The following is a 70,954-nucleotide window of genomic DNA, read 5'->3' on the forward strand; positions in this document are numbered from 1 at the left end:
AAGTCCCATGGGTTGAGGTCAAGCATGGGCAGGGATACCTCCTGCTGATTACCACCTACCGCCCTCCTTCAGCTGGTGAATCAGTACTCCTCCATGTTGAAGGCCACTTGTAAGATGCACTGATAGTAGCAATGGGCTTCAGTGGCCATCACCCAGAGTGGCTCGGTAGCACTGACCAAGCGGGCTGAGTCCTGAAGGACAAAGCTGCCGGATTGGGCTTGTGACAGATGGTGAGAGAATCAACACAAGGGAAAAATCTACTAAACTCGTCCTCACCAATCAACTGTCACAGATTCATCTGTCCATGACAGTATTGGTAGCAGTGACCACCACACAGTCCTTGTGGATACAAAGTCTTGTCTTCACTTTGAGGACACCCTCCTTCGTAGCGAGTGTCTCGACCACAGTGTTAAATGCAATAGATTCAAAAACAGATCTAGCAGCTCAAAACTGGGCATCCATGAGGCATTGTGATCCTTCAACAACTACAGATTTGTATTGCACCACGCCTCTAGCCAAGCTGTTCCAGTACAGAGACACTGGCATCTAGCCAACAATTTGAAAAACTGCCCAGGTAAGTCCTGTCCAGAAAAAGCAGGACAAATCCATTCAGGCCAATTACCTCCCCATCAGCAATCATCAGCAAAGTGATGGAAGATTTGTTGACAATAATCTGCTCACCGATGCCCAGTTTGCGTTGTGCCAGGAACACTCGGCTCCTGATCTGATTGCAGCCTTGGTCCAAATATGTACAAAGGATCTGAATTCCAGGTGAGGTGAGAGTGACTGCCTTTCACAGCAAGGCAGCATCTGATGCCGTGCGGCATCAAGTAGCCCTTGTAAAATTGAAGTCAATGCGAATATAGAAAACTCTCGATGAGCTGGACTCATATCTAGCACAAAGGAAGTGGTTGTTGGAGGTCAATCATCTCAGCCCCAGGACATCTCTGCAGGAATACCTCAGGGCCGTGTCCTTGGCCCAGCTATCTTAAGCTGCTTCATCAATAATCTTCCCTCTATCATAAAGGCCAGAAGTGGGAATGTTCGCTGATGATTACACAGTGTTCTGTTCCATTTGCAAGACATCAGAAAATGAACCAGTCCATGCTCACATGCAGCAAGACCTGGATGACATTCAGTGTGGGGCTGATAATGGGCAAGTAACAATGGCACCACACAAGTGCCAGGCAATGACTATCTGCAAAAAGCAAGAGTCTAACCACCTGCCCTTAACATTCACTGTCGCTGAATTCACCGGCTTTAACCCTGAGGGTCACCTCTGATCAGAAACTGAACTAGCCTGGCTGCATCAATACTCTGGTAATAAGAACGGGCCAGAGGCTGGGTATTTTGCAGTGAGTGTTTCACCTCCTGACACCCTAAAGTCTTTCCAGCATCGACAAGGCACAAATCAGGAATGTGGTGGAATACTCTCCACTTGACTGGATGAGTGCAGCTTCAGCAATCATCAAGAAGCTCGACACCATCCAGGACAAAACAGGCTGCTTGATTGGCACCCCATCCACCACCTTCCACATTCACTGCTTCCACCACCGGTGCACCATTGCTGCAGTGTGTACCATCGACAAGATGCACTGCAGCAACTCGCCAAGGCTTTTTCAGCAGCACAAGCCATCCCACGAGCTCTAGCAATTAGAAGGACAAGGGCAGCAGAAGTTTGGGAACACTATCACCTGCAAGTTCACCTCCACGTTACACACCAACCAGACTTGGAAATATATCACCATTCCTTTTTCGTCACTGCGGCAAAATCCAGGAACTCCCTCCCTAAAAGCACTGTGGAAGTATCTTCACCACAAGACTGCAGCGGTTCAAGAAGATGGCTGATCAGCACCTTCTGAAAGGCAATTAGTGATGGGCAATAAAAGCTGTCCTTGAGCTCAAACATTGCGGGTCTCTATAGCTGTTACTCACTTCTTTACCCACACAGCTTAACAGAAAATCCACAGCAGCAGCGGTGCGTTTACTGAGCTACTCACAGTAATAACTCTGAATGCAAAGGGTATAGATGCATTTAAGGGAAAGCCAGATAAATATAAGGGAGAAAGGATTAGAAGGATATGCTAATAAGTCTAGATGAAGTGGGGTGGGAGAAGCTTAAACCACAGCATGGGCCAGTTGGCCCGAATGGTCTTTTCCTGTGCTGTAAATTGTAAGTAATTCTTAAAACATGAGCACCTGTAAAGTTTCACATCGAGTGAGCTGGAGATTTTGTTGAATACATGAAGCTATCAAACGCATCAGCACGCAAACCCAGGCTGACTCATGGAACTGTGGCTCATCAATATATGAAAATTTGTAACATTGATATACCAAAGGTGCTTGAATGTTGCTAAAACATTAACCTGGAATGTCTGTACACAGCAATTTAATTGCACTCAATACAGTTCTCAGCTAAATTCTTAAAAATAACTTGTAAACACTGGATTATTGGAACTGCAGCAATACCATTTGAATCCATTCATCGCCACGAAGGAGAGAAATGGAGATCTAATCCAGGGTGATAGTAATGAAATTCACAATGGTACTAAAAATAAAATTGATAGTAGCTTATAAATTGAGTGTTTAGGCATTGTGGCCAGGGCAGGGTAGAAATGGTTTTAACATCTTGTGCCTTTTGCTTTGTGGAATTAAATACTTTTACTCCTTCCAGATGTATTAAATTTTGTTAGAATATCGTTAGTCTTTCAATACTTTACCCAATTCCTTATTCATGTGTGTCATGTTTGTAACCTTCACATAACTGTAACCTTTATGTAACAACACTGTACACTGTATACACCTGAGAAATGCACACCTTGACCACAGGGGGTGGACTTGCAGGAGACACTTCTCCGTTGGTCATCCAGGTATATAAAGGGAGGTCCCACGCAGGGTCAGCTCTTCTTGGATCTGGAAATAAAGGTTCAGGTCACGTCGTGACTTTTTCTGCAGTACATGACTTGTGTGATTCTATAGTAAGGTGTAAGGACACTACATTTGGCGACGGGAAAACGAGAATGAGCGACCCATGAGGATGGTCACTGGTAGCACAGAGGAACGGTACTGTGTTGGTGAGGACTGGGACGATTTCGTTGAGAGGCTCCAGCAGAACTTTGTCACGAACGACTGGCTGGAAGAGGAAGCGGCTGAGAAGCGGAGGGCACATCTACTGAGCAGCTGCGGATCCAAGACGTATGCGCTGATGAAAGACCTGCTCGCATCTGAGAAGCCGGTGGACAAGTCCTTTGAAGAGCTCAGCACACTGATCGGTGAGCACCTCAAACCGGCGAGCAGTATACACATGGCCCAGCACCGGTTCTACACACACCGGCGTCGGGAGGGACAAAGCATATCGGACTTCATTGCGGACCTTCGGCGATTGGCCAGCCTCTGTAAGTTCACAGATGCCTGCAGGGGGGAGATGTTAAGGGGTTTCTTCATTGAGGGCATTGGTCAAGCCAGGATTTTCAGGAAGCTTATTGAGACTAAGGACTTGACTTTGGAAAGGGCAGCGTTGATAGCTCAGACCTTCATGGCAGGGGAAGAGGAGACCAAGATAATTTACGTGCGCAGTCCTGGTTCCAACGTAGCGATGGACCAGGGAGTTAACATTGTAAACGTGACTCAGAACCCCGCAGGCAGGCAAGGGCAATTCTACACCGCCCAGGCAGCAACAGACTCTCGGGTGGGCCGGCAACAGAGACAATGGCAGGGGGATCGGCAATTCATGCCATCACAAGGGACAATGCGTCCTGGGATGGGACCATTGACACTCACCAACAGAGTGCTCAGGAGTAATCAAAGAGACAATTAGAGAGGAATGCCTGGTAATAGTTCCTTTGTTCACAACAATCTCAGCTCATGCTGGAGGTGCGGTGGCAGACATGCTGCGAAAACCTGTGGTTTCAACAATTTATCTGTAGAAACTGTAATTTCAGTGGACATTTGGTCAGAATGTGCAGAAAACCCGTTGCGAGGCTAATTTACGAGGCAGAGGAACAAGACGAGGGGTCTGCAAGGCAGGTTGATGCTTGGGGCAAAGCCATGGACGCTGAAGTCCAGCGGGTTCATGTGGCAGACATCCACAGCTCGTATACCAAAACGCCACCTATGATGATGAAAGTACTATTAAATGGCATCCCGGTACACATGGAGCTGGACACAGGAGCCAGCCAGTCACTTATGAGTGCCCAACAATTTGAAAAACTATGGCCACTCAGAGCTAACAGGCCCAAACTGGAACGCATTGACATGCAGTTAGGAACTACACCAGAGAGATCATCCCAGTGCTAGGCAGTGCAAACTTGGTGGTCACACACAATGGATCGGAGAACTGGCTGCCACTCTGGATTGTCCCGGGAATGGTCCCACGCTCTTGGGGAGGAGCTGGTTGGCCGAGATGAACTGGAAATGGGAGGATGTGAACACCATTTCATCTGTGGAGAAAAGTTCATGCTCACAGGTCCTACAGAAATTTGAGTCACTTTTTCAACCAGGTGTTGGGACTTTTAAGGGCACCAAAGTAGTGACCAGTGCTGTATGTGATGCGTGAGAGGATTGAGAGTGAGTTGGACAGGCTGCTAAGAGAGGGTATAATTTCGCCTGTTGAATTCAGTGACTGGGCAAGCCCCATCGTTCCTGTCCTTAAAGCGGATGGCTCGGTCAGGATTTGTGGCGACTACAAGGCCACCATCAACCGAGTGTCACTACAGGACCAATACCCGTTTCCGAGAGCAGAGGACCTTTTTGCCACACTGGCAGGTGGCAAGCTGTTTACCAAGTTGGACCTCACTTCAGCCAACATGACTCAGGAACTGGCTGAAGAATCCAAGCTTCTGACCACCATCACTAAGCACAAGGGGCTATTTGTTTACAACAGGTGTCCATTTGGCATTCATTCAGCGGCCGCTATCTTCCAGAAGAACATGGAAAGCCTGCTTAAATCCATTCCTGGAACAATCGTATTCCAAGATGACCTCCTAATCACGGATCGAGACAACCGAGTAACACCTCCACAATCAAGGAGATGCTATGCCGACTGGACCGGGTAGGCCTGTGACTAAAGAAGTCCAAGTGCGTGTTTTTGGCCCCAGAGGTCGCATTTTTGGGCAGGTGCGTTGCGCAGATGGGATCTGGCCTACCGAATCCAAAATGGAGGTGATCCGTCGTGCGCCCAGGCCCGGCAACACATCGGAGCTGCGGTCATTCCTGGGACTCTTGAACTACTTCGGGAACTTTCTGCCGAACTTAAGCACATTGTTGGAGCCGCTACATGTACTCCTGCATAAGGGTTGCGAATGGTTTTGGGGGGACTGTCAAGAATGGGCTTTCAACCGGGCACGGAACCCGTTTTGTTCTAACAAGCTGTTGACCTTGTCCAACCCCTGTAAGAAACTGGTTTTAACGTATGATGCATCATCCTATGGGGTTGGGTGCGTGTTGCAGCAGAGTAATGATGAGGGCCAACTCCAACCTGTGGCTTATGTCTCCAGGTCACTCTCCCAGGCAGAACGGGCACACGAGATGGTTGAAAAGGAAACACTCGCATGTGTCTATGGGGTGAAAAAGATGCACCAGTACCTTTTCGGTAGAAGGTTCGAGTTAGAAACGGACCACAAGCCATTAACATCCCTGTTGTCCAACAGCAAGGCTGTCAATGCCAATGCGTCAACTCACATACAGCGGTGGGCCCTCACATGGCTGTGTATGACTACACCATATGGCACCGGCCTGGCACCGCAAATTGTGCTGACGCGCTCATCAGGCGCCCACTGGCGACCACTGAGGGGACGTCGGAGCAAAGCGCGGAGATGGTCATGGCTGTTGAGGCTTTCGACACTGCAGGCTCCCCCATCACAGCCCGCCAGATCAAAATCTGGACCAACAGAGATCCCCTCCTATCCCTGATAAAGAAATGTGTCCTGACTGGGGATTGGGCACCCGCACACGGAGCTTGCCCCGAGGAAGTCAGACCGTTTCACAGACGGATGGACGAGCTCTCCATTCAAGCCGACTGCCTGCTATGGGGCAGCCGGGTAGTCATGCCCCAGAAAGGAAGGGAAGAATTCATCAGGGAACTCTACAGCGAGCACCCTGGCATCGTGTTATTGAAGGCCATTGCCCGGTCACATGTATAGTGGCCGGGAATTGATTCAGACCTGGAACACTTTGTTCGCAGGTGCACGACGTGTGCTCAGCTGGGAAATGCCCCCAGGGAGGCCCCACTCAGCCTGTGGCCCTGGCCCACCAGGCCATGGTCATGCATTCACGTCGACTATGCGGGTCCGCTCATGGGAAAAATGTTCCTGATTGTTGTCGATGCACACTCGAAATGGATCGAGTGCATCATATTGATTTCGTGCACGACATCCACCACTGTGGAGAGTCTGCGTTCGGTCTTTGCGACCCACGGCTTGCCGGACATCCTGGTTAGCAACAATGGCCCGTGTTTCACTAGCTATGAATTCCAGGAGTTTATGTCGGGTAATGGTATCAAACATTTCAGGACAGCACCATTCAAGCCGGCTTCTAATGGCCAGGCGGAACGTGCGTTTCAAATCATAAAACAGGGCATGCTCCGGATTCAAGGACCCTCCCTTCAGTAGCGCCTATCGAGCCTCCTGCTGGCCTATAGGTCCCGATCGCATTTGCTCACGGAAGTCCCGCCCGCGGAACTACTCATGAAATGCGGCTGTCCCTCATTCATCCAATCCTGTCAGACATTTTTGAGGGCAAGCGCCAGTCCCAAAGCGGGTGCCATGATCGCAACTCAGTGGGGAGATGCATAGAAATCAATGACCCTGTATTCGTTATTATGCTTTTGGACACAAGTGGCTTGAGGGTACCGTAATTGGCAAAATTACGGCAAAAAAAGAGGGGAATAGGGTCATAGTGGTCAGACTTAACAATGGGCAGATATGCCGCAAACATCTGGACCAAGTAAAGAACAGGTTCAACATGGACACGGAGGAAGAACATGAGATGTTACCTACACCACTGCCAGTGAACGAGCAACAAGGACATGCACCAGCATGCACAGTCCCTGCGGTCAGCCCAGACAGACCTCAGGTGACAGAGACGTATGCCAAGGTTCAACCACCAGAGCCCCAACTGCGGTGCTTCAAGAGAGCGCGTCGAGCGCCTAAAAGACTGAATCTTTGACCCAAAGATGGTGGCAAGGGCGGGGTGCGGGGGGAAGGTGATGTCATGTTTGTAACCGGCACATAACTGTCACCTTTATGTAACAACACTATACACACCTGAGAAATGCACACCTTGACCACAGGGGGTGAACGTGTGGCAGACACTCCTCACCTGGTCATCCAGGAATATAACGGGAGGTCCCACGCAGGGTCAGTACTTCTTGGTCCTGGGAAGAAAGGTTCAGGTCACGTAGTGATTTTGACTGCAGTACATGCCTCATGTGAAACTATAGTAAGGTTTAAGGACACTACACTGTGAATGGTGGTTGTGTTGGCAAGTTATTCAACCATGATGGGAGCAGGTGGAAGAGAAGCTATCCCACAACCACACGCACTAGGATATCCACACTAACCAATGAAGCTGTGACAGCAAGCTAATAACACCTGTTGCTTTCCCTCCTCACCCAATTGTAGTGCCCAGCCATTTTGCTTGTCTGCCAACAAAGCTTCACTGCTGCTATAGGCTTTGTGTTGTGAGTCCACTTACTGAATTACCTGGATAACTGAACAGGATGTGGTGCAGCTACTGAATACAAACTGTTTTTCACAAGGCAGATACACTAAATAGGAAGCTAATCCAGGACTTTTTCTTCACTGGACTGAAATGGTGCGACAATGAATTACTGGTAAACTGACCATGTGTTTAACAGATGTTACATCTTGTTGGATTGAATTGTCATTTGTCCAAAGACAGATAGTTGGAACAGGTAATTTTATACAGCTTCTAAGTCCCAAGCTCTAGAGATGCCTCCCTAAACATGTCTATATTCCATACCTCTGACCAGGCTTGTGGTCAGTAGGCCAATATCCTTTGGGGCTGTCAGTTATCCAAACACATTCTTGAACATTTTAGATCTTACAACAGCTGCCTGAATATCCCAATCAATACGTATACATTACACTAGAGGATAAACACATTTCATAGGACTGAATCCCATATAACTATTGCACAGCTGAGTGTAATTCTTGTTTGAGGGAAACCAAGTTATGTTAATGAAAAATAAGTAACCACTTCAACTTACAAGGTAACACAGCCCACTGTTGAAAAGTTTATTTACAGTTATGGATCTTCGCTCTTTGTACAAAGTCACAAGCCATCATTCCCTACAGGACAGGGGCCTGATTATATAAATACAAGTTCTAAACACAATAAGCTTGATCCCATCAGTCAGTTTAGTCACTCTCCCCCAGAGTGTGCTTGTCAAAAAGGTACACTCCCATGCCATTCTCAGGGGCTCCCAGTCTCTTCAGGTTGGTAATGTGATCTCCCAGCTTCTTGATCATCTTCACTTGTTCATCCAAGTAGTGGGTCTCCAGGAAGTCACACAACTGAAAGAGAAAAGAGGGAAATGAGTTCTGGCCATTAACAGATAATGGAACATCAGAGCATCCCCTGGAGTTGGGATTTTAATTCTCTAGGAGTGGAGAAGTGTCAAGTCAGGCAATTGCAATTGATGTACATTTGCTCTAATAATCAGTAACTCCTGTACAATGTGAGCTTAGATCCAAGAAACATTGGGACACATTTATTTTTCAATGTCCACAGTAGGCCAACTTCCCAGTCCTCTCCCTCACACCCTGAAGAACCCAGGAGAGACACCCCCCAAAAACAAAGCTATTGGGCATGGAGCTCATTTGAAACAGCTCAAGGACAGCAATGATCCACCACCTCCAACTTACCTAGAAAGCCATATGAGGAACTTACATGAGGGTCAGTGCTCCCAGTGGAGAGTTTGTGCAGATCCAGCAGACTCTGGTTGACATTCTTCTCCATCTGCAGAGCTCTTTGCATCACCTCCAGACCATTGCTCCATTAATCCTGCTCTGGTTTCTGAAGAGGAAAGTCACTTACAATGGAACAAACAAAATACATGAGACAGTACAAGTAAAATAGGGGTGAAAAAGCAACCAGACATCCATGTTACCATAAATAATGTGTCATAGGAATATAGAATTACTGCATTCTACTACCACAACCATGGAACCAATTGCTTTCGGAGATATTTGAAACAATCAGTCTAAGGGTATCCAGACAGAAGGCCACTAGATAATTGAACCAAACCTTGATGTCAGACAAGATGATCCGTCCTCCACGGCAATTCTGGAATTCCATCAGTTTCTCAGCATGCTCACGTTCCTCATGTGACTGCTCCTTGAAGAACTCAGCAAAGTGACACAGGGCAACATCATCCAGTCAAAGTAGAAGGACTGCAGAGAGAATTTAAAACAGTTTCTTTAGAACTTGATCTTCATATACAATGCAGAGTTATTTTTCCCCTAGTTAGTGAATTCTTAATCCTTCAAAAAATAGACACCATTTATAAACTAGCAAAATGCCATTGACTTCATCAATCGAAGTTGAGCCTCACCCCCCGAAAGCACAATGAAAGTTTTTCTTTGCTGGCTGAATCTATAAACCTAAAGTTCAGGATTATATTTCATGTCCAGTCAAACTAAATTCTACTCCTGGATAAGCAATACCTCCTCTACTTTCTGTCATTCACACAAGAGTGTGTCAGTCATCAGGTGGATGTGAAAGATTAAGGAGGAGAGATTGAGCAGACTAGACCTCTTTTATAGAGTTTAGAAGGATGAGAGGTGATCACATTAGAAACATACAAAATTCTTAGAGGTTGAGGATTAGATGCATGGAGGATGTTTCCTCTTGCTGGAGAGTCTAGAACCAGGGATCAGTCATTGAGGATGGCATTTTCTACCCCAGAAGCTCAGTCATCGAATATATTCAAGAGAGAGTGCATGATAGATTTTTGGATACCAAGGGATATGGGGACAGTGCAGGAGGTGGATTTGAGTTACAAGATCAGCAATGATCTTAATGTATGACAGGAATAAGCCATTGGCCCCTCAAGCCTACTCTATGTGCTAGGTACTACTGCAGGGAGCTCTCTGCAGTGTTCTGGCCAATATTTATCCCTCAACCAACACCACTAAAACAGATGATCTAATCATTATCTCATTGCAGTTTGTGGGAGCTTACTGTGCACCAATTGGCTGCTGCATTTCCCACATAACAGGTAACTACACTTAACTCCTTCATTGGAATCTCCCAAAGTGCTTTGTAGCCAAGGTAGTGAAAGACATTATAGAAATTCTTCTTCTTCAATTCTAGTCCAAGTTTGGGCATGGAATGAGAATAACAATTAACTCCAGTAGTTTACACAGCAATAGTGTAATAGAGAGATCTCAGCACAGTAAGCAAGGCTCCAACACCAGGATTCTCAGTACTTCACCTCCAAGAAGAACACTAGTGAGTACCTGCCCACATTTCACTCACTACAATTCCCCCACTGAAACTGAACAACAGGCCCCTGACCAGATTTGTGCTCTTCTGTCACACACTCAGGCAGCAGCTGGGCTAGTTTCTGATATTAAACATCAATAGAGGGCAGCTGATACAGGGAGCAGTCCATGAACTCAACAAGATCCCCCTGTATTACACACCTGAAGTCCTCATTGCCCAAAGACTCTGCTCCCCCAGAGAAGGAAGTCAAAAGAAATACAACTTAAAGCCAATTCATTGAACTGGAGAATTAACAACTTTTCAGAATGCAGCAACAAGGAATACACTACTCACCATGGAGAGAAAAACATAGGAGGAACAGAGCTCCATGTTGATCTGCTTGTTGCCAGCAGCCTCAGTCCTTGTGGTAGTTCTGACACACTTGGGAAACCATCTTCACTATCGATATTTCACTGTCACCTGCACAGTTCTGGAACTCACTCTGTCTTGCACAAGCTCCTGTATTTATACTATTGGAACAGCTGCATTCAAACAGGGTATGACATCACCAATGATGATTGGCTCTCAAGGATTGTCAATCAGGAATCTTCCCTGAATTCAGGCACAAAATAACAAAGGAGAGGGGATTTGGGGGAGGGGTCTGGGGGAGATCAGTCTTGGTGATGTCACTGCCTTTGGGTTCCTTGAACCTCTTCAAATCTGAAAGTGTGTCATTGTTTAACGCTCTCACTTGAATGAAATGATAATTTTCTACTTTCGCCGAAGGGGTTTTTCATAATCTGGCAAAGTTTGTTACTTGCAAGTTTCTGTGGCACTGAGACAATATTCAAACCAACCATTGGCCAGTGGAATGGGAATTCCATCCTGTGGATGGTGTGAACTGCCCCCAGTTCGAATATAGAGAATGGGCATGTGTCTGAGGATTGGCTACATGGGGGCATCAATGATCTGTCATTTTTATTCTCATGGAATGATGCCTGGTAAAATTCAGTATAGTGAGTGAGAATGAGAGGGAGTGAACATTACTGAACACATTGTCACCCACATTTCCATTTGATAGAGAGATTCAAAATCATGAGGTGTCTGGACAGAGTCGATAGTCAGTAACTGTTCCCATTGGTGGAAGGGTCGAGAACCAGAGGACACAGATTTAAAGTGACTGGCAAAAGAACCAAAGGCGTCATGTTTACGCAGCGAGTGGTTGGGATCTGGAATGCAATGCCCGAGAGGGTGGTGGAGGTAGACTCAATCGTGGCTTTCAAAAGGGAATTGGATAAGTACCTGAAGGAAAAATTAATAGCAGGGTTGCGGGGAAAGGATGGAGGAGTGGGACTAGCTGAAGAGCTCTATCAGAGAGCCGGCACGGGTTTGATGTGCCGAATGGCCACCCTCTGTGCTGTAACCATTCTATCATTCTATGATTTACTCCGGCATGTTTTGGGGCAGGCTTGATGGACCAGCTGATCTTTTCCTGCCCCTCATTTTGGTGTGTTGGACGCGTCCTTTTACAGTCGCCTTTCAGTGAGGCAAAATAATATTTAAATCTGATTGAAATGATGAGGCTCAGATATGCTCTAACTGTCTGGCTCATCATAGATTCTATCAGCAGAGAAAGAGACCATTCGGCCCATCGTGCCTGTGCAGGCTCTTTGAAAGAGCGATCCAATTAGCCCCACTCCTCAGCACCTTCCCCATAGCCCTGCAAATTTTGTCAAGTATATATGCAATTCACTCTTCAAAGGTACTGTTGAATCTGATTCCACCGCCCTTTCAGGCAGCGTGTTCCAGATCACACCGACACGCTGCGTAAAAATAATCATCCTCATCTCTCCCCTCTGGTCATTGGCCTTTCACGTTGGTGTTTCTCAGAGATCCAAAGCCCTGACGTCGGATTTCAGTGCAGAAGTGGTTCAGTCCTGGATTAGCTGATGAGAGGTGTTCCCTTGGATTAAAACTCTGCTTTAGATTGGGCAGAGGGTGCGGCAGTGATTCAGATCCAGAGCCACCAATCACAACACAGGCACTGCCCTTTCAGGGGAGATGCCACCAATTAGCATAGTTGACCCACGTGAATCAAACATGTGTCTGTGTATTTACACCTGTATTGTTCATAGGAGCCGGGAGGTCTTACTGCAGTTGTACAGAGCCTTAGTGAGGCCTCACCTGGAATATTGTGTTCTGTTTTGGTCTCCTAATCTGAGGAAGGATGTTCTTGCTGTTGACGGAGTGCAGCGAAGGTTCACCAGACTGATTCCCGCGATAGCAGGACTGACATATGAGGAGAGACTGGATCGACTAGGCCTGTATTCACTGGAATTTAGAAGTACGAGAGAGGATCCCATAGAAACATATAAAATTCTGACGGGACTGGACAGGTTAGATGCAGGAAGAATGTTCCCAATGTTGGGGAAGTCCTAAATCAGGGGACATAGTCGAAGGAAGGAGTAAGCCATTTCGGACTTTAGGACTGAGATGAGGAGAAATTTTTTCAGAGAGTTGTTAACCTGTGGAATTCCCTACCGCAGAGTGTTGTTGATGCCAGTTCATTGGATATATTCCAGAAGAACTTAGATATGGCCTTTACAGCTAAAGGGATCAAGGATTATGGAGAGAAAGCAGGAAAGGGGTACTGAGGTGAATGATCAGCCATGATCTTGTTGAATAATGGTGCAGGCTGGAAGGGCCAAATGACCTACTCCTGCACCTATTTACTATGTTTCTAAGCAGTGAATGTCCTGCAGTCACACAGGGCTTCGAGCAAACTGATGGACATCACATGGTCACACTCAATGGTGACCCCGATGGGCACCAGATACTGCCATTCGATATATGGTGACTGGAAACTTCTTTGTGATGCAAATACATGGAATGACACAACAGCAATTTCATTGCGCACTCACTACAGCTCTGAACTAATTTTATAAAGTTAACTTGTGTAAATGAAGTTGAGCGTGGATTTCCCAGTCACCCAATTGTACTTCCATTGACCCCTTGTATCATGGCTCACTCAATGAGCTCAGTCATTGGGGGTGGAGATCAGTAGTATGTGCAATTTGCCCACAAAGCTGACCAGAAAGTCGATAGCAGCAACAATGGGCCCAAGTTTCCACATGATTCGCGCCTGATTTTTAGGAGCAACTGGTGGAGAACGGACTATTTTAGAAATCGCAATTCTCCACATTTTTTTTTCTGCAGTTCTAGTCAGGTAGAACAGTTCGAGTTTCGAACAGAATTTTTTCTTCAAAAGGGGGCGTGTCTGACCACTGACGCCTGATTTGAAAGTTTCCACAGTGAAAATGTACTCCAAACTGAAGTAGAATGGAGCCAGTGAAGATTTTTGTAGAACTGAAAAAACCTGTTCTACACATTAAAAAATCAGGCGCAGGTTACAAATTAGGCGTCCAGAACGAGGTGGGGGGGGAGGGGAACTCATTAAATTCGACAATAAATCCTTATTTATACTTCTACAAATAAATCCAACCTGAATAAACATTTATAAGCCACGAAAAGATTAAATAAACCATCTTCCTACCTGTGTGAAAGTGCTTCAGCCAGGGAGAATTCTGCAGCCGTTTGTGCCGCTGAGCGGGAGAGGGGGGGGGGGGGGGGGAAGAGGAGAGAGATAGCGAGAGCGAGAGCGAGGAGAGGGGGGGGGCGTCGGGTCGGGTCAGTCCGGTGGGGGGGGGAAGAGCGGGTGTCGGGTCGATGCTGGGGGGGGAGCGGGTGTCGGGTCGGGTCTGGTCGGCTGGGGGGGGGAAAAAGAGAGCGAGTGGCGGGTCTGGTCAGGCGGGGAGCAGGAGCTGGCCATGGGAGGAGCCCCACTGAGGCCATTGGGCCAGGGCTAGGGGCTGCGTGCTTCGGGCCCCTCCCACAAAGTTCAGCGCCTGGAGCTACTGCACTTGCGTGCCGACTGTAGCGCGCATGTGCAGAGGTCCCGGCCCTGTTTTCAGCGCCGGGACCTGACTCCGCCCCCCCACAGCTCGTGCTGACTGTGCCAAGGGCCAGAGGATCTGTAAGTAGGTGCAGACTACCGAGGATTGTTTTAGGCATGAAAATCGGGCGCCCAGCTCGGAGGGGTGCCTGTTTTTTTTCTTGTGGAAACTTAGGCCCAATGTGTTTATATGCTACAGGAGTAACTCAGAAGCAGCATTGGTAGTTTACTTTAACTAAATAATACCTAAACTGGGAGGGTTCATTTAGAATGAAATAGTTAAACAAACACTCTTCCTACATTGAACATTACAGCAGTTGACATTTTGTTGTATCGAGGGGTTAAATTGTTGCTATTGATGCAAAGGGCAGAGAGAATATTCATCACTAGTGGGAGTGGTTACTCGTATTCAGTTGCCTTGGCCCCCTATTGTAGAGTCCCCTCCCTACATAAGAAATAGGAGCAGGAATTGACTATTTGGCCCCTCAAGCCTGCTGTATTATTCAGTAAGATCACGACTGATGTGATCTTGGCCTCAAATCCACTTTCCTGCATGCTCCCCAGAATCATCGACGCCCAAAGAGCTTACCTCTTGGACTATGCTCCTGGGTATCTGTTCCATGCACATGTGGTTCAGGTCTTTTTACAGGTACGACATGAATGCAAGTTGTTGGATTACAGCATTGCAACAATCATTGAAAGGCACCAAATAATTTACTCTAAATGGATACACAGACTTGGAATGACATCTTCAACACGAGACCTTGATGATGCAACTCAACAAATCAGATGTACACCCAAAGAAAAGGAGGAACAATAGAGTGGTTACACAGCCCAGTGTAATTCTGGGCTGACATTAATCTGAAAATAAGCAACCACTCACTCAAATTTACAATGAGACAAAATCCAGTCCAATACTGAACAGTTTTTTTACATTTCACATCATACAGCCAGGTCTCACAGCCTGTACAAAGTCACAGGCTGTCATTCTCTACAGGACAGGGTCTCACACACAATTATATAAACACTCGTACTGAACACAATAAGCTTGTTCCTGGCAGTCTGTTCAATCGCTCTCCCCAAGGGTGTGCTCATCAAACAGGTACTCCCCCACACCATTCTCAGGGGCTCCCAATCTCTTCAGGTTGGTGATGTGATCTCCAAGTTCCTTGATCATCTTCACTTGTTCATCCAAGTAGTGGGCCTCCAGGAAGTCACATAACTGAAGGAGAAGAGGGAAACTAGTTGTGACCAGGAGCAGGTATCTAGGAACATCAGAGCTTACCCATCAAGTGTTTGAATTTTAATCCTCTTGAACTGGAGGATAGTCAACTGGTGCAATTGAAATCAATGGAATTACTGCATCATTTAGATTAAACTTGCTGCACGTTAGTTGCTGGGACATATTTACTAGTCAATGTCCACAGCAGGCCAACCTCCTGTCCCTTCCTACCGCTGCTGCTCCACCCCCACCCCACTGAAGCTATTGAGCAGAGATTTTTGTAATAGGCTCAAGGACAGCAAGGTGCCACCACCTCCAACTTACCCAGAACCCCACATGAGAAACTTACATGAGGGTCAGTGCTCCCAGTGGAGTGTTTGTGCAGATCCAGCAAACTCTGGTTCACATTCTTCTCCATCTGCAGAGCTCTCTGCATGGCCTCCAGACCATTGCTCCACTCATCCTGCTCTGGTTTCTGAAGAGGAACGTCACAGTGCCTTTACAATGGATTAAACAAAGTATTGAAGGAATTAGGGATGAAAAAAATGCAATCAGAAGTCAAGGATACAATGAACCAATGTGTTAGAATATAGAATTACTGCATTAAGCCATCAACCACTGGAATCAAATTGATCAGGTGAATAGCATAGATGTATTTAAGCGGGAGCTAAATAAGTACATGAGGGAAAAAGAAATAGAAGGATATGTTGCTGGATAAAGCAAGGTGGGAGGAGACATCTGGAGCCTGATCACCAGCATAGACCAGTTTGTCCAAACGGCTGATTTCTGTGCTGTAAATTGGAACCATCTGCTTTAAAATGTATTGGGAGCAATCAGTCTAAGGGGAGCCAGACAGAAGGCCCATTGTTTATGGAGCCAAACCTTGATGTCTGCCAAGATGATCCGTCCTCCACGCCGATTCTGGAATTCCATCAGTTTCTCAGCATGCTCACATTCCTCATGTGACTGCTCCTTGAAGAACTCAGCAAAGTGACGCAGGGCAACATCATCCCGGTCAAAGTAGAAGGACTACAGAGGGATCAGAAGAGTAGTTGTGTATCACATGGCAGATCCATTATTGTGGGTATTGTACAGAAACTCAATTTTGCTTCTTTCAAAGTCTCCCTGAATTTCCATGTACAATGTTACACAAGCAAGCACCAGCCAACTGACTTCACTAATGTGGTCTAGAGTGGATAATCCCCTAGCAATAGGGAAGCTGGATAATGGAAAATCAAAAGTGCTTGGTGAAAGGACTGGAGGCAACAGGAGACAAGCTTTTTTTAAAAAATAAATGCCTGGGCTGCTCGAAAGGATGGTGGAAGTAAATTAAATGGCAACAGCTTAAACAAAAAAAGACATAATACAGACAAATTTGCAGGGCTATGGGATTGAGCAGGGGAGTGGGGCTAGTTAGATAGCTTCACCCAACTGTCAGTATATGCAGGATGGGCCGAATGGCCTCCTTCAGTGCTGCATCATCCCATGGTTACCAATTCAGCTTTGATAGAACATGCTCAAAACTATAACCTTAAATCTTGGCACCCAATGCTCAAGTCTAGGTTTAGAAATTAGTGAATGATTATTATTAACAGTACCACTCCAATCATGGTTTATTGACCAAGATCCATTTTGTACAGGCTATGCAAGGGGCACTACTAGAACTGGAAGCAAAGCCCTTAAAGTAGAGGTCTAGTCACAGCACACAATTCACATTGTACATGTGGCCCAAGTGTTGCTGGCTACATTCATCCCATGGAACCAAAACTAAGCAGCATTCATTTGGCACCTTCAAAACTAAACATCAAGGCATTCCAGTGGACAACCAGATACCACCCCTCAGTTTGAGGTCATCGATGAAGCTCAAGGTAGGGAAACAGAGGGGTTAAGGGAGAGTTCTACAGAATAGGGGGGAAATGACTGAAGGCTTCACCGCCAATAAAGCAAAAGGGAGTTAGAGAAAAAAGACAGAAGGGCAAAAACTAGTAACTAAAGCAAGGAGTTCAGGAACATTAGGAACAAGAGTAGGCCATTCAGCCCCTCAAAGCAGTTCCACCTTTCAATTTGGTCAGATCTGCAGCTTAACTCCATTTATCCAGCAAGTAATTAGGAACGCAAATGGTATGTGAGCTTTTGTTACGAAGGGATTGGAGTTTGTGTAAAAGAAGTCTAGCTATAATTATACAGGACATTAGGTGCGTCCTCACCAAAGTATTGTGTACAGTTCTGGTCTCCTTACCAAATGAAGCACATACTTGAATTAGAGGTGGAACAACAAATGTTCACTAGACATGGTCCTGGAAATGAGGAGATTACCCCATGTGGAAAGATTGAGTAGAGTAACCCAATGTTCTGGAGTTTAGTAGAATGAGGTGCAAATTGTTATGTCATGATGTGTGTATCGTCCCAGTATCTTAAATGTAATGCAAGTACTATGCCACACCACAGAGGGCGCTGCGGTGGGAAACCCTGGTAGTACCTGAAACAAGGGCTATATAAGGCTGACCACTACATCTGGGAGGCACTCTGGAGCTGAACAATAAAAGGACGAAGGTCACAGCAGTTAGACTTACACCAGACCGTGTGGAGTCAGTGATTTGTGTACTACATACATCACATTGGCAACGAGGAAGCGGACGAACTCCACGCAACCATGGCTACTCTGGGCTCGCTAAAGGATTTTACCATGGGCAATGATTGGGAGGCCTTTACGGAAAGGCTCGAGTACTACTTCACAGCAAACGACCTGATGGAGGACACATACGCAATGAGAGAGAAGCGCAAGGCGATATTGCTCTCCAGTTGTGGAGATGAGGTTTACTGTCTCGTCAGGAATTTGCTGGCACCTGGGAGCGCCAGGGACAAGTCATACAAGGAGCTGACTGAACTCATTCGTGACCAGTTGAAACCGAAGGAGAGCATCCTCACGGCCAGATACAAATTTTACCATCACTGCAGACCCGAGGGCCAGGATATCACCAAATATGCTGCAGACCTCAGGAGACTCGCGGCGCCGTGTGATTTTGGCACACACCTTGACGAGGCTTTGCGGGACGTTTTCGTTATGGGGATTGGCCACGAAGGCCTCCTTCACAAGCTGCTGGCCATGGAACCCACAGTCACTCCGACAAAGACCATCACCATCAGTCAGGCATATAGACCTCGACTTACAGCAGCAAGCAAATAATCCACAGTCTCGAACCCGGCAGGCACTGTCCACAGGATAGCGTCCACCACGGACAAAACTGCAGAACGTGGCTCTGCCTGGGGCAGAGAGCACGGACCTCGGGATCCTGGAACTCAGAGTCCGCCAAGGGGGGGCCAATGAAGCAGCACCATGCTGGCGCTGTGGAGGAAGCCATGGGGCTCACTGGTGCAGGTTTGCAGAGTATACGTGCAATACCTGCCACGTTAAAGGCCACCTTCAGCGTATGTGTAAAAGAAATCGAACTCACCAGGTGGCTGAGGAGATGGGGGATGATCTACTGTTCAGCGAGGAGCAGGTAAAAGATGATGAGGTGCTTGGACTGTATACGTGCACCGACGATTCGCCCCCAGTGATAAGTGAAGTAAAAATCAATGGAGTCCCAGTGAGTATGGAAGTGGACACGGGCTCGGGTCCGTCGTTGATGAGTCGGAGAACTTTTGATAAACTGTGGAATCACCCAGCTGCACGACCCAAGCTGGTCCCGGTCACGGCGAAGCTGCGTACCTACACCAGGGAACTAATACCTGTTCTCGGCAGAGCGATGGTGCAGGTATCCCACCGGGACGAGACGCACGCTTTACCTTTATGGGTCGTTGCAGGCGATGGGCCGACACTCCTCGGCCGGAGGTGGATGGGGAAGGTTCGTGGGAGCTGGGAAGACTTCATTCCTCCACAGGCTGCTGCTCCCTGGGGTGCTGCCATGCCCCAGGTCCCCAGAGAGCAGCGCCGACCGAGCTGGAGCTGCAGCCTCAATCCCCCCACAGGCAAGTCCCAGATCTCTGAGACCCTGCAGCCCCAGCCCCCACAGGAAAGCAGCCCTGCACAGAGGGGCCTGGGGGGGGGGGGGGGGGGGGGTGGGGGTTGAGCCGGCGGGGCGCTGCGGGGGTGGTGCTGAGGGATCCAGGGGCCTGCGGTTCGGAAGGGCCCCGCAGAAGAACAGGCCCCGCCGAGGAGCTGGTAGCGTCGGTCGGCGGCCATGGCAGCCGCAGGGGAGGCCGCTACGGAGGCCGTGGGGGACGCGGCAAGTGCATCCACTGGAGAGGCCACGACGGCCGCAGAAGAGGCGACAAGTCAGGTGGCAGCGGAGGAGAGCAGAGGCTGCGACGGCAGAGGGCATCCGGGGCGGCGGCATCATGTCGGAGCTGCAGAGCATCAAAGATAGCGGCGCCCAAGGAGAAGCCTCGTGGAATCCTCCTGCATCAAAGATGGCGCCTTAAAAAGGAAATGCACCCGGGAGTCTTAAAAGGGCCTTAAAAAGAGGTGGTCCCCACAAAGGACTTCTGTTTGGCAGAGCGAGTCTAAAATGAGCTATGTTAATGTGAGATAGTAAATTTATAATAAGAATTACTTTTTTTATGCTGAATGGCCAATGTATGTGTGTAAAATAATGGATGAAGTACAATTAATGATAACGGCTAACAAGGAAATCAAGGTTCCACTACCAGTCAATATACCAGATAATATGTACCATACTAACGCACTATTTATGCCCACCTGCCTTCCGTTGGACAAGTGTGATGTTATGTAATGATGTGTGTATCGTTGTCCTGCGTCCAGGTCGCGGGGGGGGGGGGGGGGGGGAGAAAGAGAGAAGGAGGTGATGTTATGTAATGATGTGTGTATCGTCCCAGTACCTTAAATGTAATGCAAGTACTATGCCACACCACAGAGGGCGCTGTGGGGGGGAAACCCTGGTAGTACCTGAAACAAGGGCTATATAAGGCTGACCACCGCACCTGGGAGGCACTCTGGAGCTGAACAATAAAGGACAAAGGTCACAACAATTAGACTTACACCAGACCGTGTGGAGTCAGTGATTTGTGTGCTACATACACCACACACATCTAATTAAACACAATTCTTAAGTAGCTTTACAGGGTTAATGCAGAAATAATGTTTACCCTAACTGGGGAAATCTAGAACCAGGGGGGTCACAGTCCGAGAATAAAGGGTTGGCCATTAAATACTGAGAAGAGTTGCAATTTCTTCACTCAGTAATGAATTTATGAAACTCTACCCCAGAGGGCTGTGGATGCTCAGTCATTCAGTATATTCAAGATAGAGGTCAATAGATTTTTGTGAACTAAAGAAATTATGGCCCATGGGATAGTGCGGGAAGGTGGAATTGAGGGAAGAGATCTGACAAATGGCCTACTTCTATTGCTGATGTTCAAATCCCTTGATACCTTTACCCAACAAAAACCTTGCCCAGGTGGCCACAGCTTTGGGTGGGTGGAATGCAGGAAGCAAGGAGAGAGAGAATATGATCCAGACTTCCACCATACATGTGAATAGTTGCTTCCTGACTTCTATCATAGTATAGCTTTAACAAATGTGCATCGTGAGGGGTGGGCCGGATACAGCACAGAATCTAGTAAATTCACATTACAACAGGTCCATTGTGAAGTGCTCAGAAATACAAGACTCACCATGGAGAGATAAACATAGGAGGAACAGAGCTCCATGTTGACCTGCTGGTTGACAGCAGCCTCACAGTCCTTGTGGTAGTTCTGACGTACTTGAGAAGCCATCCTAATTTGCTTTTCCAAAAATCTAAGCCTTGTTAAAGCAAGAAGCTGAGAGTTAGCTAATTTCAAACTCCTGTCTTTATACTGCTGGATAATCCAGGGCGGGACAGTCTAGCTGTGAGTGACATTCCTCAATACCCAATCACAAGTTGCAGCCTCTGTCAGAGCACCAATCAAGTAAAGGGAGGAGGAGACATGACTCCCAGAGCCAGTCATGAACTTTGAAGAATGAGCATCATTGGCTGACTCTTCTTTTTGTCAGCAGCAATTGTCAATTTAAAGTTAAGCATGGGCCGCTTTTTAAAGAGGCACAACCAATAAAGACTGCAACTTCACAAAAGATGTTAAAAGAAACTTAACAAGTTAAATAAAAATTCTATACCCGGGGTGATGATGCACTCCAGTCCCTCCTCTCACAGAAGGCTGCGAGCGTGTCGATGGACACCACATGCTCCATCTCCAGGGACACCCAGGCGCAAATGTAGCCACGGAAGAGAAGCGGGTTGTCGGGCCGAATGACCACCTGGAATGCCCGCTGGCCAGCCCTGTTGACGGCCTCTTGCCCAGGTTACTTGAATCTTCCGTTGTGTGCGAGTCAGTGTCTTTTTAATAGTTCTGTGTGGTTCAGTGGGTTGGTCATTTTCAGGTATCTGTGGATGCAACATCCAAAGACAGTGCAGTGATGTTGCAACGCAACCGGCAGCGGGTCAGGTGAATGGACAGTGCGTGTGAGGAATTTGACAAGCTCAAGTGCTCAGATACTCCATCACTTCCAAGTTTAGTGAGCACCTGTACACACAGGAGCTAGAATGTGGCATGGACCGTGGGATTTTGAGTTCTTGTTATGTTACCATGACATTTTACAAGTAATGAAATGGACTGAAGTCCAAAAAGAAAGAATATCTCCTTGCACCTGGACTTAATTGTGGCAGCCTTGGGAACGTTTATCCTCTTAGAAAGAAGAAATAATTCCATTTATATAGCCCTTTCATGGCCTCAGGATGTCTCAAAGCTCTTTACAACCAATCAAGTTCAGCAGTGTGTTAATGACCAGAGAATCTGTTTTGGTTGCGGGATAAATATTGTCAAGGGCACTGGAGAGAACTCCCCCTCCGCTTCTTCGAAATAGCATCCTGAGATCTTTTACGTCTACCTAAGAGAGCAGACAGTCGAGCATCTCATCTGAAAGACGGCACCTTCGACAGTGCAGCAATCCCTAAGTACTGCCCCTCTGACAGTGCAGCAATCCCTCAGCACTGCCCCTCTGACAATGCAACGCTCCCTCAGCACTTCCCCTCCAACACTGCGGCACTCCCTTAGTACTGCCCCTCCGACAGTGCGGCGCTCCCTCAGTACTGCCCCTCTGAAAGTGCGGCACTCCCTCAGTACTGTGTGAGTGTGTGTGTGTGTGGAGGCAGGGTCATTGAATAAATTTAAGGTGGAGGTAGATAGATTTTTGAACAATAGGTGAGTCAAGGGTTATGGGGAACAGGCAGGAAAGTGTTGAGACCAAGATCAGACCAGCCATTGTTTTATTGAATGGCGGTGCAGGCTCGAGGTGCCAAATGACATATGCATGTTATTATGTAAACCTCTCTACCTCCTTTAAGACACTAACATTTACCTGTGGTCCCACTGCCTTATGTGGCTGAACAAACGTGAACATTTTCAACTGTTGTATTGCAGCATTGCAATGCTAGATTGAAATGCATGAATAGAATTTGCAAGATATTCTCTTATGTATTAATGCGTGGGGGTCACAAGACACCAGAGGGTGCCACAGTCGGAGATCATCGGGCTGTACACACGTGGCATGTGTGCTTGATCACCTGTATGTAAACTGGGTGTCTTTGTCACTCTGGCACTCTTGGGCTGGAATAAAGATGGATGATGTTGCACCTGAGTGAGTTTACAGTAACCAGATTTTTGAGACATTACATATACATACAATTGAAATTAGGTCTTCAACATGTCTGAATACCTATCATAGATTGGTATTATGCAATGAGAAGGGATTAATTAATAGTGTTTTTGTGTGGGGTCCTTTAGGGAAGAATAATCATAACATGATTGAATTTTTCATGAAGATTGAAAGTGAAGTTGTCCAATCCAAAACTAGGTCCTAAATCTAAACAAAGGAAACTACGAAGGTATGAGGAATGGTTATGATAGATTGGGAAGAGTCATTAAAAGGCATGATGGTGGATAGTCAATGGCTAACATTTAAGGAACGAATGCATGAATTGCAACAATTATACATTCCTTCCTGCTGCAAAAACACAAAAGGAAAAGTGGCCCAACCATGGTTTACAAAAGCAATTAAGAATAGTATTAGATCCGAAGAGGAGTTATACAAAGTTGCCAGAAAAAGTAACAAGCCTGAGTATGGAGCAGTTTAGAATTCAGCAAAAAACGACCAAGAGATTGTTTAAGAGGGGGAAAATAGTATCTGAGACTAAACTTGCAATGATCATAAAAACCGACTGTAAAGGTTTCTCCCAGTATGTAAAAAGAAAAAGATTAGTGAAGACAAATGTAGGTCCTTTTCAGTCACAAATGGGATAATTTATAATGGGGAACAAGGAAATGGCAGAACAATTAAATACCTCGGTTCTGTCTTCACAGAAGAGGACACAAATAACATCCCAGAAATGCTAGGAAACTAAGGGTCTAGTGACCAAGAGAAATTAAAGGAAAGGATTATTAGTAAGAAAACAGTGCTGGAGAAACGAATGGGACTGAAAGCTGATAAATCCCCAGGGCCTGATAATCTGCATCCCAGAGTACTAAAAGTGGTAGCCATGGAAATAGTGGATGCATTGGTTATCATCTTCCTAAATTCTACAGATTATGGAACAGTTGCTGCAAATTGGAGGGTGGCACATGTAACCCCACTATTTTAAAAAGGAAGGAAAAAGAAAACAGGTAACTGCAGCCCGGTTCACCTAACATTAGTAGAATGTGATAAAGGGACTCTTAGAAAATATCAACGGGATTAGACAAAGTCAATATGGATTTACGAAAAGAAAATTGTGTTTGACAAACCGACTGGAGTTATTTTTTTGAGGATGTAACTGAGATTAGATAAGGGGGAACTAGTGGATGTCGTGTATTTGGATTTTCAGAAGGCCTTTGATAAAGTCCCACAAGAGGTTAGTGTGCAAAATTAAAGAACATGGGATTGGGGGTAATATATTGCTATGGATTGAAAATTGGTTAATTGATAGAAAACAGTTGGAATAAACAGGTCTTTTCCTGGGTGGTGGGTGGTGACGAGTGGGATACCACAGGGATCAGTGCTTGGGCCACAGCTAATCACATAAATAGAAACTACACCTGGTGTATTGTGCACAGTTTTGGGTCTCCGAAAGAGCGCAGCAAAGTTCCACCAGACTGATCCCTTGGATGGAAAGATTGTCATGTGAAGAGAGAATAGCTTGACCAGGCCTGTTCACCAGAAGAGTGAAAGGGGATCTTATTAAATCATAAAATTCAGACTGGTTTGGAGAAATTGGATGTGGGGAGGAAGTACCCCTTTGCTGGGAAGTGAATAAAAAGTGACAGGCTCAGAATACGAGGTAGGAAATTTAGCGCAGAGATGAGAAATGTTTTCACTCAGGATGGGGAAGCTGGGGAACTATTGACTACAGAAGGCAGTGGAGCCCAATTGCTGAATATATTTAAGAAGATACGATATCTTGATACAAAAGGCATCAGGGGCTATGGGGTACAAGCATGACATGGTGGTGGTAAAGTATTAGTTATCATATTTAATGGTGGTGCAGTCCTTAAAGAAGGACCAAATGGACAACAACTGCTCTTTATGTTTTTGTGAATATAACTCAATATATTGAAATTACGCCAGCAAAGAGCAAAATTATAGGACTGTTAACACTGGCAGAAGGGATGAGAACCTCCAGACACAAATTTAAGACAATTGGTAGAAGAACCACAGCTGACATGAGGATAAACTTTTATGCAGTGAGTGGTTAATATCTAGATTGCACTGCTCGAGAGAGAGTGGTGAAGGCAGTTTCAATCATAGGATTGAACAAGTACATGAAGGAAAAACATTGCAGGGATACAGGGAAAATGCAAGGGAGTAGGACTAGCTGAAGTGTTCTTGGAGAGCCAGCTGAGTGGTTACAGCACAGGAGGCCAATGTATGATTGTTGCATAGCCTAGTGCAATACTTGTGCTGCAAACAAGTTATGGTAAATGGAAAATAAGCAACTTGCAAGGAGACAAAACCCAGTCCAATATTGAACAGTTTATTTACAGTTAATTACATTTCACATCAAGAGCCCAGGTCTCAGCCTGTACAAAGCCACCATTCTATGTAGGACAGAGTCTCACACACATTGTATAAACATGAGTACTGATCAGAAGCTTCAGTCACTCTCCCCCAGAGTGTGCTTGTCAAACAGGTACTCTCCCAAGCCATTCTCAAGGGCTCCCAGTCTCTTCAGGTTGGTGATGTGATCGCCAAGCTTCTTGATCATCTTCACTTGTTTATCCAAGTAGTTGGTCTTCAGGAAGTCACACAACTGAAGGAGAAACAGAAAGGAGTTATGGCCAGTAGCAGATATCAAGGAACATTGGAGCTTACTGCTTGAGAGTTTGAATTTTAGTCCTCTTGGACTGAGGATAGTTCAGTGGTGCAATTGAAATTGATGGAATTACTGCATCATTTCGATGAAAACTTGCTATACAAAAAGGAGCTGGGATCAGACACTTACAATATCTACCCTAAAATAGACCCAACACAGAGATCTTTTTAAATTAAGTCCAAGGACAGCAACTTACCCAAAAGCCCACATTGAAGCATTAGGAACTTACATGAGGGTCAGTGCTCCCAGTGGAGAGTTTGTGCAGATCCAACAGACTCTGGTTCACATTCTTCTCCATTTGCAGAGCTCTCTGCATGACCTCCAGACCATTGCTCCACTCATCCTGCTCTGGTTTCTGAAGAGAAAAGTCAGATTAAAACAAACAAGTATTTTTTGTCTTTAGATGCTCTGATAATGACTCCACGAGGCAATGTATTGTACATTAACTGTATTGACCCTAGTGCGTTTAATGGAACTCCAGTGGTGAGGATCACACCTGGTGGCCTGCCACACCTGTGCAGGTAACCTGCAAGTCTGACTGCAGTGCCCTGTAGTGGCATATATGCAATACTACAAGCAGTAAAAACAAGTTTGGAAATAGGACCGTATTGAAGGAAATTAAGGATAAAAAAATGCAATCGGAAGTCTAGGTTACCATGAAACAATGTTTTAAAATATTGAATTACTGCATTAAGTCAACTACTGGTGTCAAATTTATGAGGTGAATAGCATAGATGTATTTAAGGGGAAGCTAAATAAGTACATGAGGGAAAAAGGATTAGAACGACATGTTGCTGGATAAAGCAAGGTGGGAGGACAACATCTGGAGCCTGATCACCAGCATGGACCAGTTTGTCCAAATTGCTGGTTCCTGTGGAATTGGAACCAACTCCTTTACAATGTATTGTGAACAATCAGTTTAAGGGGAACCAAACAGAAGGGCCCTCGTTTATGGAGCCAAACCTTGATGTCTGCCAAGATGATTCGGCCTCCACGCCGATTCTGGAATTGCATCAGTTTCTCAGCATGCTCACGTTCCTCATGTGACTGCTCCTTGAAGAACTCAGCAAAGTGACGCAGGGCAACATCATCCCGGTCAAAGTAGAAGGACTGCGGAGTGATCAGAAGAGTAGTTGATTATTGCATGGCAGACCCATCATGGGCACTGTACATGAAGCCAAACTCATGTTTCTTGTTTTAAGGGCTCAGTCTCACTGAACTTATGTATAGTTATGGAAACTAGCACCTACTCAAGTAACCTGGTAAAGATATTGGATAATCTCAGCTCCAGCCATAGGGAAACTTAACATGAGAAATATGAACAGGAGTAGACCACACAGCTGAGCCTGTTCCACCATTGAAGATTATGGCTGATCTGGTCATGGACTCATCCCCACCCATTCCCACATAACCCTTTAGCGTTTAAGAAACTATTACAGTCTTAAATTTATTCAATGTCTCAGCTTTCCACAGCTGAGGCAGCAAATTCCACAGATTGACAACCCTCAAGAAATTTATCAGTTCTAAATGGGCAGCCCCTTATTCTAAGATCATGCCTCTAGTTGTTGTCTCCCCCATCAGTGGAAACATCTTCTGTATCCACCCAGCCATGCCCCCTCAATCTTATACATTTCAATAAAATCACCTCATTCTTCTGAATTCCAATGAGTAGATGCAGCCCCCCCACCCCCCTCCACTCCTGCTGTACTGTGGCACTTAGCAATCTTGCTCCATTTAAATAAACATTTGCTCTTTGATTTTTTTTTTTTGCGCTAAAGTGCATGACCTCACTTTCCAATAGTCACATTTTTGCCCACTCACTTAGCCTGCCTATGTCCTTTTGCAGAAGTGTGTTCTCCTCACACATTACAGATACAAAGTTGGGAGGAATAGCAAACTAGGCTACGTTACCGAATTGGAAGGAGGGACAGAGTGTAATATATAGATTGTAAACAGTTGGGGTCCCAGCACTGATCCCTGCAGCACTCTACTGGATACTGGTTGCCAACCAGAGAATGAACCATTTATCCTGACTCTGTTCTTTAGCCAATCCTCTATCCATGCTAATATATTACCCCAAAGCCTATGAACTTTCATCTTGTGCAGTAATCTTTTGTGGCAACTTGTCAAATGCCTTCTGGAAGTCCAAATACACCACAGCCACTGGTTCACCTTTAACCACCCTGTTTGTTACATCCTCAAAGAATTCCAGCAAATTTGTCAAACACTACTTCCCTTCATAAATACATGCACACACTGCCTGATCAAATTTTGCTTCTCCAAATGTCCTGCTATGTTAATAATGGAAACCAACATTTTCCCCGTCACAGATTAGACTAACTGGTCTATAGTTTCATCCTTTTTATAAAAAAATAGGGGCATTACATTTGCAGCTTTCCAAACTGCTGGGAGCTCCCCAGAATCCAGGGAATTTTAGTAAATTACAACCAATGCATCCACAATCCCTGCCGCTACTTCTCAAGACCCGAGGATGCAAGGCATCAGGACCATTTATCTGCCTTTAGCCCAATTATCTTACTGAGTACGACCTCCTTCGGTGATTGTTACTGCATTAAGTCCCTCCCCCCTATAGCCCCTTGACTATCCATCATTGGAATGTTGTTACTCTCCTCTACTGTAAAGACAGATACAAGATATTTGTACAGATTTTCTGCCATCTCTATGTTGCCTATTACTAATTTCCCAGTCTCATCCTCTTGTGATTTAGAAAAATCTGCAGACTATGGAAATATGGAGTTGTATCACTCCACCCAACATTCAGCAAGGCACAATGGACTGAATGGCCTCCTGTAGTGCATCACTCCATGATCACCAATTCAGCTTTGGTTGAACAGGCTTAAAACTGGAACATGAATCTTGGCACCCAATATTCATTGCAGCTCTGGAAATTAGTGAAGGAATTGCCACAAGATTTATACCCTGGTCACCAGTAGCATGTTCCAATAATAGTTTATTAACCCAAATACATTTTGTACAGGCTAGTTGAGGGGGTAGTATTAGAAGTCAAAGCAACTTCCAAAACTAGAGATCTAGTCACAGTGCAGAATTCATATGTATGAAAAAAAAAGTGAAGAACTAGCTGAATTTTACTGGCTACAATCATGCCAAGGAACTAAAACTACCACAAGCAGCATTAATTTGGCAATCAGTCTATACCAAATCAAAGCATTGTAGAGGAGAACCAGAGACCACAGAATAAAAGTTTAGAGAACCCCTCAAAATTTGAGGTGCTTGGTGAAGGTCACAGGGGTTAAGGGAGTCCACTGAGTACAGACAATTGATGATTAACTTTCTTTGCTGTATTGATGCTAAAAGCTAGGGGAAAGACAGAATGATACAAACTGGTATTTAAAATTAAGAGGTTAGAAACACTTGGAACAGGAGGGAAGCAGAAACATTTGTAACACTTTCTTCCCATCCTCCCCCTGTGGAGGTGAGGGATGGCTGGGAAAGAAAGTGTTTCAGATTTCCATCTGGGAAAGAATACTTCCTGACATCCCTCCAAAAAAATACAGCGAGGCCATTTATGACATCACCCATTGAACCAGCAAGGTAAGGAAAGTCCATGGAGTGATTTAGAATGAGGATACAAATTCTGAATTCCTTGCATTGTGTGCAGAATATATTCCAAATAAACTTCATCAAGCTCAAGATCCCAGGAAAAAGAAAGATAATCAGATAATACATTTGCTGCAAGGAACAGAGAGAATGTTAATAAATTCAAATTAAGATAAATTGTATCATATTATAGCTTTAAAAGTGAATTCAATGCATAGATTCAGTGGGGTGGGGGTGGGGCAGAAAGAGAGAAATAGGTGGGCTGAGTACAGCACAGGATTTCATAAATTTACATTACAAAGTCTCCATTGTGAAGTGGCAAAAAACACAAAACTCACCATAGAGATATAAACATAGGAGGAATAGAGCTCCATGTTGATCTGCTTGTTGACAGCATGCTCACAGTCCTGGTGGTAATTCTGACACACTTGGGAAGCCATCTTAATATTTTATTTTTCCAAAGTAAAAACTTTGTAGAAGTACAAAGGTAACATTTCACCAAACTCAAACTCCTTTATTTATACTGAGGGATAATCCAGGGTGTGGCACTCTTGATGATGAGTGACAGTCATCAATACCCAATCAGAAGTTGCATCTTCTCAGAGCACCAATCAAGTAAAGGGAGGAGGGAGATGGACTCCCAGAGTCAGTCAGATCTTTGAAGAATGAACATCATTGGCTGATTTCTCAATAAGGATCTCAATTGTCCGAACTTTCCTCAAACACAGTTCAAATATTCAGAGTCACAGGTTTAATTGGATTCTCTATTCTTTGGGCTAATTAATTAGAATGTTTAATTCAGCTATCGGAAACACTTAAACCATAAGTGCTCCCTTTATAAGGGGGAATCAACTGTCAGATCCACATTATGACAAAACTAACATAAAAACTAAAAACAATTTACATTATTTCCCTGTATCCACGCTGCGCTCCCCTCCCGCTGGTGCCCTCCGATGACAAAAAGCCTCAAGCATACCGGGAGACACCGCGTGCTCCCAATCCAGGGATACCCGGGCACGGAAAAAGCCATGGAAGAGAGGCAGGCAGACGGAGAGAACATCCCATCGACCGTGCTCTGCCTGGACCAGTTAATGGCCACCTTGAAAGGTTCATTGAATCCTCTGTTGTTTGCGAGTCAGTGTTTTTTTAATAGTTCTGGATTGTTCAGTAGGTTGATCATTTGCAGGTATCTGCGGTTTGAAGCAACATCCAAACAACTTATTGGATATTTGTCTAATAGACTGAGACGATAGACAGAGAAGTCGAGAAAGGGAAGTGAAGTGACCGAGATGGACCATGTGAAGGTGAGTGAAGGGTGGAAATTGGGAACATAGTGAATTAAATGTTCCAGTTTATTGTGAGAGCAGGAAAAGGCACCAATATTATCAATGTGCTGGGAAAAGAGGTGAGGGAGGGGCCATGGTGGGATTTTAATACAAGGATAAGAATCTTGAATTTGAGGCGCTGTCAGACTGGGAGCCAATGATGGTCCACAAGCACAGGGGCCATGGGTGAGTGGGACTCGGTGTGTGTTAGGATACGGGCAGCAGAGTTTTGGATAAGCTTAAGTTTATGGAGCATGTAAGGCTAGCAGGAGAGCATTGAAATAGTCAATTCTAGAGATAAAAAGGCACAGATGAGTGTTAACCATTAGCGCAGTTCTGAGCTCAGACCGAGAAATACCTACAGCTGAACCCATCATCATAGGCAGTCACTCGGCATCCAGGAAGACTTGCTTTCACACCTAAAGTGAGTTCTTTGGTGGCTGAACAGTCCAACATGAAAGCCACAGGCCCTGTCACAGATGGGACAGATATTCATCGGGGGAAGGGGGTGGGTGGCACTGATTTACCACATGCTCCTTCCGCTGCCTGACCTCTTCACGCTCGCAGCGTTGAGATTCGAAGAGCTCAACGCCCTCCCGGATGCACTTTTTCCAACTAGGATGGTCTTCGGCCAGGGTCTCCCAGGCATCAGTGGTGCTGTCGCAGGGAGGTTTTGAGGGTGTCCTTGTAACGTTTCCACTGCTCAACTTTGGCTCGTTTGCCATAAAGGTGTTCCGCATAGAGCAGTTGCTTAGGGAGTCTCATGTCTGGCATGTGGACTAAGTGGCCTGCCCAGCAAAGCTGATCACATGTGGTCAGTGCTTCAATGTTGGGGATGTTAGCCTGCACGAGGATACTGATGTCGGTGCGTCTGTCCTCCCAGGGAATTTGCAGGATCTTACGGAGGCATCTTTGGTGATATATCTCCAGCGACTGGTGTGCCTTCTGTAAGTCGTCCATGCCTCTGATCCATGCAGTAGGGTGGTATTACTGCAGCCCTGTAGAGCGTGAGCTTGGTGGTAGGTTTGAGGGCCTGGTCTTCGAACACTCGTTTCCGCAGGCAGCCGAAGGCTGCACTGGTGCACTGGAGGCGATATTGAATCTCCGCATCAATGTCTGCCTTTGTTGACAGGAGGCTCCCGAGGTATGGGAAGTGGTCCACGTTTTCGAGGGCCACGCCGTGAATCTTGATGTCTGGGGGTCGTGCTGTGCGACGAAGACAGGCTGATGTGGACATTTGTCTTAAGGATCTTAAGTGCAAGGCCCATGATTTCATATGCCTCGGTGAATACATCGACTATATCCTGGAGTTCAGCCTCAGAATGTGCGCAGACGCAGGCGTCGTCCGCATACTGCAGTTCAACGACAGAGGTTTGGGTGGTCTTGCACTGGTCTGGAGAGGGCATAGGTTAAACTGCTTCTCACTGATTCTGTAGTTTAGTTCCACTCCAGCAGGGAGCTTGTTGACAGTAAGGTGGAGTTGGCAGCGAGAAAGATTGAGAAAAGCGTTGGAGCGATGACGCAGCCCTGTTTGACCCCGCTTCGGACGTGGAACGGGTCTGTAACAAATCCGCTGATAAGGATCATGGGTTGCATGACGCCGTGGAGCAGGCGAAGGATGTTGACAAAGCTTTGGGCGTATCCAAAATGGAGGTAGGACGCACCATAAGCCCTCACAGTCGACAGTCTCAAAGGCCTTTATAAGATCGAAAAATGCCATGTATAAGGGCTGGCACTGCTCCCTGCATTTTTCCTGCAATTGGAGTGCTGCAGAGATCATGTCCGTTGTTACCCGTAGGGGACGAAATACGCACTGTGACTCCACGAGGAGCTCCTCGGCCACAGGGAGAACACGGTTGAGGTGAACTGAACCACATCCCTGTGCAGCATGTAAAGTTTATATAGAACCTTGGCTAGACAACACTTGGAGTATTGTGCACAGTTCTGATCTCCATAGAATTATATAGAAAGTTAGAATCAATAATCTAAGAGAGACTTCAAAAGAAACTTCTTTACTCAGAGAGTGTTCAGAATGTTTAACTCGCTATCAAAAGGAATAGTTGAGACAAAAAGCATAGACGCGGTTAAGGGGAAGCTGGATGAACACTTGAGGGAGGAAGGATTGGAAGGATATGCTGATAGGGTTAAATGAAGTTGGGAGGAGGCTCAGTGTGTGAAGTCAAGTCCTCTCAGTACTTCGCTCTCCATGCTCATGATTGAAAGACTATTAAATCGATCTTGTCTCATTCGGTTCCTCACCTCATCATTGATGTGTTTTACGTTCAAGAAGAACCGCTCACCACTGCAATTTGCCAGGCCTATTTCTGTGCTGTAAATTCGATGTAATTCTTAAAACAAGGGCATCTGTAAAGTTTTTCACATCGAGTGAGCTGAAGAATTTGTTTTATCTGAAACATGAAGCCGTCAAACCCATCAGCACGCAAAACCCAACATGACTTGTAGAATTGTGACTCATCAATGTATGAATTGTGGTGACATCTATACTCCAAAAGTGCCATTGAGAGATGCAAAGAGTACAGTAAAATAGTGGTTATGTTACTGGACAAGTAATTCAGAGGCCTGGACTAATGATCCAAAGTCCCACCACGGCAGCTGGGGAATTGAAATTCAGTTAATTAAATTAAAATCTGGAATAAAAAGCAAGTATCAGTAATGTTGCCCAGGGAGCTATCGGATTGTTGTAAAAACCCATCTGCTTCACTAATGTCCTTCGGGAAGGAAATCTGGCCAATATGACTCCGAACCCAAAGCAATGTGGCTAAGTCTTAACTGCCCTCTGAAATGGCCTAGCAAGCCAATCAGTTATAACAAACCGCTACGAGAAACAATAATTCGAATAAAACAGGATGGACAACACGGCATTGACCTCAGCACCGGCTTCTGACATGACAATGGTACGCCCAGCCCAGTCGACCCTGCAATGTCCTCCTCACTAACATCTGGTATCTTGTGCCTAAATGGGGAGAGCTGTCCTACAGGTTAGTCAAGCAACAGCCCGACATATTCATAAGCACAGAATCATACCTTTCAGCCAATGTCCCAGATTCCTCCTTCACCATCCCTGCGTATGTCCTGTCCCACCAGAAGGGCAGACACACCAGAAGTGGCGGCTCAGTGGTATATAGTCGGGAGGGAGTAGCAGTAGGAGTCCTGAACATTTACTCTGGACCTTATCAAGTCTCAAGGGTTCAGGTCAAGCTTGGGCATGGAAACCTCCTGCTGATTACCACCGACCGCCCTCCCTCAGCTGATGAATTAGTACTCCTTCATGTTGAAGGCCACTTGGAAGAAGCACTGATATTAGCAGCAGGCTTCAATATCCATCACCAAGAGGGGCTCGGTCGCACTGAGCAAGCGGGCTGAGTCCTGAAGGACATAGCATCCAGATTGGGCTTCCGACAGATGGTGAGAGAATCAACACAAGGGAAAAACCTACTGATCTTATCCTCAGCAATCTACCTGTCACAGATTCATCTGTCCATGACAGTATTGGTAGCAATGACCACCACACAGTCCTTGTGGAGACAAAGTCTTGTCTTCACACTGAGGACACCCTCCTTCGTGGTGAGTGGCTTGACCACAGTGTTAAATGGAATAGATTCAAAACAGATCTAGCAGCTCAAAACTGGTCATCCATGAGGCACTGTGGGTCATCAGCAACTGCAGAATTGTATTGCACCACAATCTGTAAATTCCTGGCCACACCTCTTGCCAAGCTGTTCCAGTACAGAGACACTGGCATCTACCCGACAATGTGAAAAATTGCCCTGGTACGTCCTGTCCAGAAAAAGCAGGACAAATCCATTCAGGCCAATTTCCGCCCCATCAGTCTACACTCAATCATCAGCAAAGTGAGGGAAGATTTTGTCGCCAACAATCTGCTCACCGATGCCCAGTTTGGGTTGTGCCAGGACCACACGGCTCTTGATCTCATTGCAGCCTTGGTCCAAACATGTACAAAGGAGCTGAATTCCAGGTGAGGTGAGAGTGACTGCCTTTCACAGCAAGGCAGCATCTGATGGAGTGCGGCATCAAGTAGACCTTGTAAAAGTGAAGTCAATGCGAATATCGAAAACTCTCGATGAGCTGGACTCATATCTAACAGGTCAATCATCTCAGCCCCAGGACATCTCTGCAGGAATACCTCAGGGCAATGTCCTTGGCCCAGCTATCTTAAGCTGCTTCATCAATGAACTTCCCTCCATCATAAACACCAGAAGTGGGAATGTTTGCTGATGATTACACAGTGTTCTGTTCCATTTGCAAAACATCAGAAAATGAAGCAGTCCATGCCCACATGCAGCAAGACCTGGATGACATTCAGTGTGGGGCTGATAATGGGCAAGTAGAAATGGCAACACACAAGTGCCAGGCAATGACTATCTGCAAAAAGCAAGAGTCTAACCACCTGCCCTTAACATTCACTGTCACTGAATTCCCCAGCATTAACCCCTGGGGGTCATCGCTGATCAGGAACTGAACTCGCCCAGCCGCATAAATACTCTGGTGATAAGAGCAGGCCAGAGGCAGGGTATTTTGCGGTGAATGTCTCACCTCCTGACACCGAAAGTCTTTCCAGCATTGACAAGGCACAAGTCAGGAGTGTGGTGGAATACTCTCCACTTGACTGGCTGAGTGCAGCTTCAGCAATCATGAAGAAGCTCGACACCATCCAGGACAAAGGAGGCCGCTTGATTGGCACCCCATCCACATTCACTGCTTCCACCACCGGTGCACCATGGCTGCAGTGTTTACCATCGACAAGATGCACTGCAGCAACTCGCCAAGGCTTTTTCAGCAGCACAAGCCATCCCACGAGCTCTAGCAATTAGAAGGACAAGGGCAGCAGAAGTTTGGGAATACTATCGCCTGCAAGTTCACCTCCACGTTATACAACAACCTGACTTGGAAGTATATCACCATTCCTTTTTCATCACTGTGGCAAAATCCAGGAACTCCCTCCCGAAAAGCACTGTTGGAGTACCTTCTCCACAAGACTGCAGCGGTTCAAGAAGATGGCTGACCAGCAATTAGTGACAGACAATAAATGCTGTCCTTGAGCTCAAACATTGCGGGTCTCTATAGCTGTTACTCACACAGCTTAACAGAAAATCCACAGCAGCAGTGGTGCGTTTACTGAGCTACCTGCAGTAATAACTCTGAATGCAAAGAGCATCGATGCATTTAAGGGAAAGCTCGATAAACACAAGGGCGAAAGGAATAGAAGGATATGCTGATAGGTCTAGATGAAGTGGGGTGGGACAAGTTTCACATGGAGCATAAACCACAGCATGGGCCAGTTAGCCCAAATGGTCTTTTTCCTGTGCTGTAAATTGTAAGTAATTCTTAAAACACAAGCACCTGTAAAGTTTCACATCGAGTGAGCTGGAAAGTTGATACATGCAACCATCAACACGCAAACCCAGGCCGACTTATGGAACTGTGGCTCATCAATATTTGAAATTTTGTAACATCGATACCCGAAAGGCGCTTGAGTGTTGCTAAGACATTAACGTGTAATGTCTGTACTTGGCAATTTATTTGCACACACAGTTCTTAGCTAAATTCCAAAAAATAACTTAAACACTGGATTATTGGAGCTGCAGCAATACCATTTGGATCGATTCATCGCCACGAAGGAGATAAATGGACATGTAGTCCATGATGACAGTAATGAAATTCACACTGGTACTTACAAAAAAAAAATTTGCTTATAAATTGTGGCCAGCAATGTGTTTAACATCTTGTGCCTTTTGCTTTGTGGAATTAAATACATTTGCTCATTCCCCATGTATTAAATGTTGTTGGAGTATTGTTAGTCTTGTAATACCTTATTCATGTGAATGGAGTTTGTGTTGACAAGTTATTCAACCATTACAGAAGCAGGCAGAAGAGAACCTGTCCCAGAACCACTCAGGTATCCACACTAAGTACTGAAGCTTTGACAGCTGTTGCTTTCCCTCCTCACCCAATTGTAATGCCCAGAGTTCAGTGTGCTGAGATATTATTTTTCTGCCTACAAAGCTTAACAGCAAGCCTATAGGAGCAGTGGTGAGACCCATTACTGAACTACCTAGATAACTGCAAAGGATCTGATGCAGCAATTGAATACAAACTGCTGTTCGTTCACAAGGCAGATAGACTAAATAGGAAGCTAATCCAGGTCTTTTTCTTCACTGGACTGAAATGGTGCAATAATGAATTACTGGCAAATTGGCCCTGAGTTTAGCAGATGTTACATCTTGTTGGATTGAATTGTCATTTGTACAAAGACAGATCGTTGGAACAAGTAATTGTATACAGCTTATCAGTCCCAAGCTCTCGAGATGCCTTCCTAAACATCTCTGTACCTCCGCAATACATACCTCTGACCAGACTTTTGGTCACTGGGCCAACATCCCATGGGGCTGTCAGTTGTCCAAACACACCGTTGAACATTTTAGATCTTATAACAGGTGCCTGAATGGCCTAGTCAATACACAAGGGGAAAACACATTTCATAGGATTGAATCCCATATAAATGTTGCACAGCTCAGTGTAATTCTTGTTTCATGGAAACCAAGCTCTGTTAAATGAAAAATAAATAACCACTCAAACTTACAAGGCAACAAAACACAGCCCAATGTTGAACAGTTTATTTACTGTTATGGGTTTCAGCTTTTTGTACAAAGTCACAAGCCTTCATTCCCTACAGGATAGGGGCCTGATTATATAAATACAAGTACTAAACACAATAAGCTTGATCCCAGTCAGTTTAGTCACTATCCCCCAGAGTGTGCTTGTCAAAAAGGTACACCCCCATGCCATTCTCAGAAGCTCCCAGTCTCTTCAGGTTGGTGATGTGATCACCAAGCTTCTTGATCATCTTCACTTGTTCATCCAAGTAGTGGGTCTCCAGGAAGTCACACAACTGAAAAAGAGGGAAATGAGTTATGGCCAGTAGCAGATATCAAGGATCAGAGCATCCCCCCCAAGTTAGGATTTTAATTCTCTAGGAGTGGAGAAGGATCAGGTAGGGCAATTGAAATTGATGTACATATGCTCTAATGATCCAGTAGCCAATGTACAATGTGAGCTTAGATCCAGGAAACATTGGGACCCATTTATTTCTCCATGTCCTCAGTAGGCCAACTTCATGGTCCTCTTCCCCCACTCCCTGAAGAACCCAAGAGAGAACCCCCCCACCCCCAAAAAACAAAGCTATTGGGCATGGAGCACTTTTGAAACAGCTCAAGGATAGCAATGTTCCACCACCTCCAAGTTACCCAGAAACCCACATGAGGAACTTACATGAGGGTCAGTGCTCCCAGTGGAGATTTTGTGCAGATCCAGCAGACTCTGGTTCACATTCTTCTCCATCTGCAGAGCTCTCTGCATTGCATCCAGACCATTGCTCCACTCATCCTGCTCTGGTTTCTGAAGAGGAAAATCACAGGTAGTTCACTTATAATGGAACAAACAAAATACAAAAGACAGTACAAAGGAAAATAAGATTAAAAAAAGCAACCAGAAGTCCATTTTACCATAAACAATGTGTCACAGGAATAAAGAATTACTGAATTCCACTACTACAACCATGGAATCAATTGCTTTAGGAGGTATTTGAATCAATCAGGTCTAAGGGTATCCAGACAGAAGGCCACTAGATAATTGAACCAAACCTTGATGTCAGACAAGATGATCCGTCCTCCACGGCGATTCTGGAATTGCATCAATTTCTCAGCATGCTCACGTTCCTCATGTGACTGCTCCTTGAAGAACTCAGCAAAGTGACACAGGGCAACATCATCCCGGTCAAAGTAGAAGGACTGCAGAGAGAAATTAAGACAGCCTATTTAGACCTTGATCTTCATATACAATGCAAGAGTTATTTTTCCCCCGATTGAAGAAATTCAAAAGATAGAAACCATTTGTAAACTAGCAAAATGCAATTTACTTCATCAATTGGAGTTGAGCCTCACCTCCCCATAGCATGATGAAAGTTTTTCCTTTGCTGGTTGAACATATAAAACTAAAGTTCAGGATTACATTTCATGTCCAGTCAAACTAAATTCTACTCCTGGATAAGCAATACCTCCTCTACTTTCTGTCATTCACACAAGAGTGTGTCAGTAATCAGGTGGATGTGAAAGATCAAGGAGGAGAGATTGAGCAGACTGAGCCTCTATTCTAGAGGCTTGAAGGATGAGGTGATGTCACTCGGAATGTACAAAATTCTTACAGGACTTGAAGGATTGGATGCAGGGAGGATGGTTCCTCTTGCTGGAGAGTCTAGAACCAGGGGTCATTGAGGACTGAGACAAGGAGGAATTTCTTCACTATGATGACTGAGCCTCCACAACTCCTGGGGGAGAGAATTCCAGTCATTGAGTATATTGAAGAGCAATAGATTTTTGGATAGCAAAGGATATGGGGACAGTGCAGGAGGTAGAGTTGAGGAACAAGATTAGCAATGATCTTAGTGAATGATAGGAGTCAGCCATTGGTCCATCAAGCCTTCTCCATGTTCTAGATACTACTGCAGGGAGCTCTCTGCAGTGTCCTAGCTAATAGTTATCTCAAACAACACCACTAAAACAGATGATCTGATCATTATCTCATTGCAGTTTGAGAGCATCCTGTGCACTAATTGGCTGCTGCATTTCCCACATAACAGGTAACTACACTTAACTCCTTCATTGGCTACAAAGCACTTTGGATATTCCAAGGTAGTGAAAGGCATTATATAAATGATTCTTCCATTCTAATCAAAGTTTGGACATGGAGTGAGAAAAATCCTCCACTCCAGTAGTTTGCACAGCAATAGTGCAATAGAGATCTCAGCAGTGAGCAGGGCTCCAACAGCAGGATTCTCAGTACATCACCTCTAATTAATGAGCACAAGTGAGAACCTACCCACATTTCACTCACTGCAGTCCCCCACTGAAATTGAACATTGTCTCAGGTCAACAGGCCCCTGACCAGGTTTGTGCTCTTCTGTCACTCAGGCAGCAGCTGAGCTGGTTTCCAATATTAAACCTCAATAGAGGGCAGCTGCTATAGGGAGCAGTCCATAAACTCAACAAGATCCCTTGTATTACATACCTGAAGTTCTCACTGCCCAAAGACTCTGCTCCCCCAGGGAAGGAAGTCCAGAGAAATACAACTTAAAGCCAATTCATTGAACTGGAGAATTAACAACTTTTCAGAATGCAGCAACAAGGTATACACAACTCACCATGGAGAGATAAACATAGGAGGAACAGAGCTCCATGTTGATCTGCTTGTTGACAGCAGCCTCACAATCCTTGTGGTAGTTCTGACACACTTGGGAGGCCATCTTCTCTGTCTATATTTCACTATCACCTGCACAGTTCTGAAACTCACTCTGTCTTGCACAAGCTCCTGTATTTATACTATTGGAACAGCTGCATTCAAACAGGGTATGACATCACCAATGATGATTGACAATCCCTCAGAGCCAATCAGGAATCTTCCCTGAATTGAGGCACCAATTAACAAAGGAGAGGGGATTTGGGGGAGGGGGCTGGGGGAGATCAGTCTTGGTGATGTCACTGCCTTTGGGTTCCTTGAATGTCTTCAAATCTGAAAGTGTGCCATTGTTTAACGCTCTCACTTGAATGAAATGATAATTTTCTACGTTTGCCAAAGGAGTTTTGCATAATCTGGCGAAGTTTGTAACTTGCAAGTTTCTGTGGCACTGAGACAATATTCAAAGCAATCAAGTCGTCTTGGTGCATTTACAAACCAACCATTGGCCAGTGGAATGGGAATTCCATCCTGTGGATGGTGTGAACTGCCCCCAGTTCGAATATAGAGAATGGGCATGTGTCTGAGGATTGGCTATATGGGGGCATCAACGATCTGTCATTTTTATTCTCATGGAATGATGCCTGGTAAAATTCAATATATTGAGTGAGAATGAGAGGGAGTGAACATTACTGAACACATTGTCACCCACATCTCCATTTGATAGAGGGATTCAAAATCATGAGGTGTCTGGACAGAGTCGATAGACAGGAACTGTTCCCATTGGCAGAAGGGTCAAGAACCAGAGGACACAGATTTAAAGTGACTGGCAAAAGAACCAAAGGTGACATGTTTACGCAGCGAGTGGTTGGGATCTGGAATGCAATGCCCGAGAGGGTGGTGGAGGTAGACTCAATCGTGGCTTTCAAAAGGTAATTGGATAAGTACCTGAATGAAAAATTCATAGCGGGTTTGTCCTTTTACAGTCAGTTTTCAGTGAGGCGAAAGAATATTTAAATCTGATTGAAATGATGAATATTTAAATCTGATTGAAATGATGAGGCTCAGATATGCTCTAAATGTCTGGCTTATCATCGATTCTATCAGCACAGAAAGAGGCCATTCGGCCCATCGTGCCTGTGCAGGCACTTTGAAAGAGCGATCCAATTAGTCCCACTCCTCAGCTCCTTCCCCATAGCCCTGCAACTTTTGTCAATTATATATGCAATTCCCTCTTCAAAGTTACTGTTGAATCTGATTCCACCGCCCTTTCAGGCAGCGCATTCCGGATCACAACAACTCGCTGCGTTAAAATAATCGTCCTCATCTCTCCCCTCTGGTCATTGACCTTTCATGCTGGTGTATCCCGGAGATCCAAAGCCGTGACGTCTGATTTCAGTGCAGAAGTGGTTCAGTCCTGGATGAGCTGATGAGAGGTGTTCCCTTGGATTAAAACTCTGCTTTAGATTGGGCAGAGAGTGCGGCAGTGATTCAGATCCGGAGCCACAAATCATACTATAGGCACTACCCTTTCGGGGGAGATGCCACCGATGAGCACAGTTGACCCATCTGAATCAAACATGAGATTGTACAACAATCCCTCAGTACTGCCCTTCAGACAGTGTGGCAATCCCTTAGTGCTGCCCCTCCGACAGTGCAGAATCCTGTGAGTATCGTCCCTCTGACAGTGCGGCGCTCCCTCAGTCCTGCCCCTCTGACAGTGCGGCGCTCCCACAGTCCTGCCCCTCTGACAGTGCGGCGCTCCCTCAGTCCTGCCCCTCTGACAGTGCGGCACTCCCTCAGTACTGCCCCTCTGACAGTGCGGCACTCCCACAGTACTGCCCCTCTGACAGTGCGGCACTCCCTCAGTACTGTGTGTGTGTGTGTGTGTGTGTGCGTGTGTGGGGCAGGGTCATTGAATACATTTAAGGTGGAGATAGATAGATTTTTGAACAATAGGGGAGTCAAGGGTTATGGGGAACAGGCAGGAAAGTGTTGAGACCAAGATCAGACCAGTCATGATTTTACTGAATGGCGGAACAGGCTCGAGGTGCCAAATGGCATACGAATGTTATGTAAACCTCTCTGCCTCCTTTAAGACACTAAAATGTACTTGTGATCCCACTGCCTTATGTGGCTGAACAAACGTGAACATTTTCAATTGTTGTATTACAGCATTGCAATGCAAGATTGAAATGCATGAATAGCATTTGCAAGATATACTCTTATGGATTAATGCTTGGGAGTCACAAGACACCAGAGGGCGCCGCGGTCGGAGATCATCAGGCTGTATACATGTGGCATGTGTGCTTGATCACCTGTATACAAGCTGGGTGTCTTTGTCACACTGGCACTCGGGCTGGAATAAAGATGGATGATGTTGCACCTGAGTGAGTTTACAATAACCAGATTTTTGAGTCGTTACATATACGTACAATTGAAATTAGGTCTTCAACATGTCTGAATAGCTATTGTAGATTGGGTATTGAGAAGGGGTTAATTAATAGTCTTTTTGTGCGGGATCCTTTCGGGAAGAATTATCATAACATGATTGCATTCTTCATGAAGATTGAAAGTGAAGTTGTCCAATCCAAAACTAGGTCCTAAATCTAAACAAAGGAAACGACAAAGGTATGAGGAATGGCTGTGACAGATTGGGAAGATTCATTAAAAGACATGATGGTGGATAGTCAATGGCTAACATTTAAGGAACGAATGCATGAATCGCAACAATTATACATTCCTTTCTGCTGCAAAAACACAAAAGGCAAAGTGGCCCAACCATGATTTACACAAGAAATTAAGGATAATATTAGATCCAAAGAGGAGTCATACAAAGTTGCCAGAACAAGTAGCAATCCTGAGGATTGGGAGCAGTTTAGTATTCAGCAAAAAAGGACCAAGAGATTGTTTAAGAGGGGGAAAATAGTGTATGAGACTAAACTTGCAAAGATCATAAAAACCGACTGTAAACATTTCTCCCATTATGTAAAAAGAAAAAGATGAGAGACAAATGTAGGTCCTTTTCAGTCACAAATGTGATAATTTATAATGGGGAACAAGGAAATGGCAGAACAATTAAATACTTTGGTTCTGTCTTCACAGAAGAGGACACAAATTAACATCCCAGAAATGTTAGGGAACTAAGGGTCTAGTGAGCAAGAGAAATTAAAGGGAATGATTATTAGTAAGAAAATAGTGCTGGAGAAACTAATGGGACTGAAAGCTGATAAATCCCCAGGGCCAGAGTAATAAAAGTGGTAGCCATGGAAATAGTGGATGCATTGGTTATCAGCTTCCAAAATGCGATTAATTATGGAACAGTTGCTGCAGATTGGAGGGTGGCAAATGTAACCCCACTATTTAAAAAAAGAGGGAAGAGAGAAAACAGGTAACTACAGCCCGGTTAGCCTAACAGCAGAAGTAGGAAGTGATAAAGGAACACTTAGAAAATAACGGAATTAGACAAAGTCAATATGAATTTATGAAAGGAAAACCGTGTTTGACAAACCTACTGGAGTTTTCTTTTGAGGCTGTAACTGAGATTAGATAAGGGAGAACCAGTGGATGTAATGTATTTGGATTTTCAGAAGGCCTTGGATAAAGTCCCACAAGACTTTAGTGTGCAAAATTAAAGCACATAGAATTGGGGGTAATATACTGGCATGGATTGAAAATTGGTTAATTGATAGGAAACAGAGAATAGGAATAAACAGGTCTTTTCCTGGGTGGTGGGCAGTGACCAGTGTGATACAAGGATTAGTGCTTGGGCCCCAGCTAATCACATCTATAAATAGATAGAGGAGGAAACCAAATGTAACTAAATAAACAGGAAATTCGGGGTGCATGCAATAAAGGTGCAGCAGTTATAATGGGTGACTTTAATATGCACATAGATTGGGCTAGCCAAACTGGAAGCAATACGGTGGAGGAGGATTTCCTGGAGTGCATAAGGGATGGTTTTCTAGACCAATATGTCGAGGAACCAACTAGGGGGGAAGCCATCTTAGACTGGGTGTTGTGTAATGAGAGAGGACTAATTAGCAATCTCATTGTGCGAGGCCCCTTGGGGAAGAGTGACCATAATATGGTGGAATTCTGCATTAGGATGGAGAATGATACAGTTAATTCAGAGACCATGGTCCAGAACTTAAAGAAGGGTAACTTTGAAGGTATGAGGCGTGAATTGGCTAGGATAGATTGGCGAATGATACTTAAGGGGTTGACTGTGGATGGGCAATGGCATACATTTAGAGACCGCATGGATGAATTACAACACTTGTACATTCTTGTCTGGCGTAAAAATAAAAAAGGGAAGGTGGCTCAACCGTGGCTATCTAGGGAAATCAGGGATAGTATTAAAGCCAAGGAAGTGGCATACAAATTGTCCAGAAATAGCAGCGAACCTGGGGACTGGGAGAAATTTAGAACTCAGCAGAGGAGGACAAAGGGTTTGATTAGGGCAGGGAAAATGGAGTACGAGAAGAAGCTTGCAGGGAACATTAAGGTGGATTGTAAAAGTTTCTAAAGGTATGTAAAGAGAAAAAGGTTAGTAAAGACAAACGTAGGTCCCCTGCAGTCAGAATCAGGGGAAGTCATAACGGGGAACAAAGAAATGGCAGACCAATTGAACAAGTACTTTGGTTCAGTATTCACTAAGGAGGACACAAACAACCTTCCGGATATAAAAGGGGTCAGAGGGTCTAGTAGGGAGGAGGAACTGAGGGAAATCTTTATTAGTCGGGAAATTGTGTTGGGGAAATTGATGGGATTGAAGGCCGATAAATCCCCAGGGCCTGATGGACTGCATCCCAGAGTACTTAAGGAGGTGGCCTTGGAAATAGCGGATGCATTAACAGTCATTTTCCAACATTCCATTGACTCTGGATCAGTTCCTATCGAGTGGAGGGTAGCCAATGTAACCCCACTTTTTAAAAAAGGAGGAAGAGAGAAAACAGGGAATTATAGACCGGTCAGCCTGACATCGGTCGTGGGTAAAATGATGGAATCAATTATTAAGGATGTCATAGCAGCGCATTTGGAAAATGGTGACATGATAGGTCCAAGTCAGCATGGATTTGTGAAGGGGAAATCATGCTTGACAAATCTTCTGGAATTTTTTGAGGATGTTTCCAGTAAAGTGGACAAAGGAGAACCAGTTGATGTGGTATATTTGAATTTTCAGAAGGCTTTCGACAAGGTCCCACACAAGAGATTAATGTGCAAAGTTAAAGCACATGGGATTGGGGGTAGTGTGCTGACGTGGATTGAGAACTGGTTGTCAGACAGGAAGCAAAGAGTAGGAGTAAACGGGTACTTTTCAGAATGGCAGGCAGTGACTAGTGGGGTACCGCAAAGTTCTGTGCTGGGGCCCCAACTGTTTATATTGTACATTAATGATTTAGACGAGGGGATTAAATGTAGTATCTCCAAATTTGCGGATGACACTAAGTTGGGTGGCAGTGTGAGCTGCGAGGAGGATGCTATGAGGCTGCAGAGTGACTTGGATAGGTTAGGTGAGTGGGCAAATGCATGGCAGATGAAGTATAATGTGGATAAATGTGAGGTTATCCACTTTGGTGGTAAAAACAGAGAGACAGACTATTATCTGAATGGTGACAGATTAGGAAAAGGGAAGGTGCAACGAGACCTGGGTGTCATGGTACATCAGTCATTGGAGGTTGGCATGCAGGTACAGTAGGCAGTTAAAAAAGCAAATGGCATGTTGGCCTTCATAGCGAGGGGATTTGAGTACAGGGGCAGGGAGGTGTTGCTACAGTTGTACAGGGCCTTGGTGAGGCCACACCTGGAGTATTGTGTACAATTTTGGTCTCCTAACTTGAGGAAGGACATTCTTGCTATTGAGGGAGTGCAGCGAAGATTCACCAGACTGATTCCTGAGATGGTGGGACTGACCTATCAAGAAAGACTGGATCAACTGGGCTTGTATTCACTGGAGTTCAGAAGAATGAGAGGGGACCTCATAGAAACGTTTAAAATTCTGACGGGTTTAGACAGGTTAGATGCAGGAAGAATGTTCTCAATGTTGGGAAAGTCCAGAACCAGGGGTCACAGTCTAAGGATAAGGTGTAAGCCATTTAGGACCGAGATGAGGAGAGACTTCTTCACCCAGAGAGTGGTGAACCTGTGGAATTCTCTGCCACAGAAAGTGGTTGGGGCCAATTCACTAAATATATTCAAAAGGGAGTTAGATGAAGTCCTTACTACTAGGGGGATCAAGGGGTATGGCGAGAAAGCAGGAAGGGGGTACTGAAGTTTCATGTTCAGCCATGAACTCATTGAATGGCGGTGCAGGCTAGAAGGGCTGAATGGCCTGCTCCTGCACCTATTTTCTATGTTTCTATGTAATATTTTCAATTTTCCCCCCAGTACAGGACTAAGGATGTCTTGCTGCAGTTTTACAGGGCCTTGGTGAGACCACACCTGGAGTATTGTGCACAGTTTTGGGTCTCTTTAAGCAAGAGAGAGTGCAGCAAAGGCTCACCAGACTGATTCCTGGGATGGCAGGATTGTCGTATGAATAGAGATTGGGGGTCAATCAGGCCTATATTCACTAGAAGAGCGATAGGGGATTTTATTGAAACATAAAACTCTGACTGGGTTCAATAGACTGGATGCAGGGAGGATGTTTCCCCTGGCTAGGAAGTCTAGAATAAAAAAGGGGCATAAACTCAGGATACGGGGTAGGAAATTTAGCACTGAAATGAGACACCTCAAACAGATTCACTGGCAGGCTGCTAGTAACATGGGCAGACAGCATCAGAGTAACCGATTGCTGCTAGAACCCAGCAAACACCACGAATGGGAGATAGGGGACCAGGTCATGGTGAGGAACTGTGCTCGGGTCGGGGTTTTTGAAGCATTATATATGGGACCATACAGCATAGTCGACAAGGCTAGCCCTATGGTCTATGCGGTTCGACTGCCTCGCCGGGTGAAGTGGTATCACATTAATCAATGTAAATTGTTTGACCCCAAAAGAGGTAAAAAACAGAGGGGACGAGCAAGGGAAGGGAATCAGGCACTGGGGGAAGAACAGGCCCCAGTGGATTTGGAGGCTCCGGAGGAGGCAGCGGGCCCCGAAGCTCTACAGCCGGGGCTGGTTCATTGCTCCTGTAAGGCTATCCCACCACTGGGTAGAGGTTCCCAGCCCACTAACAGAAGTAGGGAGAAAGGCTCTACCATTAGCAAGGTTCAAGGGGAAGCTGAACCTCCCATGGTGGATCAGCTGGGGCTAGCCCAAGAGGTGGAGGAGATGGCATTGCAGCCCATAACGTGGGACTCTGCACCGACAGTAAGGAGGAATCACAGAGTGCCACAGCCCAGGGCGCCGTGGTCCCCTGTTTACTTAGCCTCCCGCCCCAGACTGATACGGCGAAAGACAACAGGGAGGGTGCTCTGTTGCGCTAGCAAGGGTCTCCCACTGATTATCCGGGGCTCGGGAGGGCCTTGGAGGGCAGCACAAGAATCATTAAGGGGGACCATACGAGCCCCTCAGCGGAGGACATCCTGGTCCCCAGGGTACAGTCAGCCGAGTGGTTGACGACGCCTGTACAGTGACAGGATATAGCCTGGCCACCCGGGGACGGGTGGCGGTGTGTATATTTTCCCTTCCTGTTTTGTTACTTTGTGTTGTGAGTATATGTGTTTAGGTAAGGCAGTGACGGTTGGGTACAGCATTTTTGTGTTTGGAACATGTTAAGTGGGCCGAGCCTGGAGAGGTCTCTCAAGGCAAGGCCATGTTCTTCTTGTCTTTCAGATGTCAACACCTCCCTACTGGACGTTAGTGATGCTGGTATTGCTAAGGACTGCACCGGGCACTGAGGGGATACCGAGGACTCCCTAGTTTTCGGATGCTCCAGGAGCAGAGCGCCGACAGTGACCACAGGAGAAGGGACTCCGGTGGCGGATGGCCAGGTCACCTACTCCCACAAGGGGAAATGGCCTGGGTGGTTGGGATCGAACTCCACCAAGTACTCCAACCATAAGGACTTTACCTACGGAGAGGCCTCCGTCCCCTGCCCGGAGATCACTGTGGCCACTTCCAGAGTGAGAGTGACAGAAGGCAGGAAGGTATGCCTAACTTGCCAAGGGGACATACCTCTGGGACGGTGGTGGTGGCTCAGAAAGCTCAAGAGGGACATGGGAGACCGACACTCGGACTGGGAACGTCTGGATAATGATACCGACCGAACCATCATGGGGTCATCTGGCGGGGTCACGGTGTGCTGGGAGAAATGGTGGGCGTACGAACAAGGAATTTATTTGTGTATGTGGGGATCCACTCGCGTGTGTTCAGAGGGGGCCTCCATTGCTTTTTATAGGTGGTGGCAGGATGTCGGGGATGGGGTGGTATGGGATCGCAGCGGGGAGGCGTGTGTGATCCCCAATCCCCGGGTACCAGTAAATGCCACCGAACTTGTAGTTCGGGAAAGAAAACCCCCACCCACGGCCAAGCCCACCGTCCCACACGAGTGCCCGACAACAATCAGGGGGCCGGGGAATGGTTTAGTGTTGGTCCCTACCGAGAAACTATTTTATCAGGGGGTACACTACGCAGTCGCATCAGTGGTGCTAAATCTGACAGAAGTCCGCCTACCTACGTGGTGTCCCCGGGAAACCGAGCTGTTATACCAGGGAGATGTTCCGGAAGTTCTATGAACTGGACTTCGGGGATGTCAAAGTGACAGACTTGTATAAACAGTGGGATAGGGCCGAACCGGGCAGGCAGAAGCCTGGCACTTTAAATGACATTCTTACGGGGTTTAACACCGGGGCGTCCGCCATAAACAGTTTGAATAACATGCAGCTGGCCCTCCAGATAAATGGGTTAAAGAATCAGCTGCGCAAAGTCCTGGGGGACGAGAATACCGTAGTGGGATTCGCGCTCCACGAAGAGGTGGCAATGACAGTTCACTTAAAGGAGATTATCTCTCAATTGGAGGCGCAGGCCAGGGCTGTAAACGCCTTGATTCGGGAGGATAGAAACGCCTCCGATCAAGCCGCCCAAAATGAGGTGTGCGTGCTCTATGGGGCCTGGTTGCTGGGAGAGGGACGGAGTAACCTCGAGGATCTGAGACAGGGACAGGTCCTCTCCTGGATCAGCAACCAGCACTTAGCAGCACTGCACCCTTATGATAATGTTTTGAGTCCTTGCCAACTTCGTGTAGCATTGGAAGCCTACCCGGTACCGGTGGACTGTGGAAAGTCAAACCATACCATCATGGGTGTGGTGGTCAGGATGCCCGTGATGGGGGCGTCCCCACGACCAGCACCCCTGTACCGAGTGGAGAATGTGGGAGTCATTCGTGGAGGGGTGCATGTTCGATTCCAAGAGGTCCCACCTTATGTCACAATGTGGGAGCACACTGTGACAGGTACAGACCTCTCGGGTTGTCGGAGCAGGGGAGCACAGGTAATCCTGTGCCCCCAGCACTTGAACGCTTTTGCAAGGCCACAATGCGGGTTCAGCACTGCTGGGGCAGAGCCTATCAATTGCACAATGGAGGTAATGGCCCCTAACCACATGCCTCCACAGGTAGCATATGTAGTCGGTGGGACATATTGTGTCACCACAAGTGCCCAACGGTATGAACACGGACCGGGAAGGTGGTGTCCAATTCCGTACAGCAGCTTTTGCTTTAAACCCAGGGCAGAGGTTCAAGTGGACACACCAGAATCACACCCATCCCTGAACCTTCCACGATTCACCTCACGGTACAAAACAACCTCAGCCATCTACAACAATATGTCGCCCAGTTTGGCTATCCCATTGCCCCACTACCTGAGAAACTTACAGCCCTCCTCCAGGCAGTGGATTTGTCTCAAAAACATTTTTTACACCATGGAGCAGAAAACTGAAATTCTAGCAGGGGAGATTGCCCAGATTAAACCCCCAGCATGGTGGGATTTGGGAATACGGGCAGACATACCTGCATGGATCCGGGTGGGATCGCATGCCTTAGTAATCGGCCAACTCCTGATTGTAGCTTATCTGCTAGTTACAAGCTGTAAGCTCAGGAGAAAAAGAAAAAGAACGCAGTTCCTCAGGCTACTACACAGCCAGGAGAGCCGTTGCTAAACACTCAAGGTGTGTAAACAAAGCTTGACCGCGACACTTAGGCGGTTTTGTTATTTCCAGGGATGACTGCGTTTTCATACATGGCCCCCGGGGAGTTTGCAGGGCAGGTTTCTTTGTTTTACGTTTGAGACCGAAATGAGACTCAATGTACAATTACTGCTGTAACCTTAAGTACGTATATGTATGTTGCTGTCGTGTATTGTAACCTGTTGGATTTCTGTGTTTAGTACTGCGTTAAAAGGAATTACGATATATATCGACGGGATCAGTTTAGAGTTAAACTGGGGAAAGTTGGGCAATTTGGGAGACCTAGGGTTTTCTCACCACCCTGAACTTTGACACACTCGAGTGGTGTCTGACTGTGTCAGATGGGGGATTATGTAGGGGAGGACGAAAACCCCCTCATTTTACCCAGAAGGAAAAGGGCTGTGGGATCAGTCTGTGCTGTGAATTGAAACCGATGGAAGGAAAATTTTGGGACACAAATGGAGACCCCCCCCGCAGTGTTTGGACTCATAGGAAAGGGAATTTAATTTGGAACTATCTACCAGAAAGTTTGAAATCCTAAAGTGCACATGGAAGAAACTACGATCTTTAATCGAATTTGGGATTTTTTCAAAGGTCTGCAAGAAAAGGGGTGGGGTCAGTATCAAAAGGGCCAAACTGGACATTGGAACTAATCAAATTGTCTGGGAACTGTATATCCTGGAAACTTGCCCCTTGAAAACATTAACATTTAAACAATGCCACATTCATATTCCAACACCTTTTTCATCAGGCATAGAAATATCTGGCTCAGGCCAGACTAGCACAATGGCTACAGGAGGCCAATGCAATCAACACCCACTCAAACCTTGAGTAGGTTAACATCAATCTAAAACTGCTGCAATTTTCAAAATCAAAAGGTCCACCAATGAGAAGAATCGACTTCAGCAGGAGAGGCGGACTGGATAATCTGTCTATAAAAAAAGGGTTTCTGATGTCGGAAAAGAAGTGATGATTTTCCCTGCCCTCGTGATTCAACAACCACAACCACAAGCCTCTCGACACTGAAGGAAAACCAGTGTCCGAAGACACCGAAGATAGAAGAAACAAACCACCAGACTGCGGAAGGCACAGTAGTGAGTATAACCTCCGGTCCCCAGAACTCCCAACTCAGTTAGGCCAGGAAAGGTGGGAGGTTGGGCATTGTACTGCTAAACTGGTGTAAAGATTTTCGTTGGGTCCGTTTTAGTGGGATTTAGGGGGATTGTTTTGTTGGTGAATTGCTGTTTGTTGAGTTACACCTTGTCAAATAAATTGGAAGCCTAAAGTTCCTCTTGGAATCACCTTGTCTCAGTTCTATTGTATTACATCTCCTGATCGTGAGTCTTATGTCAGAACCGTGTAAGGGAAGCTAGGAGCGCCTCGAAAACGCTCAACTGTGTGTCACAGGCTAGGGAAGAAGGGGTTAGGAGTGTTTGACACTCACAGGTGCCTCACAGGCTAGGCATAAGCTGTGGGGACGCACGAGTCTCAAAACCCCCTTCATAAGCTGTGGACACAGTCTCTCCAGGGGTGCTCTTGCAGCACTCAGGGTACCTCACAGGCCAGGCATAAGCTGTGAGGGCAGAAGCCCAGAGAGAGACAACCAAGGCACAACAACAACCCTGTGAAAACCCTTTACACGATAGAGGCCCCAACCTTGAGTAAAGCCATAGCGAGAGCCCAGGTGTTCATTGCCACCAGTGACAATACGAAGCAAATCTCTCAGCACACAAGTGTTGCTACAAGTACTGTGAAAAAAGTGATGTTGTTTTCAAATCGCAACATACAGGGCAGGTCACACATGCTTGCAGCTGCATGTCCGCAGATGTCTCAGAGTCCACCATCAAGGGTGATGAATGCAAGGCCATTAACACCTTGTTGGCGCTGTGGGGGTGATCATTGTTTTCATTCATGCCAATTCAAAGGGTACAGTTGCAAGGGCTGTAGAACAATGTGGCACCTCCAACGTCTGTGCAGGTGAGCTGTAAATCCTGTTACTCCTGCAAACCACCATGGTGCAGATGAGGACAGATCGACGGAAGATCACGATGAACCAGAGCCTCAGACCAAGGTGGCAGAGGTACATGGGGTGCACACATTCACCACAAAGTGTCCCCTGATAATGCTGAATGTTGAACTAAATGAACTCCCGGTGTCAATGGGGATGGACACAGGCGCGAGCCAGTCCATCATGGGCAAAAAGACTTTGGAAAAATTGTGGTGCAGCAAGGTCTCAAGGCTAGTCTTAACTCCAATTCATACAAAATTAAGAACTTACACAAAGGAATTGATTCCCGTAATCGGCAGTGCTACCGTAAAGGTCTCCTATGATGGAGCATGGCACAAGCTACCACTCTGGGTGGTACCGGGCAATGGTCCCACGCTACTCGGCAGGAACTAGCTGGGAAAGATATGCTGGAAGTGGAACGACGTCCGAGCCCGCTGACGACACTTCGTGTGCCCAGGTCTTAAACAAGTTCCCTTCGCTGTTCGAACCAGGCACGGGAAATTCAAAGGAGCAAAAGTGCAGATCCATCCATCAGAAGGCGAGAGCAGTATCGTACATTTTGAGAGAATGGATAGAGATCAAGCTTGACCGGCTGCAAACAGTAGGCATCATTTCACTGATCGAGTTCAATGAGTGGGCCTGTCCTATTGTCCCAGTCCTCAAGGGAGATTGCGCCGTCAGAATCTGTGGTGATTACAAAGTAAATGTCAATCGTTTCTCCCTGCATGACCAATACCCGCTACCACAGGCCAGTGACCTCTTTGCAACGCTGGCGGGAGGAAAGACGTTCACGAAGCTGGATTTGACTTCAGCCTACGTGATGCAGGAACTGGAGGAATCATTGAAGGGCCTCATCTACATCCACACGCACAAAGGTCTTTTCATTGATAACAGATGCCCGCTTGGAATTTGATCAGCGGCGGCGATATTCCAGAGAAACATGGAAAGCTTACTGAAGTCGATCCCGCGCACTTCCAGGACGACATCTTGGTTACAGGTCAGGATACAGTTGAGCATCTGCAGAACCTGGAGGAGGTTCTTAGTCGACTCAACTGCGTGGGGCTCAAGTTAAAATGTTCGAAGTGCGTTTTCCTGGCACCTGAAGTGGAGTTCCTGGGGAGGAAGGTCACGGCGGACGGCATGAGGCCCACCAATTCGAAGGTGGAGACAATCGAGAACGCATCGAGGCCACAGAACGTGACAGAGCTGCAGTCATTTCTAGGACTCCTGAACTATTTTGGTAACTTCTTACCGGGCCTCAGCACATTGTTATTATCCCTCGTGAAAAACCGTGTGCTTCACTGGAGCTGGTCCCATTCGCTCACTGGGATCCCACCTGCTGAACTGCTCATGAAAAGAGCACTTAAGACAAGGCTCTCGTTCGTTCACTCTGATCTACATGAACAGGTAGAGAGCAGGCGGCTTTAACAAAGTACATACCATGATAGCACAAATGTGTCATGCGAGATTGAAATCAATGATCCTGTATTTGTATTGAATCATGGACAAGGTCCCAAGTGGCTTCCCGGCACTGTCATGGCCAAAGAGGGGAGCAGGGTGTTGCTGGTCAAACTTTCAAATTGACTCATTCACCGGAAACACTTGGACCAAATCAAACTCAGATTCACGGACGAACGTTAGCAACCCACTTTGGACCCTACATTTTTTGACCCCCCAACATACACACCAGTGGGAACCGGCACCGCGGTTGGCCACGAAGCAGAACCCATCATCCACAGCAGCCCAGCAGGACCCACCACACCGGGCAGCCCAGCAAGGCCAGCGGCAGAGCAGCCCAGCGAGGGCCCAATAGATGATTCGCTAATACCGGCATTCACACCGAGACGATCAACCAGGGCAAGAAAGGTCCCAGATCGACTCACCTTCTAGTTACACTGTTAACTTTATGGGGGAGTGTTGTTATATATGTAAACTTGTCTATACTCTGTACAGCCACCAGAGGGCTCATCCCCTGGAGTCCCAAGGGATCCCACAATCCCTTGGGAGCACAGGTATTTAAGGAGGCCTCACAGATTGGAGAAGCACTCTGGAGACCTGCAATAAAAGACAAAGGTCACATTTTACTTTGAGCTCACAGTGTTCAGTCTGACTCTTTCTCCATACATAACAGAAGTATGTGGTCTTTGTGATGGAAAGGGTATTGGATCGGATAGATTAACTGTGAGGAAGGCTGTAAGCAACTTTAGGACACAGATAAGACAGTTGGCTGTAGAATGAAATTTTAGGTGCAAAAACATGACATGGATAAATACAGTTGTAGTGTCAACATTTGAATCCATTCCTATGGTGAAGGAGACACATGGGGATCCAACAGGATTTGGAGAGGATGATTGTTATTTGGTATGAAATGCACAAGTGGATATGTTTATGGAGGGTACTTGATTTAAATGTTTTATTTTGTCTCCTCTAAAAGAGTTGTGGCGCGAACCGTGGGATTTTGAGTTCTTGTTATGTTACCATGACATTTTACAAGCAATGAAATGGACTGCAGTCCAAAAAGGAAGAAAGACTTGCATCCGAATATCTGCTTGCATTAGGACTTCATTGTGGCAGCCTTGGAATGCTTATTCTCTTAGAAAGAAGAAAGAATTACATTTATATAGCCCTTTCACGGCCTCAGGATGTCTCAAATCTCTTTACAGCTAATCAAGTTCAGCAGTGTGTTAATGACCAGAGAATCTGTTTTGGTTAGGGATAGATATTGTCAAGGAAACCAGAGAGATCTCCCTCTGCGCTTCTTCGAAATAGCATCCTGAGATCTTTGACGTCCACCTAAGAGAGCAGACAGTCTAGCGTCTCATCTGAAAGATGGCACCTCCGATAGTGCAGCGCTCCCTCAGTACTGCCCCCTCCGACAGTGCATCAATCCGTTAGTACTGCCCCTCTGACAGTGCAGCGCTCCCTCAGTATTGCCCCCTCTGACAGTGCAGCAATCCCTCAGTACTACCCCTCTGACAGTGCAGCAATCCCTCAGTACTGCCCCTCCAACAGTGCGTCGCTCCCTCAATACTGCCTGTCTGACAGTGCAGCACTCTCTCAGTACTGTATGAGTGTGTGTGTGTGTGTGTGTGTGTGTGGAGGCAGGTTCATTGAATACATTTAAGTTGGAGATGGATAGCTATTTAAAAGATAGTGGAGTGAAGGGTTATGGGGAACAGGCAGGAAAGTGGAGTTGAGGCCAAGTTCAGACCAGCCATGATCTTATTGAATGGGGGAGCAAGCTCGAGGTGACAAATGGCATATGCATGTTATTATGTAAACCTCTCTGCCTCCTTTAAGACACTAAAATCAACCTGTGGTCCCACTGTCTTATGTGGCTGAAGAAACATAAACATTTTCAGCTGTTGTATTACAGTATTGCAACGCTAGATTGAAATGCATGAATAGAATTTGCAAGATATACTGTTGTGTATTAATGTTTGGGGGTCACCAGACACCAGAGCCACGGTCGGACGTCATCGGGCTGTATGTATGTGTGCTTGGTCACCTGTGTATATAAGCTGGGTGTCTTTGTCACCCTGGCTCTCTTGGGCTGGAATAAAGATAGATCAGGTTGCACCTTAGTGAGTTTACAGTAACCAGACTTTTGAGTCATTATGTATACGAAGAATTGAAATTAGATCTTCAACATGTCTGAATAGCTATCGTAGATTGGGTATTGTGCAATGAGAAGGGGTTACTTAATAGTCTTGTTGTGCGGGGTCCTTTAGGGAAGAGTGACCATAACATGATTGAATTCTTCATGAAGATGGAAAGTGAAGTAGTCCAAGCCAAAACTAGGGTCCTAAATCTAAACAAAGGAAACTACGAAGGTATGAGGAATGCTATGATAGTTTCGGAAGAGTGATTAAAAGGCATGAGGTGGACAGTCAATGGCTAACATTTAAGGAACAAATGCAGGAATTGCTTTCTGACACAAAAACACAAAAGGAAAAGTGGCCCAACCATAGTTTACAAAATAAATTAAGGATAGTATTAGATCCAAAGAGCTGTCTGTTATGTATTTAACCCTTTGTAATCTGCATTACAGCTGACCACAGAGGGCCCACCTGTTGGAGTCCCAAGGGATCCCAGCATCCCTTGGGAGCACAGTATATAAGCAGGCCACCCACGAGGTACCTGCACTCTGGAATCTTATTAAAAGGAGCTCAGGTCACACTAGCGCTTTACACACAGTACTCAGTCTCACCATTTATTATGAGTGTAACAGACTCATACAATGTTGCCATAAAAAGTAGCAAGCCTGAGGATTGGGAGCAGTTTAGAATTCAGCAAAAAAGGACCAAGAGATTAATTAAGAGGGGGAAAATTGAATATGAGACGAAACTTGCAAGGAACATAAAAACCGATGTAAAAGTTTCTCCAAGTATGTAAAAAGAAAAAGATTAGTGAAGACAAATATAGGTCCTTTAGTCAGAAACGGGATCATTTATAATGGGGAACAAGGAGATGGCAGAACAATTAAATACTTTGGTTCTGTCTTCTCAGAAGAGAACACAAATAACGCAGAAATGCTAGGGAACTAAGGGTCTAGTGAGCAAGAGGAATTAAAGGAAATGCTTAGTCAACATGAATTTATGAAAGGAAAACCATGTTTGACAAACCTACTGGAGTTTTTTTTGAGGCTGTAACTGAGATTAGATAAGGGAGAACCAGTGGATGTAATGTATTTTGATTTTCAGAAGGCCTTGGTTAAAGTCCCACAAGAGTTTAGTATGCAAAATTAAAGCACATCGAATTGGGGGTAATATACTGGCATGGATTGAAAATTCGTTAATTGATAGGAATAAACAGGTTTTTCCTGGGTGGTGGGCAAGGATTAGTGCTTGGACCCCAGCTAATCACATCTATAAATAGAGGAGGAAACCAAATGTAATATTTCCAATTTTTCCCCCAGTACAGGAGTAAGGATGTCCTGCTACAGTTTTACACGGCCTTGGTAAGACCACACCTGGAGTATTGTGCACAGTTTTGGGTCTCTTTAAGCAAGAGAGAGCACAGCAAAGGCTCACCAGACTGATTCCTGGGATGGAAGGATTGTCTTATGAAGAGAGATTGGGGTCGATTAGGCCTGTATTCACTAGAAGAGCGATAGGGGATCTTATTGAAACATAAAATTCTGACTGGGTTAGATAGACTGGATGCGGGGAGGATGGTTCCCCTGGCTGGCAAGTCTAGAATTTAAAAAAAAGGGGCATAAGCTCAGGATAGGGGGGTAGGAAATTTAGCACTGAAATGAGACGTTTTCACTCACTCAGAGGGTAGTGAAGCTAGGGAATTCTTGACCACAGAAGGCAGTGGAGCCCAAGTCACTGAATATATTTAGGAAGGAAATAGATATCTTGATAGAAAAGACATGAAGGACGATGGGGTAAAAGCAGAAATATGGTGTTGTGTTAAAGGATCAATTATGATCATATTGAATGGCAATGAAGGGCTTAAAGGGCCAAATGGCCTACTACTGCTCCTATTTATGTTTTTATGAATATACATGTCAATATCTTGAAATTACCACAGCAAAAAAAAAAATTATAGGACTGTTCCCACCTGCAGAAGGGTAGACAACCAGCAGACAGATTTAAGGCAATTGGCAGAAGAACCACAGCTGACTTGAGGAAAGCTTTTATGCAGGGAGTGGTTAATATCTGTACTGCACTGCCTGAGAGGCTGGTAGTGGTAGATTGAATCATGGAATTCGACAAGCACCTGAAGGGAAAAAAATTGCAGGGCTACAGGGAAAGTGCAGTGGAGTGGAACTAGCTGAAGTGTTCTTGCTGAGAGCCAGCACAGGCTCGACCAGCTGAATGTCCTCCTGTGCTGTTAGCATTCTATGACTGAATCCCAGGGCAAGACTATTGCATAGCCAAGTGAAATATTGGGCCTATAACAAGTTATGATAAATAGAAAATAAGCAACCAATCAAACTTGCAAGGAGACAAAACCAATCCAATATTGGACAGTTTATTTACAGTCCAATACTGTAAATTACATTTCACATCAAGAGCCCAGGTCTCTTAGCCTGTACTAAGTCAAAAGTAGGTCAGAGTCTCAATTATATAAACACAAGCTTCTGTCACTCTCCCAAGGTGTGCTTGTCAAACAGGTACTCTCCCAGACCATTCTCAGGGGCTCCCAGTCTCTTCAGGTTGGTGATGTGATCTCCAAGCTTCTTGATCATCTTCACTTGTTCATCCAAGTAGTGGGTCTTCAGGAAGTCACACAACTGAAGGAGAAGAGGGAAATGAGTTATGGCCAGTAGCAGATATCAAGGAACATTGGAGGTTACCCCTGAAGAGTTTGGATTTTAATCCTTTTGAACTGGGAGGATAGTTAAGTGGTGCAATTGAAATTGATGAAAACTTGCTGTACAAGAGGTGCTGGGATCACAGGGACACATTTACAATATCTACCCCAAAAAAGACAACAGAGATCTTTTTAAATTAGATTCAAGGACAGCAAGGTTCCACCACCTCCAACTTAGTCAAATGCCCACATTAAAGCATTAGGAACTTACATGAGGATCTGTCCTCTCAGAGGAGAGTTTGTGCAGATCCAGCAGACTCTGGTTCACATTCTTCTCCATCTGCAGAGCTCTCTGCATCACCTCCAGACCATTGCTCCACTCATCCTGCTCTGGTTTCTGAAGAGGAAATTCTCATGTTCACTTACAATGTATTGAAGGAATTAGGGCTGAAAAAAAAATTTAATCAGAATTCTAGGATACCATGAATCAGTGTGTTGAATAGAGAATTACTGCATTAAGCCATCAACCACTGGAGTCAAATTGATCAGGTGAATAGCACAGATGTATTTAAGGGGGAGCTTAATAAGTACATGTGGGAAAAAGGAATAAAAGGATATGTTGCAAGATAAAGCAAGGTGAGAGATGTTGTCTGGAGCCTGATCACCAGCATAGACCAGTTTGTCCAAATGGCTGGTTTCTGTGCTATAAATTGGAACCAACCGCTTTAGAGAATGTATTGGGAACAATCAGTCTCAGGGGATCCAGACAGAAGGCCCCTCTCGTTTATTGAGCCAAACCTTGATGTCCGCCAAGATAATCCGGCCCCCACGTCGATTCTGAAATTCCATCAGTTTCTCAGCATGCTCTCGTTCCTCATGTGACTGCTCTTTGAAGAACTCAGCAAAGTGACGCAGGGCAACATCATCCCGGTCAAAGTAGAAGGACTGCAGAGAGATCAGAAGAGTAGTTTATTGCAAGGAAGACCAATTATCATGGGCATTGTACATAAAGCCAAGCTCATTGCTCTTGCTTTCAAGGGCTCAGCCTCATTGAACTTGTATGTAGTTATGGAAACTAGCCCATACACAACTAACCTGGTAAAGATAATGGATAATCTCACCTCCAGCAAAAAGGGAAACTTAGTGATTTGCAAGGCAATGGGAACAGAGTGGACGAGTTGTATCGCTCCACCAAACAGTCAGCGACAGACAATGGACTGAATGGCCTCCTCTGTTGCATCATTTCATGATCACCAATTCAAATTTGATAAGATTAATGTTCTAATTTACCACTCAAAATTAGTGAAGGAACCCTAACAAGATTAATATCCTGGTTACCATTAGCACACTCTAATAATCATTGTTTATTGACACAGATCTAGTGTGTTCAGGCCAGTTGAAGGGCAGTATTGGAACACCGAGCAACCCCATTAAAGTAGAGATCTAGCCACAGTGCAGAATTCATAATCATACAAAAGAGGAGAAAAACAAAATGAGTTTTACTAGCTCCAGTCATGCCAAAGAATTAAACTACCACAAGCAGCATGAATTTAGCACCATCAAAACTTTTGAGAACCAGGTGCTATGGAATAAAAGTTATGAAAACCCCTCAATGTGAGGTGATTGGTGAAGTTCACAGGGGTTAAGGGAGAGGCCACTGAGTACAGACAATTGATGAAGCCTTTACCACCAATAAAGCAAAGACAGAGAGGAAAGACAGAAAGGAAACAAATGGGTATTTAAGATTAAGAGTTTAAAAACAACAGGAGGGAAGCAAGCATTTGTAACACTTTCTTCCCATCCTCCCCCTGTGGAGGTGAGGGATGGCTGGGAAAGAAAGCGTTTCAGATTTCCACCACACTGGTGGGAAAGAATACTTCCTGACTTCCCTCCTAAATGGCTGAGCTGTTTATGACATCACCCATTGAACCAGCAATGTAAGGAAAGTCCATGGAGTGAGTTAGAATGAGGAAACAAATTCTGAATTCCTCACATTGAGTGCAGAATGCATTCAAGATAAACTTCAAGCTCAAGAGCCCAGGAAAGAATCATCAAGATTCAATATCAGAGTATGGTACAGCTACTGCAAGGAACAGAGGCAGTTTGTTAATGAGTACACAGGAAGATAAATTATTTCGCATTATAGCTTTAAAAGTGAGTTCACTGCATAGATTGGGCTGGGGGGCAACAGAGAGAAATAGATGGGCAGGGTACAGCACGGGATTTCATAAATTCACATTACATAGTCCCCATTGTGAAGTGGCAAAAAAACACAAAACTCACCATAGAGAGATAAACGTAGGAGGAATATAGCTCCATGTTGATCTGCTTGTTGACAGCATCCTCACAATCCTGGTGGTAGTTCTGACGCACTTGAGAAGCCATTTTAGTGGTGTTTATTTTTCTGAAGTATAAACTTTGTAGAAGTACCAAGATAACATTTAACCAACCTCAAACTCCTGTATTAATACTGAGCGATAATCCAGGGTGTGGCAGTCCTCAATATCCAATCAGAAGTTGCAGCCTCTCAGAGCACCAATCAATTAAAGGGAGGAGGTGGATGCACTCCCAGAGCCAGTCAGATCTTTGAAAAGTGAGAATCATTGGCTGACAACTCAATGAGGATCTCAATTGTCCAAAATTTCCTCAAACACAGTTCAAATATTCAGAATCACAGGTTTAAATTAATCCTCTACTCTTTGGGCTAATTAATTGGGATGATTAAATCAGCTATCAGAAACACTTAAACCATAAGTGCCAACTTTATAAGGGGGAATAAACTGTAAGGTCCACATTATGACAAAACTAACATTAAAAACTTTTCAAATTATAATTTAGTTCCCTGTATCCACGTTGCACTGTAGTCCCTCTGGTGCCCACCGGTCACGGAAAGCCTCAAGCAGACCGGCAGACACCGCGTGCTCCCTCTGCAGGGATACCCGGGCACTGACATAGCCGCGGAAGAGAGTCAGGCAGACAGAGAGAACACCCCATCGTCCGTGCTCTGCCTGGAGCAGTTAATGGCCACCTTGAAAGATTCATTGAATCCTCTGTTATTTGCAAGTCAGTGTATTTTTTATAGTTCTGAATTGTTCAGTGGGTTGGTCATTTGCAGGTATCTGTGGATGCAACATCCAAAGACAGAGCAGTGAGTCTGCAAAGCAACCGACAGCGGGTCAGGTGACTGGACAGTGCGTGTGAGGAATGTGACAAGCGCAAGTGCTCAGATACTCCATCACTTCCAGGTTTAGTGAGCACCTGTACACACAGGAGCTAGAATGTGGCGCGGACCGTGGGATTTTCAATTCTTGTTATGTTACGATGACATTTTACAAGCAATGAAATGGACTGCTGTCCAAAAAGAAAGAAAGACTTGCATCCGAATATCTCCTTGCATCTGGACTTCATTGTGGCAGCCTTGGGAATGCTTATCCTCTTAGAAAGAAGAAAGAATTCCATTTACATAGCCCTTTCACGGCCTCAGGATGTCTCAAAGCTCTTTACAGTCAATCAAGTTCAGCAGAGAATGACCAGAGAATCTGTTTTAGTTCGGGATACATATTGTCAAGGAAACCAGAGAGATCTTCCCTGCGCTTCTTCAAAATAGCATCCTGAGATCTTTGACGTCCACCTAAGAGAGCAGACGGTTTAGCGTCTCATCTGAAAGATGGCACCTCCGATAGTGCAGCACTCCCTCAGTACTGCCCCCTCCGACAGTGCACCAATCCCTCAGTACTGTCCCTCCAACAGTGCGGCGCTCCCGCAATACTGCCTGTCTGACAGTGCAGCACTCCCTCACTACTGTGTGTGTGTGTGTGTGTGTGTGCGACCATCAAGCAAAGCTTGCAATGTGTGTTGAAAGGCTCCCTGCAGATTGTCCCAGCTACTGCACCAGACCCCACTCACTCACCAGGATTCCCCCAGCTGAGCTGCTCATGAAAAGAGCGCTTAAAACAAGTCTCTTGTCCACCCTAACCTCTATGATCACGTGGAGGGCAAGCGACATCAACAGAGTGTGTACCATGGCCATGCAAATTTGTCACACGATATTGAGATCAATGATCCTGTGTTTGTGCTCAATTATGGACATGATCCCAAATGGCTCGCTGGCACGGTTACAGCCAAAGAGGGGAATAGGGTTTTTCAGGTCAAACTGACCAATGGACAAACGCATAGAAAACATGGACCAAATCAAATTGCGGTTCTCCAACAGCTACGAACAACCTGAAGAGGACCCCACCAAATTTGACCTTCCAACACACACAAGTGGCAACTGACATCATAGTTGACCACGAAACCGAACTCATCATCCCCAGCAGCCCGGCAAGGCCGGCTGCCCAACAGGCCAGTGAAGAACGGACCAACCCACCCTCACCAGCATTTGTACGGAGACGATCGATAGGGGAGCGCAAAGCCTCAGATCGTCTCACCTTGTAAATAAGTGTACTGTTGACTTCACAGGGGAGTGATGTTATGTATTTAACCCCTTGTAACCTGCATCACTCCTGACCACCAGAGGGCCCACCTGTTAGAGTCCCAAGGGATCCCAGCATCCCTTGGGAGCACAGTATATAAGCAGGTTGCCCACAAGGTACCTGCACTCTGGAATTGTAATAAAGGAGCTAAGGTCACACTTGCTCATTGCACACAGTACTCAGTCTAACCATTTATTATGAGTGTAACAATCAGCTTCTCCATAAATGTATCTATTTGTATTCAGTCCCATTGTGCATTTCATACCAAATCACAATCATCCTCTCCAAATCCTACTGGATCTCCATGTGTCTCCTTCACCCCAAGAATGAATTCAAATGTTGACACTGCAACTGTATTTATCCAATGTTTATAAGTTAATTAGTTGAGAACTGCAGTGAGTGAAATGAAATTGCTGTCTTCAGTCATTCCTCGTTAATGTCTTTGCATCTCTCAAAGTTTCCCGTCACCTTATTCGATCTGTGCTATTGTATGAAAATTCAGCAATGGCAAAGGAAGCTTCTCACCACCTTGGGCTTGCTGTGCCTATCGCCATCCCGATTCATCACAGGGAGTGACATTGAATTCAAAGAGATCTTGTGGAAAGGATAAAAGGATCCCCAAACCCAATAACCCCAAGGCCTGAATCGAAGTCTCTGGTGCCTACCATGGTGGCCAGTGAGTGTGACCATGTGATGTCCATCAGTTTGCTCGAAGCCCTTTGTGACTGCAGGACAGTCACTGCATCTTGGATCCTTCGGCCTATACAAGTATAAATACACAGACACGTGTTCGGTTCAGGTGGGTCAACTGTGCTCATTGATGGCATCTCCCCCGAAAGGGCAATGCCTGTGGCGTGATTGGCTCCGGATCAGAATCACTGCCATCCCCTCTGACCCATCTAAAGCAGAGTTTTAATCGAAGCCAACACCTCTCATCAGCTAATCCAGGACTGAACCACTTCTGCACTGAAACCAGACGTCACAGCTTTGGATCTCAGAGAAACACCAACATGAAAGGAAAAGGACCAGAGGGGAGAGATGAGAATTTTTTTTACGCTACGAGTTCTTTTGATCTGGAACATGCTGACTGAAAGTATGGTAGAAGCAGATTTAATAGCAACTTTAAAAAGGTGAATTGGATATATAGGTGAAAAGAAAAATATTGCAGGGCTATGGGGAAGGAGCTGAGGAATGGGACTAATTGGATCGCTCATTCAAAGAGCCTGCACAGGCACAATGGGCTGAATGGCCTCCTTCTGTGCTGTATGAATCTATGATGAGGCACACTTACAGAACAAATGAAGAGGGTGTAAAAAAGATTTACAAGGATGATACCAGAAATGTGAGGGTATAGCTATACCTATCAGGAAAGAATGAACAGGCTGGGTCTCTTTGCCTAGCCTCCCCTATTTGCTTCATCAATATCACTCCAATGGTTGTGACGGCCTCATGGCAATTTTATATTCAAACACATTGGTTCATGGTAATGTTGACATTTGATTGTAGGTTTGTTTAATCCATTATATGTGAACTGTTGCTTTCCAGAAACCGGAGCAGGATGAGTGGAGCAATGGTCTGGAGGTGATGCAGAGAGCTCTGCAGATGGAGAAGAATGTGAACCAGAGTCTGCTGGATCTGCACAAACTCTCCACTGGGTCACTTGAAAAGAGAAGGCTGAGGGGTGAGCAAATAGAGTTCCATATAATTATGAAATGTTTGATAGAGTAGATACAAAGAGAATGTTTTCACATGTGGGGCAGAGCAAAACTAAAGGCCATCAATATAAGGCAACTGATTCCAATTTGGCCAAGCTGGTCAGTGCCAGTTTTAATGCTCCACAAGAGCCTCCTCTCTCCTTGCTTCATCTAATCCGATCAACATATCACTCTATTCCTTTCTCTCCCATGCACTTGCCTAGCCTCCCCTTAAATATGCTATTTGCTTCATTAATATGACTCCAATGGTTGTGATGGCCTCATGGCAATTTTATATTCTAACACATTGCTTCATGATAATGTTGACATTTGATTGCAGGTTTGTTTCATCCATTATACGTGCAATGTTGCTTTCCAGAAACCAGAGCAGGCTGAGTGGAGCAATGGTCTGGAGGTGATGCAGAGAGCTCTGCAGATGGAGAAGAATGTCAACCAGAGTCTGCTGGATCTGCACAGACTCTCCACTGGGAGCATCGACCATCATGTAAGTTTCTCATGTGGGCTTTTGGGTAAGTTGGAGGTTGTGGAACCTTGCTGTGTTTGCGCCTAATTAAAGGATTACCACGCCCAATAGCTTTGTTGGTGGATTTTTATTGAGCTTTGGGAAGGGACGGAGGAAGGTGGCCTCCTGTGGACATTGTCTAGTAAATATGTCTCAGTGATCCCAGGATCTGATCACTTATTGTGCAGTAAGTTTAATCTCATTCCATCAATTTCACTGCTTGACTATACTCCACTTCAAGAGGATTAAAATTTAAATTCTCAAGTGGAAGCTGACATTCCTTGATATCTGCTGCTGGACATAACTAGTTTCCTTCTTTCAGTTGTGTGACTTCCTGGAGACCCACTACTTGGATGGACAAGTGAAGATGATCAAGAAGCTTGGTGATCACATCACCAACCTGAAGAGACTGGGAGCCCCCCAAGTATGGCCTGGAAGAGTACCTGTTTGACAAGCACACGCTGGGGGAGAGTCACTAAACTGACTGGATGAAGCTTATTGTGCTTAGTACTTGTATTTCTATAATTTAGACCCAGTCCTGTAGGGAATGATGGCTTGTGACTTTGTACAAAGAGCTGAGACCCATCACTGTAAATAAACTGTTCAACATTGGACTGGGTTTTGTCTCCTTGTAAATTTGAGTGGTTGCTTATTTTTTATTTAACATAACTTGGTTTACATCAAACAAGAATTAAACTGAGCTGTGCAACAGTGTGATGGCATTCAGTCCTATGAAAGTTGTTTATCCTCTAGTGTAATGCCGATTGTATTAACTGGGATATACCTGTTGTAAGATCTAAAACGTTGAAGGGTGCATTTAGACAATTGACAGCCCCATGGGATATTGGTCCAGTGACCAAAAACCTGATCAGAGGTATGTATTAAGGACGTACAGAGATGGTTAGGGAGGGATCTCCAGAGCTTGGACCTTAGATTTCTGTACAACATTACCTGGTCTCACTATCTGCTCTTACATAAATAACAATTAAATCCAACAAAATGCAAGTAGCTGTAAAATGTGTTCAACACCAGGAATGTTTTCCATTAAACCAGTTTGCACTATTTCAGTCCAGTGAAGAATAAGTCCTGGATTAGCTTCCTATTTAGTGTACCTGCCCTGTGAAGAGCAGTTTGTATTCAGTAGCTGCTACAGATCCTGTTCAGTTATCCAGGCAGTTCAGTAATGGAACTCCCAATTGCTGCTATAGGCTTTCTGTTAAGTTTTGTAGGCAGACAAGCAATGTCTCAGCACACTGAGCTCTGGGCACTACAATTGGGTGAGGAAGGAAAGCAACACGTGGCATCAGCTTGCTGTCACAGCTTCATTGGTTAGTGTGGATACCCTATGGGTGTGGTTCTGGGACAGCTTCTCTTCCGCCCGCTCCCATCATGGTTGAATAACGCACCAACACAACCTCCATTCACATGAATAAGGAATTGGGTAAGGTATTGAAGGACTAACGGTACTCCAACAAAATATAATCCTTCTGGGATGAGTAAATATATTTCATTAATTCCACAAAATAAAAGGCCCAAGAAGTTAAACCCATTTTTCAAATGCCCTGGCCCCAATGCCAACATTCTCAATTTTTTAGCCCACTATCAATTTGTATTTAGTCCCACTGTGCGTTATATAACCATCACCCTGGATTGGATCTCCATTTCTCTCCTTTATGGCTATGGATGGATTCAAATGTTAATGCTGCAGCTCTAAAAATCCAGTGTTTACAAGTTATTTTTAGGAATTTAGCTGAGAACTGTATTGGGTGCAATTAAATTGCCATGTACAGACATTCCAGGTTAATGTCTTAGCAACTCTCAAAAGACCCTTTGAGGTATCAATGTTACAAAATTCAAAAATTGATGAGCCACAGTTCCATGAGTCAGCCTGGGTCTGCGTGCTGATGGATTTGAAGGCTCCATGTATTCAACAAAGTCTCCAGCTCACTCGATGTGAAACTTTACAGGTGCTCATGTTTTAAGAATTACTTACAATTTACAGCACAGAGAAAGACCATTTGGGCCAACTGGCCCATGCTGTGGTTTATGCTCCATGTGAGCCTTCTCCCACCCCACTTCATCTCGACTTATTAGCATATCCTTCTATTCCTTTCTCCCTTGTGTTTATCTAGCTTCCCCTTAAATGCATCTATACTCTTTGCATTCAGAGTTATTACTACGTGTAGCTCAGTAAACGCACCACTGCTGCTGTGGATTCTCTATTAAGCTGTGTGGGCAAAGAAGTGAGTAACAGCTACAGAGACCAGCAATGTCTGAGCTCAAGGCCAGCATATATTACCCGTTCCTAATTGCCCTTGAGAAGGTGCTGGTCAGCCATTTTCTTGCACCGCTGCAGTCTTGTGGTGAAGATACTTCCACAATGCTGTTAGGGAGGGAGTTTCAGGATTTTCCTCCAGTGACGAAGAAGGAATGGTGATATATTTCCAAGTCAGGTTGGTGTGTAAGTTGGAGAGGAACTTGCAGCTGATAGTGTTCCCAAACTTCTGCTGCCCTTTTCCTTCTAGGTGTTAGAGCTTTTGGGTTGGCAAGTGCTGCTGAAAAAGCCTTGGTGAGTTGCTGCAGTGCATCTTGTCGATGGTACACACTGCAGCCATGGTGCACCGGTGGTGGAGGCAGCGAATGGTGAAGGTGATGGATGGGATGCCAATCAAGAGAGCTGCTTTGTCCTGGATGGTCTCATGCTTTTTCCGTATTGTTGAAGTTGCACTCATCCAGGTCAGTGGAGAGTATTCCACCACACTCCTGACTTGTGCCTTGTAGATGGTGGAAAGGCTTTAGGTTGTCAGGATGTGAGATACACACTGCAGAATACCCAGCCTCTGACCCGTTCTTGTTACCACAGTGCTTATGCAGCTGGTCTAGTTAAGTTTCTGGTCAACGGTGACCCCAGGTTTTGATGCTTGGGAATTCAGTGACAGTGAATGCTAAGTGCAGGTGGTTAGAATCTTGCTTGTTGCAGATAGCCATGGTCTGGCATTTGTGTGGCACCATTGTTACTTGTCCCTTATCAGCCCAAGCCTGAATGTTGTCCAGGTCTTGCTGCATTTAGGCGTGGACTGCTTCATTTCTCAGGTGTTGCAAATTGAACTGACCACTGTTCAATCATCAACAAACATCTCCACTCCTGGCCTTTATGATGGAGGGATGATCATTGATGAAGCAGCATATGATAGTTGGCATAGGACACTGCCCTGAGGAACTCCTGCAGCTATGTCCTGGGGTGAGATGATTGACCTCCAGCAATCACAACCAACTTCCTTTGTGCTAGATATGACTCCAGCTAGTGGAGACTTTTCTATATTCGTATTGACTTCAGTTTTACGAGGGCTCCTTGATGCCGCACTCAGTCAGAAGCTGCCTTGATGTCAAAGGCAGTCACTCTCACTTCACCTGTAATTCAGCTCCTTTGTATATGTTTGGACCAAGGCTGCAATGAGATCAGGCTCCTGGCGCAACCCAAACTGGGCATCGGTGAACAGATTATTGATGAGTGCCACTGTCAACAACATCTTCCATCACCTTGCTGATAATTTGCGCACAGGAATCTCCCACAAGCAGCAAATGATAATGACTGCGAAGTCAGGTCGCTCATTGCAGTGCAGGCAGGCACAGCAGGAGGGGCAAAGAAGCGGCGAGAGTAGAAGGAAGTGACCGGGGCCCAGGAGAGGCGTGAGTCTGGGGCGCAGAAGAGGTGAGAGCCCAGGGGCAGCACAAGCAAGCCCACACTGCCATATGTGTGCACGCTCAGTTTGTGCAGCAGCACTAGTCTCCAGTTGTCTTGGGTAATCCTTGCCACTGGACCAAGACCTAGCTCTGTCAAGCCCATGTGATGGCTGGTGTGCATGGCCACCACACGTTAAAAAAATCCAAGCACAGGCATCTTCCGCCCTCCAAGATGTAGTTCAGCATCTAGAATATTAGGTCCTTCATTGAAACACCTGTGAACTCATTCCTTTTTGGCGAGGAAGCAAGTCATCCTCATTTCGAGGGTCTGCCTATGATGATGATGAATTGACTGATGGGGCGATAATTGGCCTAAATGGATTTGTCCTGCTTTTTGTGGACAGGATGTACCTGGGAAGTTTTTCACATTGTCGGGTGCATGCTACTGTCTCTGTACTGGAACAGCTTGGCTCGAGGCGCGGCTAGTTCTGGACCATGAACCGGATAGGATGATGTCGGGGCCTATTGCATTTACAGTATCCAGTGCACTCAGCTGTTTCTTAATATCATGTGAAGTGAATTGAATTGGATGAAGGCTGGCTTCTGTAGTGGTGGGCACTTCAGGAGAAGGCCGAGAAAAATCATCCATGAGACACTTCTGGCTGAAGGTTGTTGCAAATACTTCAGCCTTGTCTTTTGCACTCACGTGCTGGGCTCCGCCATCATTGAGGATGGGGTTATTCATGGAGCCTCCTCCCTCCATTTGTTGTTTAATCGTCCACCACCATTCATGACTGGATGTGGGGGCAGGACTACAGAGCTTTGATCTGATCCATTGATTGTAGGATCGCTTAGCTCTGTCTGTAGCATGTTACTTTCACTGTTTAGTATGCATGTCGTCCTGAGTTGCAGCTTCCCCAGGTTGACACCTCATTTTTAGATGCAGCTGGCGTTGCTCCTGGTATCCTCATCTGCACTCCTCATTGAACTAGGATTGGTCACTTGGTTTGATTTTAAAGCTCGAGTGAGGGATATGCTGGGCCATGTATTTACAGATTGTGGTGGAATACAACACTGCAGTTGCTGATGGGCCACAGTGCCTCATGGATGCCCCATTTTGAGCTGCTAGATCTGTTTTGAATCTATTCCATTTAACACTGAGGTTCAGCCACTCACCACGAAGGAGGGTGTCCTCAATGTAAAGACAGGACTTCGTCTCCAAGGACTGTGTAGTGGTCACTGCTACCAAAGCTGTCATGGACAGATGAATCTGTGAAAGGTAGATTGGTGAGGACGAGGTCAAGTAGGTTTTACCCTTGTGTTCGTTCTCTCACCATCTGTCGTAAGCCCAATCAGGCAGCTATATCGTTCAGGACTCAGCCCGCTTGGTCAGTGCAACAGAGCCACTCTTGGTGATGGACATTGAAGTCCATTGCTAGTATCAGTGCTTCTTCCAAGTGGCCTTCAACATGGAAAAGTACTGATACAAGCTGAGGGAGGCTGATAGGAGGTAATCAGCAGGAGGTTTCCATGCCCATGCTTAACCTGAACCCATGGGACTTGATCGGCTCGAGAGTAAATTTTGAGTACTCCTACCGCTACTCCCTCCCGACTGTATACCACTGAGCTGACACCTCTGGTGGGTCTGCCCTTCCGGTGGGACAGGACATACGAAGGGATGGTGATGGAGGAATCTGGGACATTGGCTGAAAGGTATGATTCTGTGATTGTGACTATGTCAGGCTGTTGCTTGATTATCATCGTCATAGGCAGTCCCTCGGAATCGAAGAAGACTTGCTTGCACTCCTGAAGTGATTTCTTTGGTGGCTGAACAGTCCAACACGAGAGCCACAGATAGTCGCTGAGGAAAGGGATTGGTGGGATTGGTTTGCCGCACGCTCTTTCCGCTGCCTGCGCTCGATTTCTGCATACTCTCGGTGATGAGTCTCGAAGTGCTCTGCACCGTCTCGGATGCACTTCCACCACTTAGGGCGGTCTTGGGCCAGGGACTTCCAGGTATCAGTGGGGATGTCGCAC

At 45.7% G+C, this 70,954-nt stretch overlaps 4 protein-coding genes across 6 annotated transcripts; all 4 read right to left on the reverse strand.

Annotated features, from left to right (window-relative positions):
- Positions 1–8,241: 8,241 nt before the first annotated feature.
- Positions 8,242–29,985, reverse strand: LOC139262195 (ferritin heavy chain B-like). Its single transcript, XM_070877339.1, has 4 exons — positions 29,884–29,985; positions 26,930–27,076; positions 26,196–26,321; positions 8,242–8,534 (listed from the first exon to the last, which is right to left on the reverse strand). The coding sequence occupies exons 1-4, from the start codon at positions 29,983–29,985 to the stop codon at positions 8,379–8,381; spliced, it is 531 nt and encodes a 176-aa protein (XP_070733440.1). The 3' UTR covers positions 8,242–8,378.
- Positions 15,309–21,359, reverse strand: LOC139262193 (ferritin heavy chain B-like). 3 transcript variants are annotated; one of them, XM_070877338.1, is made up of 4 exons: positions 21,258–21,359; positions 16,503–16,649; positions 15,970–16,095; positions 15,309–15,620 (listed from the first exon to the last, which is right to left on the reverse strand). In XM_070877338.1, exons 1-4 carry the CDS (start codon positions 21,357–21,359, stop codon positions 15,465–15,467), a joined length of 531 nt encoding a protein of 176 aa, XP_070733439.1. In that variant the 3' UTR covers positions 15,309–15,464. The 3 variants fall into 3 exon arrangements, 1 of the variants encoding a protein (XP_070733439.1); XR_011592923.1 differs by lacking the exons at positions 15,309–15,620; positions 16,503–16,649; positions 21,258–21,359 and adding an exon at positions 19,076–19,672 and having other exon boundaries at positions 16,013–16,117; XR_011592922.1 differs by lacking the exons at positions 15,309–15,620; positions 21,258–21,359 and having other exon boundaries at positions 16,013–16,117; positions 16,503–16,560.
- Positions 29,986–37,645: 7,660 nt separating the features above from the next.
- Positions 37,646–40,210, reverse strand: LOC139262532 (ferritin, higher subunit-like). Its single transcript, XM_070877701.1, has 4 exons — positions 40,109–40,210; positions 38,553–38,699; positions 38,182–38,307; positions 37,646–37,801 (listed from the first exon to the last, which is right to left on the reverse strand). Exons 1-4 carry the CDS (start codon positions 40,208–40,210, stop codon positions 37,646–37,648), a joined length of 531 nt encoding a protein of 176 aa, XP_070733802.1.
- An 18,161-nt stretch (positions 40,211–58,371) lies between these two features.
- LOC139262196 (ferritin heavy chain, oocyte isoform-like) lies at positions 58,372–60,926 on the reverse strand. Its single transcript, XM_070877340.1, has 4 exons — positions 60,825–60,926; positions 59,340–59,486; positions 58,813–58,938; positions 58,372–58,521 (listed from the first exon to the last, which is right to left on the reverse strand). Exons 1-4 carry the CDS (start codon positions 60,924–60,926, stop codon positions 58,372–58,374), a joined length of 525 nt encoding a protein of 174 aa, XP_070733441.1.
- Positions 60,927–70,954: the final 10,028 nt, after the last annotated feature.

This window comes from Pristiophorus japonicus, chromosome 4 (assembly GCF_044704955.1).
Source record: "Pristiophorus japonicus isolate sPriJap1 chromosome 4, sPriJap1.hap1, whole genome shotgun sequence".
Taxonomy (NCBI): Eukaryota; Metazoa; Chordata; class Chondrichthyes; family Pristiophoridae; genus Pristiophorus; species Pristiophorus japonicus.

What these genes read in the sequence shown, in the direction of transcription:
- LOC139262193 (XM_070877338.1), bottom strand. Translation starts at nt 21,359, where the DNA reads ATGGCTTCTCAAGTACGTCAGAACTACCACAAGGACTGTGAGGCTGCT. An exon ending in TCATCTTGGCAGACATCAAG is followed by an intron (nt 16,096 to 16,502) that starts GTTTGGCTCCAT and finishes GTTCCTCTTCAG; the next exon opens with AAACCAGAGCAGGATGAGTG. An exon ending in CTGGGAGCACTGACCCTCAT is followed by an intron (nt 15,621 to 15,969) that starts GTAAGTTTCTCA and finishes CTTCTCCTTCAG; the next exon opens with TTATGTGACTTCCTGGAGGC.
- LOC139262195 (XM_070877339.1), bottom strand. Translation starts at nt 29,985, where the DNA reads ATGGCTTCCCAAGTGTGTCAGAATTACCACCAGGACTGTGAGCATGCT. An exon ending in TCATCTTGGCAGACATCAAG is followed by an intron (nt 26,322 to 26,929) that starts GTTTGGCTCCAT and finishes TTTTCTCTTCAG; the next exon opens with AAACCAGAGCAGGATGAGTG. An exon ending in CTGGGAGCACTGACCCTCAT is followed by an intron (nt 8,535 to 26,195) that starts GTAAGTTCCTAA and finishes TTTCTCTTTCAG; the next exon opens with TTGTGTGACTTCCTGGAGAC.
- LOC139262532 (XM_070877701.1), bottom strand. Translation starts at nt 40,210, where the DNA reads ATGGCCTCCCAAGTGTGTCAGAACTACCACAAGGATTGTGAGGCTGCT. An exon ending in TCATCTTGTCTGACATCAAG is followed by an intron (nt 38,308 to 38,552) that starts GTTTGGTTCAAT and finishes TTTCCTCTTCAG; the next exon opens with AAACCAGAGCAGGATGAGTG. An exon ending in CTGGGAGCACTGACCCTCAT is followed by an intron (nt 37,802 to 38,181) that starts GTAAGTTCCTCA and finishes CCTCTTTTTCAG; the next exon opens with TTGTGTGACTTCCTGGAGAC.
- LOC139262196 (XM_070877340.1), bottom strand. Translation starts at nt 60,926, where the DNA reads ATGGCTTCTCAAGTGCGTCAGAACTACCACCAGGATTGTGAGGATGCT. An exon ending in CCTACGTTTATCTCTCTATG is followed by an intron (nt 59,487 to 60,824) that starts GTGAGTTTTGTG and finishes ATCTCTCTGCAG; the next exon opens with TCCTTCTACTTTGACCGGGA. An exon ending in CTGAGAGGACAGATCCTCAT is followed by an intron (nt 58,522 to 58,812) that starts GTAAGTTCCTAA and finishes CTTCTCCTTCAG; the next exon opens with TTGTGTGACTTCCTGAAGAC.